The sequence below is a fragment of the Nicotiana sylvestris genome, chromosome 5 (genome assembly GCF_000393655.2).
Source record: "Nicotiana sylvestris chromosome 5, ASM39365v2, whole genome shotgun sequence".
Classification (NCBI taxonomy): domain Eukaryota; kingdom Viridiplantae; phylum Streptophyta; class Magnoliopsida; order Solanales; family Solanaceae; genus Nicotiana; species Nicotiana sylvestris.
In genome coordinates this window covers 159,549,830-159,621,209 of record NC_091061.1, presented here as the reverse complement: position 1 = coordinate 159,621,209, position 71,380 = coordinate 159,549,830, and the positions used below count along the sequence as shown (strand labels likewise).

Sequence of the window (71,380 nt, the reverse complement as noted above, 5' to 3'; positions counted from 1 at the left end):
GTTCTTTAACCAGTGATAGCAGTTTTTTTTATCAGGTTACCAATTAATGTTACTATAGAGATTTACTTGCAGTTACCTTATAAGTGACTTGATTGTACCGTCGCTGCATAAAACTTAACTCATATCTAACTATGGTGATCTGACAAGTTTGAGTTGCTTTGCAGGTATACTGTTTATTGTACTCTAGATAGAGTTGATTCAATGAGTTTGTCACCAGCATTAGTGAGTTTTGATTATATCTCTTATATAGTAGCTAGTTTATCGTGGATATTATGATGTTCTGGAGTGATTGCTTGAGTGGCTCAATCTCAGTTCTAAATAAGTATGTCAATCCATTTTTGTGCAAATTTTCCCATTTGAATAAGGTTTTTGTGCATTTTTCTCACTCATGTAATTTCACTAATTCTATTTTTGAACTTGACTTCTTGGTTTTCTGGTTATTTTTTTTTTGAGAAGGTAACAAGTTTTATAAATTAAGTAGAAAAACCTTTAGCATAAAGATTATGCTAAAGGTTAAAGATAGTTACAAGACCCCCGAAAAAGAGCAAAACGCAAACCTAGACTTGTGGTAGTTACAAAGACCCAATAATATCCACTATAGACTCTACATCCTCTACCAAAGCTTCTTTAACACCAAAAGTGAAACAAAAATATACAATTTGTCTTGATCTTCTGTTCAGTGTTAGCTCTATCTTCAAAGCACCTTGAATTTCTCTCCAACCAAATTGACCACAATACATGCTGGGATCAACCTCCACCAATGCTTCAGCCTCAGTAGAATACCTGGGTCATTCCAGCAAGCTAACATTTCTGCAGTTGTCCTAGGTATTGCCCGTTTCACACCTTTCATACTCATGAAAAGATACCACAGCCTACTAGTTACTTTGCAATGTGAAAAGAGGCGACTGTTTGTTTCAATCTCTTTTCCACACAAGAAACATTTGGAACACATAAGCATTCCTCTCCTCATTAAACAGTCATGAGTTAGAACAACCTCTTTGACGACAAGCCAACAAAAGCAAGCCATTTTAAAAGGGATTTTCACCTTCCAGATGTGCTTCTAGTGACATGTCCCATTGTTCATGTGACCAGAGCTATTCAAGATTCCATATGCGTTCATGTGACCAGAGCTATTCAAGATTCCATATGCTGACTTTACAGTATATTCTGTTATTATAGACTGTTATTGAAATAGCTTCCCAAGGAGCTAATGAATTTAGGTATTTTAGTACTTTACTTTATTGCATGCTGTTGAGGCTTTTAAGTAATAAATCAAATAAAACATTTCGAAATCTTCTCTGCATCTGATAAATCAAATTTTGAGTTTTGAGATACTTGTGAAAATGAATGGTCAATGCATTTCTAGAATGACGCTGCTTATTCAGAGGAAAAGGGAAAGTTGCATTGTTAGATGGTAGTTGTTTGACATTTCTAGCATTTGATAAAATGCACTGCCATTCGAAGTTGGAACTTGGCAGCTGAAGATAAGAAACAGCAATTTAACAGGGAAAGGTGGGTGGAAAAAAATTAAATGGCAACTTAAATATTATTATAGCTGATGGAGGATAGAAGAAGTGCAGGAACAAAATCAAGTTGTTCTTCTATAAAAGATACAAAAACAAATTAAGCTGACTGTGGCTTTGAGTTTTTTCGTTTGCTCACCAGGCTACCAGCACCATAATTTAGTGGTTTCCTGTAAACTTGCAGCAAATATTGGTGACATCACCATTTGTTGAAAACATAATCATATTACAGTGTGAAATCATTGAAACATCATTTTTCTTATTGGATAAATTCCTATGACAATTTAGCAACAACACTATATGCTATATTGTTTAACTGAATACTCATAATGAGGAATGGAAAAAAATGCAGAGATTGCAGAATCTCCCTTTCTCCAGTCATTAGCATTTTTTTGTACATTTCTGTCATTTTGTCAGATCATGATGGTGATTATATATTTTCCTTTCAGAAAGCCGAGCAGGAGTCTGGTTATGTTCCTTTGCCAATTGTTCATTTAATTCAGGATCCTGAATGCGATGCAACCACTGTGGAAATTAGCTTCGGTGATCGGCTAGGTCTTCTCATTGACACGGTGAATTCTTTGAACACCATTCCCACCCTGTGCAGTGTGCATATGCATGCCAATGTCCACATGCATGTTTCTCTTTTTGCTTCCATATAAATGGAATTTTGTGCAAAAGTTTCTCCATTGAATACAAAATTTTGAAAGAGGGGAGAGATAAAAAAACCACGGAAGCTGGTATTCCTTGTCATACCATTTCCGCTTGGAGATTCATTGCATGTCGGATCCCATATCCAACCTGTTAAAGATGCTCTGAGAGAGGCTCAAAGATATTTAATTTCACATTTTCCGTTCAGATACTTTCCTCCACTGATAAGCACTTGAATGGACCTACGTCTCTATCTTTGTTTAAAAAAAAATATTGTTTAATGTTTCCTCTTTCAAGGGATCTGAGTTTTTAGTCTCTCTCCTTTTGGTTTCCGGTTTGTGTATTTGTTTACTGGCCACATACTGTTGTGATCAGATAAACAAGTTTATTGCGATGGTTGATACTTGCCTTATGCATTTTATACACAGAGGAGAGATTTGGTGGTTCACTATTTATATGATACTTGTCTGCATGCCTTTCCTATTGGTAACCACCCCATTCGTTATTTTCGCGTACAATCTCCTTTTCCAGGGTTTAGTGCTTTTTGTTTTTGCTGTCTTGACTTCTCATCAAGTATACATAGCCAACTAGTTGGTCTTGTATGTCGTGCAGATGAAGGCACTCAAAGACTTGGGCTTGGATGTTGTGAAAGGAATTGTTACCACCGAGGGTTCAGTGAAAAAGACAAAGTTTCTTATTACACGATTGTAAGTGTAGATTAACTATTGTACTTCATTTTAATATGTGCCTTGGCATGCTAATACATGGAATTGGATTTTCTGAATTTTTGTAGTAGTTTATGATTTATATACTTACATTCATATTACTTATAAGAAAAGATAACTGCTAATCATTTTGGCTAGTTCTTCTTTTCTTCACAAGTCCACAATTTTTGAGCATTAATCAGTATGATCTGCACTGAATGTTATGTGACTAAATACATTTTGCATATGATTCCTTTTTATCAGATTTATTGCTAGCCCTGATTCTGATTGAAGCTGAATCTTCTCTATAGTATGTTGAGAAATATATGGGAATTGTTGAAGGTAATGCAAGTCAAATGAACTGAAATAGAGCAAAGGTGTTGGATTATATGTTGCATATTTTCAAGGTCGCATGGTTGAAACCCTAATGGTGATTGATCAGGGGGTAGGTATGCCTGTCTAATGATTCACCAGTAGCACATATGTGTCTTTATGAGATGATATAGAAATGGAGGATGTCCAACAGCATGCTTTGAAGTTTTAGAGAGGATGACTACTTGTTATTTTACTCCTAATGTATTATTCTTCATGTCTATGAGAAATACCTCATGTGTTATTCCATAACTTCCCTAAATCTCTAGTTAATAACATCCCTACAAGCATGTCTTTTGGCATATGCCATTATCTTTTTAGACAAATGCCTTCCGTTTTTGCTCTCCAGGGATACCGGGCGCAAAGTTGAAGATCCTGATTTATTGGAGAGGATTCGTTTGACCATAATCAACAACCTTATCAAGTATCATCCAGTATGTTTCCTGAACTTCCCGTATACAATCTCTAAACACATCTAGAATCTATACACGCCATTCTGATTGATCTATCCTTTGATAGAATAATGGTTCATGTTTTCATATTCCTTAGCTTGCTACTGCAACCCCTTAAAGTAGAATGTTTTATGTTTATCAGGAGTCTAGCGAGCAGCTTGCTATGGGTGAGGCTTTTGGGATAAAAGCACCAGAAAAGAAGGTGAAACATTCAGATAAATTAGCTGCTTCCCTATTTATCCCAGTGCCTCTCGTCAGTACAACAATTATGCCTCAACCCCAACCTAGTTAGGGCCCTATATGAAACCTCACTGTCCATTTCACTCTGTTTGAACCTGTTTGTACATCAACTTGCTTACAAATACTAGGTTGGGAAAAGGCTAGCGTGCTAGCGCGCAACGGCTGATGAAAAGCATTTCAAGTATTTTACAGCTATTGTTTGACATAGATATTTATGTTATTATATATTGTTTGTCAATTAACTGAATTTTCAAGTTTTAGGTGGGAGAGTTACCTCGTTTTTTGTTCCAATTTGCCTATTTTCTTTGTCTAAATCTTATTATTAATATTATATTATTATTATTATTGTTGTTATTATTATTATTATTATTATTATTATTATTATTATTATTGTTTTCTTCTTTGGTGCTGGCCGGAGCCATCTAAATAAACAACTTTTTCACTTTCCATTGCCCCTTCAAATGCATGTTAATTGCTTTTTGGCTCTACGTTTCGGATGAATGAAGGACACTACATCATTCCCATTATCGTCTAGAGTTCATGATAACTGTTGTTTCCATTTTGAAGCCAAATAACTATTTTTGCACTTGAAATGGTTGTGCATATCAATAAGCTTTGGTCTGTTGCCAAATTTCAATGTGTTAATAGAAGTAACTTCTTTATAAGGTTTGTGTTTAAATTGAAGTATACATTGTGAGAAATGGATGAAAAGCAATGGTAATGTGAAAGTTGTGAAAATATTTTTGTGGTGCCTTGGAAACACTTAAGGTTTTTCTTATCCGTCTGTGGGTTTTAGTCCTGGTGCTATTAGCTGACTTCCCATAGAAATCTGGTATGTTTTTATCAAAATGGTAAGAGTCCCGTAGAATGTGGAAAACTCAAGGGGCAACCTGAGCTTGGAGTAAAGCTCCAGTATCATGAGTTGAACTAAAACATTTTTCTTATTGTTCTTTCTTGGGGTGTCCCGCTGTACCAGTAGTTGCCATTTCACTGTGAGTTTTTTTTAATCTGCTTGCATGTTCTTTGACGGAAAGCAATGACTAAATAGTGTACTCGACCCTCCATAGGATTTGCTTTATTGTCCTTGTGATCTCTTTATCATTGTCAATACTTAAATAGCGGGCATATGTTATAACTCCTCTTCCACCGGGGAATGCTTGCTGGTCCATCACCCATGCCTCATATTCACTAGGTGGAAATCAATGACCTTGAACGCTTAAAAAGATTATGATTCAATACCGCTGCACTTTGTTGCCCTTTTTGTCATCTCTACTTGTGAGATAATGGTAAGTGGTAATTTCTCCTCAACCTTTTCAAGTGTGCCTACTAAACTTGTACTTCTGCTTGATGGCAGCCTGATGTTGATATCGCGACTCATATACATATCAAGGATGATGGACCTAAAAGGAGGTAGCATTCTATGGCAACTGTTTCTATATTGTTTATATTTATCACTCCTCAGTTAGTTAAATGTTGATGAGCATCAGTTGAAACTGGTGATGGGACACATACTAACTTGCCATGTTCTTGTGGTTGTTTCAGTATACTGCATGTTGAAACAGCTGATCGATCTGGTTTACTGGTGGAAGTCGTCAAAATAATGGCTGATATTAACATTGATGTTGAATCAGCAGAGATTGATACAGAAGTAAGCTTCTTTCATTCTCCATATGCCTGTAGAAGAGTATCTTACATTCACATATCCAAAAAAGAAGTGTATTATACATTCTTGATTCTTCCATGTTATTTGCCTTCTCTTCAATTTGCCCTCAACTTTCACTTTTGTAAATGTATAGGGTCTAGTTGCGAAGGACAAGTTCTATGTCAGTTACAGAGGGGCAGCATTAACTAGTTCTTTGTCTCAGGTAACTTACTGTATACAGTTTTCAAGTGGTTCGGGCAATCATAGCCGTGTTTCTCGGTTGAGGTATCTTTTCATGGTTAGCAATATTCCGATCTTCGTATAGCATTGTAACTTAAAAGTTAATACTAAATATCATCCATCTCCCTTCATTTTTTCATGTTGCTAACATGTCTTGCTGAATATGTCAAGATAAGTGGTCAATAATGTAAACTATGGGGGACGCTATGGTGAAATGTAGCACTGTAGCTTAAAAAGATGCAATTAGAGTTGGACTAGGATCGCAGTAAGTAAAACCTGGAGATTATACTGAGCAGTAAAAGGCTTTAACCTTTTCATTGGCTGTACTAACAATTTCTCTGAGTCTCTTCCTTATCATAGTGTTGTCCTTTTTTCGCTATCTCAAGTCCAACGTTGAACCTGCAGGTGCTTGTAAACTGCCTGCGGTACTTCCTTAGGAGGCCTGAGACAGATGAAGAAAGTTACTAGCTAGCGAGCATACTCGTATGTACACTATATAATATAATCTTGTCTGCTAGTCAATGCAAGGGCTGGAATCATCTCCATTGTCATGTAAAATTATGTCTGTTTTCTGATTAATTCGTAATATATGTGATCTGTGATTCTCCTCGTGAATAAACGGAATAAACTGACAGGACTCTAGTGTCACATAGAATGCGCACAATTTCTTACAATTGTCCGTCTATTGGATGTAAAAAGCACTATAGCAGAATCAGAAGTTGCTTATTAGTTGGCAATCTCAGAGTGAACAGTGAAAAGCAAAGTGATTTCTTCCCATGAGTTATTTGGTACCTGTCCCGGTGGGAGGAAGCAAGGATCTGAAGCTGGTCGGACACTACTATTATTAAAAATATTCATAAGAACAAGTGAGGGATGGCCCGAGTCCCCAGCGGGACTTTATCTATGTTGTTAGAATGGTGTTTCTCCCTTTACCTTCTTTTTATTGCTGTGTGAGGATGAAGGCTCGAGTGTCTTAAATAACAAATTAGAAAGAGCAATTTGATCAGTTTCAGTAAGGGTTCAGGCCTACGATTATAAGCCCCTTTCGCCAGTTAAAATGACTGGCGCGCGCGGTTGTTATCAATACTGGAGTACTTGTTTCTAAGCCGCTCAGTATATCTAGATTAGATCGAAACTTTGTCGTGACGTCTAGTCTTGCTAGCCTTGTGCACGAGCGGTAGGGGTGTTCAAGCCGAACCGGAAAACTGCACCAAATCGAAAAATCAAACCAAATCGATTTAAAAACCCGACTAGGTTTGGTTTGACTTGGTTTGGTATTGAGTAAAAAAATCCGAACCAAACCGACATATAAATATATAAATTTTATTTATATTTTTAAGACTTTATAATGATTTTTCGTTAGAAAATGTAGAAATATTTGGGATCCTCTCATGTATTAACCTTAGAAAGCGTAAATTAACGAAAAATTATTGTTAGACGACTAAGAAAATAACTACCATGTGTTACTAAAAAAAATTTCCCATTAGAATATTTTAATAGATCATATGTTTGTCAATTTTTTCCATATTTACTAAACATATATTCACTTATCAAAGCTTTATCTATAGTTTTAATAAAGTAAGATTGAAATAATATTCATATAACAAAAAAACCCGACAAAATCGAACCAATCCAAACCGATATAATTGGTTTGGTTTGGTTTTGATAAAAACCAAATCAATCCGGTCCATGTACACCCCTAACGAGCGGTTGTGTCATTAAGGGTCTGTTTTTGGCAGCAATTCTAGGTGGACCTTTGGTTAATTAATTTGGATTGGTTGTATAAATAATACTAATTGATTTTACCCGTTGCGTACAGTTTAGGAAATGCTAAAACTTACCCGCAAATAAATGTGACATATATCTTGCACGTATATACCTTTTAACACTTAACTATGGTTAAGTGATATGTATTTTTACTTTGATTTGTTGAGACAGATTTTGTTTCCTATTTAATCAGTTGTAGCCGTAGGGATTGCAATGCAGAAATCGTAATGTGCTAATTTCATTTAGTCCGATATTTGGTTTGTGGTGTTAATAATTAGTATATATTGGTGTTCACTGTTATGAATTACATTGTTTAAAATTAACTCCATGCTTAATTATCTATCATTTCTAATTTTAAAGATGGTGTATGATATAATTTAAATGAGAAAAAATTTATATTCTCAAAAAGACAAATTTATGAACATTATTATTTTTTTAATTCTCCTTGATAAAGAACAATATTAAGAAAGCTCTTAATATGAAAGGGCGTGTTTTGGAATATGAATAAGTAAACATCCGCATAATAGAATGTTTATTTTGAACACTTCCGCATAAATTTAAAATCCAAATTGCAAATATTAATAGAATTTAAAGAGATAACGAGACGATTAACTCGATAAATAATAGCACAAATGGACGTTTTTTCATTTGCTAGTTTGTATGCGTGTATGGTTATTTAACACCAAATTCGATGTAAATGGTACAAGAACTAATGCGCAACAATCGCATGCATCATTAATATTGAGATAAAAAGAATAACTAGCAAGCCAATTATATTAATAGAGAATTAAACACCAAAACTACTTTCACTAGTATGGGTGATCAATCAATCCCTTAGAGATCCAAAGGAACTAACTTGACCAAAATAAAAAATTAAAAAAGAAATGCTAGATTTATCAATAAGCGGATTAGGAAAGAGAGAATACAGAAGCAGCTGCAAAAATGATATATTGACTCGTGTCAGTATTCTCATTAAAGGACACATCCCACAACCAGGGGCGGAGCTAGAACTTCGGATGCGGGTTCCATCGAACTTAGTAGCTTTGGTCCAAACTTATATTTGCCTTTAAAAATGGGATTTTTACATTCCTATGTCATATAGTAAACTATATTACTCTCCATGCTTAACTTTTAATATAATTACCTTTTATATACCTAATTACCATTTATGTACATTTTAGAGGTTTTAATGTTATTAATTAGTCTCCTAATTTAACTCTACCGTATATTCCCACTCCCCCAAGTTTCTCTCTCCAAATCTCACCCCAAATATGTACAAATTATTAATTTGGAATCCAATAACTTACAAGGAATAGAATCCCCAACCCATTAGCTTCAAATCTTGGCTCCACCTCTGTGGCCACGACTGAAAAGGTACAAAAGTCGTGCTACTTGAAGTTCAGCTTGTAAAAGCATGTGCCTTTCAACATGGATCGAGTCCTAGCTCTTGTCTATTATGATTCATGTCTCTGATAAGATGTCAAGCACCTCCTTTGTACAATAATCAAACAGAAAAAAGCATTTAATTCGAATCTTGCACAATGAATTTAGCAATTCTCTGCCATACAATCAAACTCTAGTCCAAAATCACCAGAAAACCCAAGTCCCACTTGTCATGGCGGAATTTTAAGTAGGAATCCTAAAGATAAATTGTTTCTAAATAAGAAAAAATGACATTCTTTTTAGGACTGACTAAAAGGGAAATAGTGCCACATAAATTGGGATGGATGGAGTATTTATTGAAATATTTTATGGGCCTTTTTCATATATATATATTTATGTTTAGTGACTAAGCCGAAGCTCCATCTGCCATTTTAACCACCCAATGTATCGATCAATGGCTATCTTTCAGCTCTTTTTAATCCTTCATCACAGCACAATTTTGCGATAATTATGGTGATACTCTACCTGCTTCATTGGAGTGCAAAAGGTCTTCTACCTTCCGCAAAATGAAGCTTCCATTTGGAAGATTTATCCCCATGTTGTATTCCTCATCATTAAATTGTGTCCGCTTCAACGTTCCCCTGTAACTGGTAGTGGCAAACATTGGGTGACCCCTAGCAATCGATGCCTGCAACATTACAGAAAACTCATACTTAATGCAAAAAGCAGACTGCCACGCTGAGTCGCTGATCATCAAATTGAATTTTTTTTGTTACTACTGTCCATGCAACTAAGGGAGATTGTGTTTTGTGACCGAATGTTGCCGGCATCAGAACTCTGTATGAACTCTTAAAAGTTGCATTGCAGTTTAAAAAATAATAGAATCTAAATCATTAAAGAGAATTCACAACTTAAACAGCTAAATTCCTAGTTTTTGAAAGAGGGGCTGTTGATTATGTGAATGCTTCTATTTAATCTAGCATCAGAAATCCAGAACTTGTACTTGTATGTTTCTTTTTTACTATCGCATTATTGAGCAATCAAAAGGGAAAACAAGAGAGGAATTAGCGCTATTGAAGAACTAACCATGTGGCCTTTCCCCAATTCAAGAAGCCAAAATCTCCAATCTTTCAGTTCTTTACCATCAACTTTGACAACTATGTTTGCCCAGTTTTTGTGAAGAAATTCGACAGTGTCCAATTTGTAACCCACGCCGACACCAATGGCTTTGACAAATGCTTCCTTCACACTCCAATATCTGCATAAGTTGTCAGATTTGCCAGTATAATTTTTTCCACCATTTAGCATGAATTTTATTTCTCGGGGTGACAAAACCTGTCATTCATTGTCACAAAAAAAGAAGAAAAAAAGAAGATGTCTCCCAGTATCTTATTTTCTACTCCCTCTACATCAAATTCATACTCTGCTAGTTTGTTAAGTTGGTCAAGAAGTATGAATCGTTTTCTGACAAGTGATACGATATATTACTCTTTGATTCATGTCGATGCTGGAAGTGTAAAAGTGGGACCCATCAAGAAACTGGAAAATGTGATTATGCCCATTTCAAGAAAGTAGACATTAATTTGGCAAGGCCAAAAGCAGAAACTATAACATTCAATTTGAAACTACTCCGCCGAAACTATGAGGCAGCAACTATACTTCAAATAGCACAAATTGTGACACTATCACAGTAAACGAAAGGTTGTTGGTGAAGGAAATTGTTGCTAGTAGCAAGGCCAAATCTCAGTATGACACCTGCTTTTCCCATAAAACATAAACATAAAATAAGCGGCGGAGGAGTTGGTCACAGCAGAGATATTATTGCATTATGCCACCCATTGTAAAATGGTAGAAACCAACTTGGCACATTCTCATAAGGAAAATGATTGTTGAGCAGTTTGAATGCCATGTACATATGGTCGTTCCCAGCAGTACAAAGGTTGATATTCTTCCCTAGAGGAGGTACTTTAGGTATGGAGGTTCATTTAACCTGATCATTAGCCATCTGAGCTCAATTTGATCCGAGGGAACTTTTCCCAACCAAAGAGACTAAGTTCTTTATGTACCTTGTCAATAATGTTTTAACCGAAAATATCTATATTCTGTAACTTTTTTGGAAAATTAATGTCCCGCGCCGTCAACTAAGGCTTATCCAAAATGAGACACTAAACTGTAATGAGTAATGGAAGAGAAAACAGGTGCATAGGTTCCTACATACTTCTTTTGCTTGGGAATTACCTTCGACAGTTTACCGGACTAAACTCACTGCGATCTCTGACTCGAACATGGAAGAAAGAAAGCTTTGAAATGCACATAATTGTAGGAGTTTGAGGTTAAGCAAGAATAAAATTTCACTAGTGTAGTGGCATTTGCATTTGCATTAAGTAAGGCCTATAAATAGATAGGTACCTATAAAACTCACTTAAAATCTGGTGAGAAGAGCCGGCATTGGTTATATTGAGCCATTCCAGTCTCGAGAAGTATGATGAGAAGCTCTCAATGAAATCTTCAACTGATTCCTTCTCAGGAATGGTTTTAGCAACAACATCCAATCCCACAAGGCATATTGGTTCAGAAGCAATAGCCACAAAATCACCATGATGTGATGCGTTGAAGTTGAAATTTGGCAACTCCAAGTTCGGTTTGTCACATTCCTAGAAGTAGAAAAGGTTAACAATATTGAAAATGGGAAGATAGTGATTGCAAGCAACATCATAGCTGGTAGCTTGAAGAATATCCTCGAATTCTTGTGGCATATGAAGTTAAACAATCAATGTTAATCTGGCCTAAAAAATGTAATTTCAAACATAAACAAGGACAAACCTTTTCAGCTGAATCAGAATTGACATGAGGACAACATATTGGATAACAAGTAAGAAAAAATCTTATTTTGAATCTTTATCGATGATGTAAACATAAAAAACATGAGAAAGCATCAGTAACTGGGAGAGTTTTCCAACTACTAGCTATGTAAATGCTGGTAAACCATATATGCCACAATCGAATCCCAATTGTCTCATCTTCGTGGATTTTACAAAGTCCGCTTTAAATAAGTTGATTTTATTTGGATATGGAGAAGGACAACTGCATCGACTTAGAATATGAGGAGGAAAAGATCTACAAGAACAAACCAATATATAATAAATTCTTTTCGACCAAAATACATCACTCAAATAATTTCTCACTGATAAATAAGTGCTGTTCAAATGGAGAGAAGGACGAGACTTGGCTAAGAGGCACAACTTTCTTCATGGCTGTTGAAGCGGGGCCAAAAGAAGACAAGAAACGAATCAAAGGAAATGACAGAAAGTATGTCTTTGACACTGGCGAGAAACTAATTTATCAATTAAGCACGTCAGGAGATTTCGTTTTCACTCCCTACAAGAGTAAGAAACAAATTTTCTATTGGTTTTTCCCCCCTTGTACATACTACAGCACTTCCTTAGTGTTGCTATTTTAATACAATTACCTTTTCTCGAAAAAGGAGATTTCATATTTACTACCCAGAAAAGGTCTAACATCAAGTTCTTCATGTCATATTCCAAGCATTTGTCTTGTGCAAGCTGTCTAGTGGATAGCAAATCTATATAACGTGTTTTTCAGTATAAGACCACTGAAAATAATTCCTATCTTTATAGTGAAATTCCAGCCAAGAATAATGAGTTATTTTTCCACCTCTTTCAGTCTTCGAATCTTCTGGAGCACTTGGAAGAATGCGAGAACCCAACTAGTTAATGATAAAGCACACACTCGTAAAATACCTAAATAAGCAACCATCAAAAACATAATTTCAACAACAAATAAGACCAAAAGCAAGTGAACTTTCAGCATTGTACGTGATCACATTCTATATATACCAGGTATGGTTTTCCCTCAGCAGTACGCCTGATGACAATTTCATTGTATGGGATTCCCAAGACTTGATGTACCAGTGCATACTGCAACAATCTGCTCACAAGCGCCCGTTTTCGGTCTTCCATTTTAAAAAACCTAATCAGTGAATGACACATCCACTCAATTTTTTACAAAGGCAATTTTGATAACCAAATTCCTTGACAAGCTTTTCAGACACCATATAGAATTAAGCAATTATACCAAAGTGCAAATTCAAATTTTTGCTATGGTAGACACTTTATAGCAATAAAAAATCAACGAGTTACAGAATAAACTTCCAGATGAAAACTTTACTTGCAATACAAAGTGCAGATTCACAACATAGAATTAAGACAAGTATAATAAAGTAAGAATTTGCGCTTTTGCAGATCGTTTAATGCAACCAAGAACAAAAAGATACAGAATAAACTTAAAGATGAAAACTTTACTTGGCATACATCAATTTAGCACTTCAAATAAATTATAAACTCCACGAACACCTTAACTAATCAAGAACCAAATTAGCAAACAATAAATTTTAAGCATTCAATAAAAATCCATGGACACTGCATCAAAATCAAGAAATAAGTACAAAATAAACTTAAAGATGATAGCTTTACATGATGTACATATATTTTTTAGCATTTAATATATGAAATCGAGAATCAAACAGGAGTGTGGAATAAACTTAACGATGAAAACCTTACATAGTACATACATAAAGTTTAAACATTTCCCATATAAAAAGTAGAGCACAGAGGAGGAAATTGAAAGAAACCTGGTAATAGAGGGATGTTCATGCTGGGGAAGAAAAGACATAGCAAAAGAGAAGTGATGGGGAGAAGGGTTCCATTCAGAAATGTCAACTGCCCATCTCTGCACTCCCTTCTCCAATTCCATTTCTCAACTTTCAGAGATAAAAACTGTTGACTTTCAAGTCTTAGAAACTGGGGAATTAGGATTGTAACTTGTTTCTGCTCTTCTAAAAATTGTTGCCGGCCAGTTTCAGTTCTCTTGTTTTGGGTTCATTGTCAGAAACCAATCCATACTTAACATGTGCTTTTACCTATTAGTTCGGTAGCCTAAAAAGCATATAAATTATATATATATATATATTTAGTTATTATTTTAAGAGCGGCTATACGATATCATTTTCCCAATTTGTATAATTAGATTTTGTTTATAGGCCATCATTATATAGATAAGTTTCTAATATATTACTCTCTCCGGTCAATAATAAGTGACCAATTTCTTTTGACACGCCCATTAAGAAAATACCAAATTCTATGCAAAAATTATCTAGTATGACTAAACTACCATTAATTAAATATTTAATGTGAAGAGTAAGAAAACTTTTTAGGGATATGTACATAATAGTAATTTTGTAAAAACAAATTGAATTCTTTCTTGATGTCACAACCCAATTTCATTATAGGTCGTGATGACGCCTAACACCATTGTCAGGCAAGCCAACGCGGAAATATTAATAAGTTCTCATTTTACTTTACCAAAACAAGTGTAGCAATTTCTTAATTTGAAGTTAAAACAAGTGATAATTAGTAACGTACCAAAAATAATTATACAATTCCCAAAAGAATAGTCTGCTAATGTGTGTGACAAGACATGGTGTCACAAATATATGGACATCTAGTAGAATATACAGAAGAGTAAATCTATCTTACTGTCTGAAATAGAGATGACAACCAAAAATAAAGAGATACTCTATCAAGTTGCTGAACGACATAGGAAAGGAGCAGCTCACCGTGGAAGTCTCGGACTATGATCAGGAACGAGCACCAGACTGATAGCCAGATGTACCTGCCTCAGATCCTGTATAATTAAGTACAGAAGTATAGTATGAGTACATAAACAATATGTACCCAGTAAGTATCCCGTCTAATCTCGAAGAAGTAGAGACGAGAGATCGACTTGATACTTACTAGGGTCAAATAATATAATAATTTTTTATGCTAAGCATGGATTTCACAGATAATATCAGTTTATAGCAAGAGGTGATAAGTCATACCTAGATAGTATCACAGTTAGCCTTTACGTTTCAGATCATTTAACAAAGTAAGTCATGAATAAGATTTCACATAAATATCATGCGCACGTTATGCCGAGGTCGTATGGCCCGGTCCAACAAAAAGAAACTATGCACTGCCCTAGGGTCGAATGGCGCAAACCATAGATGCATCTATTTCTACCGAGGCAATCGGCCCGATCCACAAATATCAATTATCATCAAGAAGGTGCATAAAGGCACATTTGTATTCAAATAATTCATACAAGTGTTCAAACAAGTGCATACGTTCACATAGGTTCGTTTCCAAGTCTCTAGTATATCTTAAGTGATCTCATTAGCATGTAAAGATATAAACATTTACAAATTTGGCATGATACAGGTCCTAAACTACCCGGACAATTAACATAGTAGTAGCTACGTACGGACTCTCGTCACCTAGTGTGTACGTAGCCCCTGCATTTAGTGACAATTTATTCAATTATTATACCTATGGGGACAATTCTTTCTTACAAGGTTAGAAAGGAGACTTACCTCGCTCCGAAGCGTACTTCCAATACCAAGAAAGTGCTTAAACCCTCAATTTGGAGCCGAACGATCCAAAACTAATTAAACGAGGTAGGAACTAGTCAATACAAGCTCACAAGTTCGCATTCTAACTATTAAAGAAATTTTCCAACCCTAAATACAAGTTTCCTAAAATCCAACCCCTGGCCCACGCGCCCGGATTCCAAAATTTTTTGAAGAAAGTTGTTCTTTATAACCTAAGGATCAATAATATATGATTTCTACTTCATTTCATAAAGAATTTTGTGGTTAAATCTAACTTTTATCAAAACCCTATGTTTTTCTCTAACCCCATGATTTTTCCTTAATCTTTGTGTGTTAATCTATCCAAGACTCAAGTATTAAACTAGAATTAAGTGGGATGAACTTACCTCAAGATGCTAGGTGGAATATTTCTCTTTGGAAGCTCCCAAATCGCCCAAACAATGGTGGGAATGTGTCAAAAATGACACATTCCCGTATTAAATGAAGGCACTACCTTCAGCGATTTTCGCACATGCGGTTAGGGGACCGCATCTGCGGTCTCGCTTCTGCGAGAGGGGGTCCGCATCTGCGGAATTAGGCCAGGGGGCTGGGACCGCTTCTGTGGCATTGGAGCTGCTTCTACGGAGAAGGAGCCACATCTGCGGTTCCTGGGCTCCTTCCCTTGGCCGCTTCTGCGATGTGTCGACCGCATCTGCGACTGACCAACTGCAGGTGCGGTTATGACAGATAGCTGGAGTTTCACCTCCTTGTCATTTTTTTCCAACTTCACTCGAGCCTCGTCCGATTGACGCTCGGGGCCACAGGGCCCCGTCCGAACATACCGACAAGTTTGAAATAATAAAACGGACTCGCTCGAACCCTCAGAATGTTCGAAACAATGCTAAATCTAAGAATCACCCCCTAAAGCCAATTGAATCAAACTTATGCACTTCAAGTTCTTAAATTCACTTCTAACGCGTCGAAACATACTTATGCTACTCGGATTGACACCAAATTTTGCAGGTAAATCTTAAATGTTATATTGGACCTGTACCGGGCTCCGAAACCAACATGCGGGCTCAATACCAACATGGTCAAACATTATTCAATTTCATTGAATCCTTAGAATTTTAGTTTAACAATTTCTAACGAAAATTCATTACTCGGACTAGGGACCTCGAAATTAGATTCCGGGCATACGCCTAAATCCCATATTTTCCTACGGACCCTCCGGGACCGTCAAAACACAAGTCCGAGTCTGTATACTCGAAATGTTGACCAAAGTCAAACTTAGCCTTTTAAGAATATCTTAGGGAATCAAGTGTGCCTATTTCAACCCAAACTCTTCCAAATCCCGAACCAACCATCCCCATAGGTCGTAAATTAGTTAAAGCAAACGCCAAAAGTCTTATTTAGGGGAACGGGGTCTTAAAAAGCAAAACGACTAGTCAGGTCGTTACATTCTCCACCTATTAAACAAACGTTAGTCCTCGAATGGACATAGAAAAGTACCTGAGCTAGGAAAAAGATGGGGGTATCTGCTCCGCATGTCCTCCTCGGATTCCCAGGTCGCCTCCTTAATTGGTTGGCCCCCTCCACTGGACCTTTACTGCGGAAATCCTCTTGGAGCTCAACTGGCGATCTTGCCTATCAATAATGACAATTGGCTCCTCCTCATAACCCAGACTCTCATCCAGCTGAATAGTACTAAAGTCTAACACATGGGACAAGTCGGCTTGATACTTCCGCAACATCGATACTTGGAAAACTGGATGAACTCCCGATAAGCTGGGGGTAAAGCCAACTCGTAAGCAACCTCCCCAATTCACCTTAACACCTCAAATGGGCCAATAAACCTTGGGCTCAGCTTGCTCTTCTTCTCGAATCTCATAACACCCTTTACTGGGGAGACTTTCAAGAAGACCTTCTCGCCAACCATGAATGATACATCACGCGCTTTCTGATCAGCATAACTCTTGTGTCTGGACTGAGCTATGCGAAGCCTCTCCTAAATCAACTTTACCTTTTCCAAAGCATCTTGCACCTAGTCTATACCATACAACTTAGCCTCACCAGGTTCAAACTACCCGATAGGAGAATGACATCGCTGACCATATAAAACCTCAAATGGAGCCATCTCTATGCTGGACCGATAGCTGTTGTTGTAAGCAAACTCTGCCAAGGGCAAGAAATGATCCCACTGTCCTCCAAAATCAATCACACATGCTCTGAGCATGTCCTCCAAAATCTAAACTGTCCGCTCTGACTGCCCGTCGGTCTAAGGTTGGAATGTTGTGCTAAGCTCCACACGGGTCCCCAACTCACTCTGAACGGCTCTTCAAAATTGGGAAGTGAACTGAGGGCCTCTATCTGATATAATGGAAACAGGCACATCGTGCAACCGAACTATCTCCCGAATGTAAATCTGAGCCAATCTCTCTGAAGTGTAAGTAGTCACAACCGGAATAAAGTGTGCCGACTTGGTCAACCCATCAACAATGACCCACACTACATCAAACTTCCGCAAGGTCCGGGGCAACCCAACTACGAAGTCCATAGTAATGCGCTCCCACTTCCACTCAGGTAAAGACATCTGCTGAAGTAGTCCACCTGGCCTTTGGTGTTCATACTTAACCTGCTGGCAATTGAAGCACCTAGCCACATACTCTACTATGTCTTTCTTCATCCTCCGCCACCAATAATGTTGCCTCAAGTCATGTTACATCTTCGTAGCACTCGGATGAATGGATTATCGCGAACTGTGTGCCTCCTCTAGAATCCTCTCCCCCAGACCATCAACATTAGGAACACATAGGCGACCCTGGAGTCACAGGACACCATCCTCGCCCATAGAAACCTCCTTGGCACTACCCTGTTGCACTATCTATCTGAGAACCGCCAAGTGTGGATCATCGAATTGTCGGGCCTTGATCTGACCCAATAATAAAGACTGAGCAACAACACACGCAAGGACTCGGCTGGGCTCTGAAATATCTAACCTCATAAGTCTGTTAGCCAAGGACTGAATGTCCAAGGCTAGTGGCCTCTCCTCTGCTGAAATGAATGCCAAGATACCCATACTCTCTACTTTCCTGCTTAAGGCATCCGCGACCACATTTGCCTTGCCCGGATGATAAAGAATGGTGATGTCATAATCCTTCAGTAACTCAAGCTATCTACGCTGCCTCAAATTGAGATCCATCTACTTGAACAAATGCTGTAAGCTGTGATGATCAATGTAAACCTCACATGACACCTCATACAGATAATGACTCCATATCTTAAGAGCATGAACAATCGCCGCCAACTCTAGATCATGCAAAAGATAATTCTTCTCATGAATCTTCTGCTGGCGTGAAGCATATGCAATAACTCGCCCCTCCTACATCAATACACAACCCAAGCCAACGCGTGAGGCATCACAATATACCGTATATATCCCTGAACCGGAATGCATCACAAGAACTGGTGTTGTAGTCAAAACTGTCTTGAGCTTCTGAAAGTTCGCCTCACAATCATCGGACCAACGGAAAGGAGCACCCTTCTAGTTTAATCTAGTCAGAGGTGATGCAATAGATGAAAAAGCACGAATCGTCTGTAATAACCTGCTAACCCCAGGAAACTCCTGATCTCGGTCACTGAAGTAGGACGTGGCCAACTCTGAACTGCCTCAATCTTCTTAGGATCCACCTTAATACCCTCTCCTAACACAATATAACCCAAGAATGTCACCGACTCTAGCCAAAACTCACACTTGGAGAACTTAGCATACAATTTCTACTCCTGCAAGGTCTGAAGCACTACTCTCAAATGCTGCTCGTGCCCCTAGGCTACGTGAGTATATCAAGATGTCGTCAATGAAGACAATGACAAGGAATCAATATAAGGTCTGAACACCATATTCATCAGGTCCATAAATGCTGTTGGGGCATTAGTCAAGCCAAAGGACATCACCATAAACTCATAATGACCATATCTAGTACGAAAAGCAGTCTTCGGAACATCTGAGTCCCGAATCCTCAACTGATGATACCTTATCTCAAGTCGATCTTAGAGAACACCCTAACACCCTAGCACCCTGCAACTGGTCGAACAAGTCATCTATGTGCAGCAATGGGTACTTGTTCTTGATGGTAACCTTGTTCAACTGGCGGTAATCAATGCACAGCCGCATGGTCACATCCTTCTTCTTTACAAACAACACTGGTGCACCCCAAGGTGACACGCTTGGTCTAACAAACCCCTTTGATAACAACTCCTCAAGCTGCTCTTTCAACTCTTTGAGAGCCATACGGTATGACGGAATAGATATAGGTTGGGTACCTAGAGCCAAATCAATACAGAAATCAATATCGCGATCCGACGGCATGTCAGGAAGATCAGAAGGAAACACATCGGTGAACTCCCGAACTACTGGAACTGACTCAATCGTCGGAGACTCGGCGGTGGTGTCCCGAACATAGGCCAGATAAGCCAAATACCCCTTCTCGACCATATGCCGAGCCTTCAAGAAAGAGATAACCCGACTAGATATATCAACTATAGAACCCTTCCACTCCAACCCTGACAACCCTGGCATTCCTAATGTAATAGTCTTGGCATGGCAATCAAGGACGGCGTGGTATGGGGATAACCAATCCATGCCTAGGATGACCTCAAAGTCGATCATATCAAGTAACAGGAGATCTGCTCTAGTCTCGAAATCACAGAATGTGACCATACAGGACCGGTAGATCCAATCCACAGCCACAAAATCACCTACAGGAGTAGACACATGAATATGAGTGCCTAAAGGCTCAGAAGGAATAACCAGGAAACGAGCAAACAGAGATGATACATATGAATCGGTAGACCCTGGATCAATTAATACCGAAACATCTCTACCGCAGACGGAAATAATACTTGTGATAACGGCATCTGAGGCCAATGCATCTGGCGTAGCTGGAAGGGCATAGAATCTGGATGGAGCGTCGGCTGGCTGGCCTCTACCCGACTGAGTAGTAGCTGGCTGACCTCTCCCTGTCTGGCCTCCACCTCTAGGACGACCTCTACTAGTCTCCCCCCACCTCTAGACTGTTGGGCAACCGGTGCTGAAATCATAGGCTGTTGACCCTGCTGTGCTGCCTTGCCCCGAAGCCTGGGGCAATATCTCCTCATATGACCAAGGTCTCCGCACTAAAAACAACCCCGCGCGGCAACCTGCTGCCCTAATGGCTGACCTTGATGGCATGTAGACCCATTGCAAGAAGCCTGGATAGCCGGTGGACGGTATGAACTCTTCGGCATAGCACTGAAATAGGAACCTGAAGAACCCTAGGGACCTGAATACCCATTGGAGGAACCCTGAATAGCTAGCGGGCGATAAAAACTCTCTAGCATGGCGCTGAAATAGGGGCACGCTGGAGCACCCCAAGTAGGTGTGGTGCTTAATATGGGGGTCTGCTGGGCTGACTCCTCCCAAACTAACCTTTACCCCTAATCGGGGCACCTTTGAAATCTCCAGAGAAACTAGCCCTCTTATCCTACTGCATCTGCTCCCTACCCCTCAGACGGTAGCCCTCAATCCTCCGAGCAATCTCTACTAATAGCTGATAAGAAGTCCCCATCTGCACCTCTCAGGCCATGTTGGCCCTAATGCCAGAATGCAGCCCTGCAACAAACCTCTGCACCCTCTCTGTGTCAGTAGAAAGTATCATCAATGCATGGCGGGATAACTCAGAAAACCTCGCCTCGTAGTCGGTCACGGACATCTGACCCTGCTCAAGCTGCTCAAACTGATACCACAGCTCTTCTCTCTCAGAGGGTGGAATATACCTGTCCAAGAATAAATGTGTGAACTGGCCCCAAGTGATGGGAGGAGAGCCTACTGGCCTGCCAAGAACATAGGACTTCCACCATCTACGGGCCTTGCCCTCTAGCTGAAAAGTAGTAAAGTCAACCCTATGCGACTCCAATATCCTCATGTTGTGCAGTTTGTCCCTATACCTATCAATGAAATCTTGGGCATCCTCATGACGCTCACCCCCGAAGACAAGAGGGTGAAGTCTAGTCCATCTATCCAACAACTTCTGCGGATCACCATCCGCAGTTGGTCTGGGCTCAAACACCACTGCAACAACTAGCTAAGCCTCATCCGTGAATAGTGCACCCAGAGTTTGATACACTGTAGCTGCATAACTTAGAGCCTGAGCAGTAGGGGTCTGTGCTCCCCCTCCTACCTGTGATGTAGCTGGATCCGATGGAAATAAACCAGCCTGAGTCATGGTGTCCATGAAATGCAGTATACGGCCCATGACCTCCTGGAAACCCGATGCTGTCATAAAGTCCGCCAGGGTAGGCTCAGCTGCGGGCACCTCGCCCTGCTCCTCAATGATAAGATCTCCCGCAGGATCCGTCGGTGGTACTACTGGAACAGCTCTAGGACGTCTTCGTCCCCTACCTCGGGCCGGTGCCCTCCCTCGGCCTTTACCTCAGCCTCTAGTAATAGGGGGAGCAGCCCCTCCTGGGTCTGAAACATATGACGTGCGTGTCCTCACCATCTGTGAGAGAATAGAAGAGTGAATTTAGTATACCAACCACTGCACGATAGGAAATTAATAAAGAATAGTTTCCTAACACCCTATAGCCTCTCGAAGATAAGTACAGACGTCTCTGTATCGATCCGCAAGACTCTATTAGGTTTGCCCGTGACTTGTGAGACCTACGTGAACCTAGTGCTCTGATACCATATTGTCACGACCCAATTTCATTATAGGTCGTGATGGCGCCCAACACCATTGTCAGGCAAGCCAACGCTGAAATATTAATAAGTTCTCATTTTACTTTACCAAAACAAGTGTAGCAATTTCTTAATTTGAAGTTAAAACAAGTGATAATTAGTAACGTACCAAAAATAATTTTACAATTCCCAAAAGAATAGCCTACTAATATGTGTGCCAAGATCTGGTGTCACAAGTATATGGGCATCTAGTAGAATATACAAAAGAGTAAATCTATCCTACTGTCTGAAATAGAGTAGACAACCAAAAGTAAAGAGAGACTCCATCAAGCTGCTGAACGGCATAGGAAGGGAGCAACTCACCGTGGAAGTTTCGGACTATGATCAGGAACGCGCACCAGACTGATAGCCATATGTACCTGCCTCAGATCATGTACAATTAAGTATAGAAGCGTAGTATGTGTACATAAACAATATGTACCCTGTAAGTATCCCGTCTAATCTCGAAGAAGTAGAGATGAGAAGTTGACTTGATACTTACTAGGGTCAAATAATATAATAAAGTTTTATGCTAAGCATGAATGTTACAGATAATATCAGTTTATAGCAAGAAGTGATAAGTCATCCCTAGATAGTATCGCAGTTAGCCATTTTGATTTCAGAGCATTTAACAAAGTAAGTCATGAATAAGATTTCACATAAATATCATACGCACGTTATGCCGAGGTCGTACGGCCCGGTCCAACAAAAAAGAAACTGTGCACTGCCAGAGGGTCGAATGACGCAAACCATAGATGCATATATTTCTACGGAGGCGATCGCCCTGATCCATAAATATCAATTATCATCAAGACGGTGCATAAAGGCGCATTTGTATTCAAATAATTCATACAAGTGTTCAAACAAGTGCATACGTTCACATATGTCCGTTTCCAAGTCTCTAGCATATCTTAAGTGATCTCATTAGCATGGAAGGATATAAACATTTACAAATTTGGCATGATACGGGTCCTAAACTACCCGTAGAATTAACATAGTAGTAGCTACGTACGGACTCTCATCACCTAGTGCGTACGTAGCCCCCGCATTTAGTGGCAATTTATTCAATTATTACACCTATGGGGATAATTCTCTCTTACAAGGTTAGAAAGGAGACTTACCTCACTCCGAAGCGTACTTCCAATACCAAGAACGTGCTTAAACCCTCAATTGGAGCCGAACGATCCAAAACTAATTAAACGAGGTAGGAACTAGTCAATACAAGCTCACAAGTTCGCATTATAAATATTAAAGAAATTTTCCAACCCTAAACACAAGTTTCCTAAAATCCGACAACGGGCCCACGCGCCCGAATTCCGATTTTTTTTAAGAAAGTTATTCTTTATAACCTAAGGATCAATAATATATGATTTCTACTTCATTTCATAACAAATTTCGTGGTTAAATCTAACTTTTATCAAAACTCTAGGTTTTGCTCTAACCCCATAATTTTTTCTTAATCTTTGTGTGTTAATCTACCCAAGACTCAAGTATTAAATTAGAAATATGTGGGATGAACCTACCTCAAGATGCTAGGTAGAATATCTCTCTTTGGAAGCTCCCAAATCGCCCAAACAATGGTGGAAATGTGTAAAAAATGACACATTTCCGTATTAAATGAAGGCACCGCCTTCAGCGATTTCTGCACCTGCGGTTAGGGGACCGCATATGCGGTCTCACTTCTACGAGAGGGGGTCCGCATCTGCAGAATTGGGTCAGGGGGCTGGGACTGCTTCTGCAGCATTGGAGCCGCTTCTGCGGAGAAGGAGCCGCATCTGCGGTTCCTGGGCTCCTTCCCTTGGCCGCTTCTGCGATGTGTCGACCGCATCTGCGGTCTCGCACCTGCAACTGACCAACTGCATGTGCGGTTATTACTGATAGCTGGAGCTTCAGTTCCTTGCCATTTTTTCCCAACTTCACTCGAGCCTCGTCCGATTGACGCTTGGGGCCCCCAGGCCCCACCGAACATACCGACAAGTTTGAAATCATAAAACGGACTCGCTCGAACCCTCGGAATGCCCGAAACAACACTAACTCTAAGAATCATCCCCTAAAACCAATTGAATCAAACTTATGGACTTCAAGTTCTTAAATTCACTTCTAACGCGCCCAAACATACTTATGCTACTCGAATTGACACCAAATTTTGCGGGCAAGTCTTAAACGTTATATTGGACCTGTACCGGGCTCCGAAACTAATATACAAGCCTGATACCAACATGATCAAGCATTATTCAATTTCATTAAATTCTTATAATTTCAGTTTAACAATTTCTAACGAAAATTCATTACTCGGGTTAGGGAACTCGGAATTCGATTCCGGGCATACATCAAGGTCCCATATTTTCCTACGGGCCCTCCGGGACCGTCAAAACACAAGTCCGAGTCCATTTACTCGAAATGTTAACCAAAGTCAAACTTAGTCTTTTAATAAAATCTTAGGGAATTAATTGTGCCTATTTCAACCCAAACTCTTCCAAATCCCGAACCAACCATCCCCGCGGATCGTAAATTAGTTAAAGCAAGGGCAGGAAATCTTATTTAGGGGAACGGGGTCCTAAAAATCAAAACGACCAATCGGGTCGTTACACTTGACTATATAAATGGACACTTATTTTGGACTAAAATAAAAAAAGTAAATTGGTCACTTATGGTGGACCGGAGGGAGTATAGCTAGATAAAAATCCCTATAGATTTTGTGGAGTATCATTAATGGTGTAAATATTTGGGAATCTTACGGAAATGTACCAAATAAATCCTAACTTATCAACCTTCAGCCATGAATCATAGACTTACCAAAACTAGTCAAACACATATAAAAATAAAAAATTCAAATAAATAAATATTCTTTCTATCCAAGAATCACGTGCAAAGATCTCCTTCCATAGTTTTAAACGTGAACAACAACATTAGATGCAAGACGGAAAGAAAATTTCATGGATGAGCTAGAAAACAAGGTGATAAAATACAAACAGAAATATTTGTACAAGATTCCAAATATTTAAGCAAAAAGGGACTTTTTTCAATGGGTATTGTTGAAATTCATTGAAAACAGATAGGCGAGTTAATATACAACATTTGAGGAATATTGGAGGTGATTTGGACTGATTTGGCATCAAAATTCGTAGTTAAAATCTAGTTCAAAAAATTCTTCTACGACACATGTATCACGCATGTATCTCACACATAGGTATACATGTGATACATATTTGATACAAATATGATATATATATGATACACAGATGATCGATAACATCTTTTTTCATGTACATCTTCTACTTCTAATTTTCAATTCAAACCAGTTCAAAACTCTACCAAGTTATCCCAAAACTGAAATTTAAATTTCTTAAGATATATCTACTCCAACAACACCCACTCAAAAGAAAGTAAAAATTTGATTTTTCTTGCTACAAATAGCTAATTGGGTAATATTAACAATAAATAGAATTGACTAATTTTCATACTAACTTAGTTATGGGCTGACATAACTGGTAATTTCCCTAAATATTTCTCTCTATCATCCAAAATTGCTCAATTTTACTTTGAGTTAAAGTTTTGGTTCATTCATATTTCTGCTGTTAACAAATTCTATGGTATTTTCCTTTACAAATAGTAGAATCCACAATATCCAAATTATTCGAGAAAAAATGTCTAAATTTGCTCTTAAACTTTTAATTATAATTTAAAATTACTCTCAGATGTCAGCTCAACGACAAGACTTATTAGACCAAAGTCTAATGGAAGGCAAAGTTGCCCCATTTCAGATAGTAAGGGGAAAATTTGATCCTTTTCTAGAATATATATTCCTTTCATCATTTGATGTCACATTAAGTATGGAGTTTAAAATAATAGTTTGAAATGTGTATATTGAGGTAGTGGTGGAACAAGATACTAAAATAATAACTAAATATAATTGTAAAAGAATAACACATAACTGAACTTTAATTAGTTATTGAACTTTACGAACTAGTAAAAGTTGTATAAAACAGTATTATCAACAAATGGTGTCAAATATTTTGGCAATATTATTTATTTATTTATTTATTTTGGGGAATTTCTTAAGAACGGGATCATATCTTTCAATGAATTATCACTGAATTCCAAAATGGAATAATATATCCTTTTCGAGAATATGTTTTCGGATCTTAGATAAATTTGGATTTCTAAAAAGGAATTGTAATAATCTGAATCTTTATTATTACGTTGTGGGGCGAGTTCTGAAAAAAATAATATATATATATAAAAGATCACATTCGTTTTTGAATATTTTGAACTTTATACTACATTCTAAGATCGTCTCTGGCGATGGTGCGGGAAATAAGAAAAGAAATTCTGAAAGCAAAACTTTCTTGATTGGAATGTGTAAGGGTCAATTTCACATAACCTACAACTAATTGATTGCCTCTGGTTGGACAGGCTTAGACACAAGAATTAGGTGGCCAAAATGGATGAGCAAAAGCAAGAACAAAACAAAATAAATAGAAATGTATATTTTTAACCACTTCTAAAATTAATGGCCGATAAAATGCATATTTTTTTTATATGTATGTGGCATTATATGCATATAATAGACTTTTTGGCTAGCAAATACAATTAATTTCGATCGAGCGACTATTTTTGTATTTTTGCCCAACAATTAAAGGCCACGAGAATGTAGAAGTACTAGCTAGTTAGCTAACAATTTGTCGTGACTTTTTATATAGTTGAACAAACCTGCATTTTTCCCATCACGGCAAAATGACATCTTAGTTTGGATCCATCTATGATTAGCTACGAAAGGTACAACCAATAACTACCAACAAAATCCTTCGATCTTTTCTCTGATATAAAATATTTTCTTTAACAGAAACTCTTGTTGTTTCTTTTGTCTTTTATGCTCAATTATGAATCTTCACACACTATAAATACCCATTGTGTAGCAATAGTGTGCCTTCACCCCCAGTGCTCCAATTGCGCCTTTTGTATTAAGTGCATCTGTATTGTGAATTCATTACAACTTTGTGGAGAACATAATGAAGTACGTGAAGCTTTACAAGTTCAATGGAAGCGAAGAAGACGAGTCGCCGTCAAGTGTTTTTACCATAAGAAGCAGTATTGACAAGAATGACTTGGCAGATGATACGCAGAAGGTGAAAAGTTTCAGAGCAGCCATGCAAAAGGTGATTTTAAAATTTGAGTCGAAGAAATCTCAAGGCGAAAAACCACGTTGAATCATGTGATCATTTCATCTAAAAATTTATGCTGTTATTTGCTTTATACCTATAAATCCACCCTACGATTTGGTATAAGTATGTTCTTCATTTATATTCGCCTCATGCTTTACCCTTGTTCAATTATGCATATCTTGCTGCACACAGGAATACACATTATGGTATTTAGTTTCTAATGCAAATACCAAAATTTATAGTCTAAGCAGTGAGAGTCCAACCAACCAAATTTATACTCAAATAATAACTAATGAAAAAAGGAAATTTGATTATTTAGAACGGCTACTGCAGTAAGTAATACATGCATCAACTCATATTATTGGTGTGAAGAAACAGAGTTACAATATGTACACAAGAAAAGAAGATTAAAAAAGGTCGAGGAAAAATTAACAAAAGCCTTTGTTTCTGACCATTAACGTACTCATTGATTTGACACTCCAGATTATATACTTACACTTCTAAGTGTATATATAACGTACATCATACTGACTAAAACAAGCTATCAGTTTGATTTGCCACGCAACTTAGCAGCTTCTGAGCTAGTTGTTGTCATGAAAGATTCTCCACAACCGCATTGTCCAGTTGCGTTTGGATTGATAAATATAAACTCAGATCTGCTTATAATAACAATAATGTGAGATTATAGGATTTAATGATGTTTATGAGACACATATAAGGATTAACCAGGTTTGTGAACAACAATACTGGAATGTAAATGGGTGCTGCAACTTAGTGCCACTAGAATTTAAGCAGTTAAGTACAGTGGATCGGTTTCCAGAGGCGGATCCAGGATTTGATGATTACGGGTGCCATTATTTTTTTACAAACCTACCACTAGCGAAGGAGATTGAATTAGGGTGTACATTCTGCCGGTTCAACCCATTCTGAATTACTTCGGTTCTGTTTGATCCGATCCATTATGAAATATTTCAATCAGTTTACTAGATTTTTAGTGCATAAATAAATATGTGATCACCAAAACAACTGCCCAATTCGATCTAATTCTCTAAATACAAATTCTATTTAGTATGATTAAAAACATAAATAAAATTTAAGTTAGCAAATACAGATCTAGAAAAATATAACATTAGATGATTAAAAAATAATTAAAATCACATTCAAATAAAATATGAAGATCTAGAATGAGAAAAAGGAAATAATTATATAATTCTACATAAATAATAATAATAATAATAATGAGGTTGTACAAAGAGAGTGGAAATACAAAAATGAAGAAAATAGAAGGAATTAAAAAGAGGAGCAACTACAAAAATGAAGAAAATAGAAGAAATTAAAAAAGAGGAGCAACTACAAAAATGAAGGAAATAGAAAAAATTAAAAAAGAGGAGCAACTACGACCACAGGGGAAATAAGCACTAGCTTGGAACCAGGTGAGATTCGAACCTGGGTTTTGCATGTGAAAATTTGGCAACTCAACCATGGCACCCACATTCATTTTGTTACCTTTGGGTGCCACTCAGATCCTATATCATATTTTCCGGTAAAATACCAGTACATATATAGAATTTTACCCGAGTGTCCAGGTGCCGTACCACCCCAAAGTCTCTACGTAAATCCGCCCCTGTCGGTTTCACAAGGACACAGATACTATGAATCGAGCAAGAGCTAAATGGATTTTTGATGCTCATCCCGAGTTTGTTTTTGGGATTTTGCTTTAGAATAGAAATAGGATCTTGGCCGCAGCCTTAGATGACAAGTTACGTAGGGATATAATTGAACGAAAACCTGCAAAAGACGGAATGCTCTCCACGTAAAAGTCATGAAATTCATTCCTAATCCACCTCAAAAACCACCTTCATCATTAGCCAAAATGCCATCTTTTACAAACTAGAAACTGAATCATATGACCAAGATATGAACTGACCATCACAACAGGACAACAGCCAACCGAAGATTAACCATTTTTCAAAGTCGACCTTCAGATTAGCCAGTTCATCACAGTCAGAACTCAGAACAATATTAGAAGGTTGTTATATGTTCAATTTTCCTAATTAAAATATAAAGTTCATATTCCTAAAGTTCTAAATTGCGTGGAAAAGAAGCAACCGGATTGAGGGTGGTTGATCTGCCATGGCAATAAGAGAGAAAGCATATGTTGTTAGGCTAGGGGTTTCAAGATGGGATAGTTACAAGGAGGCCAAAATGTGTCCATCCACTAGGCAAACCATCACCAAAGCTAAGTTGCTCCGACATGGCAGTTTAGGTGCCGCACCTGTGTTGCCACGACACTAGTATGAGTGTGGGTATGTGATCCGTAACAGATTCGGTCAAATAATTTTGAGTATTTTGACTACAACAGGAGGAAAAATTTGAAACGAGATACAATTTGATTCCCGAAATCAGAACCAAAACTAAGGTAAACTTGAAGAAAATAGCATACCTTACTTAAGAAATCAATTATTTACTTATCTACAACTTGAAAAAAAAAAAATCCACACTTTACAAACTATACGTAAGTATTCCACAAAATTTCTCATAATTTAGAGATAATTTTTATATTTTTATTTTTTTGAATTATTTTTAGCCGGATCCCCACACCCGTATCCGTACTAGGATCCGTATCCCCAAATCTTAGAATTTACATCTCGAAGGATCTGACCTCTAGATCCGCACCCGTGTCCGAGCAACCTAGCACCAAAGTTTATTTGAGGGAAACAAGAGCATTACTTTACCAGGGAAAAAAGGGAAAGAAATGAGTCAGTGTGCAGTCTCAATCAATTTTTTTACTGAAAAGTTAGAGCATGAAGTCTTAATCATTTGAAGCATATTTTCTTATCTTCCTCCATGGGAATCACTGATATTAAGATAGATAGGAGAATGTAAAGATTATATCCGTATTAAGAGAATGAGGCTTCAAATGGCAAAGAAAAGATTGAACAAAAGCTAGAAACCACAAACGAAAGAGATCAAATCACGTAATTGCTATTTCATTACACCTTCTTATTCCTTGAAGCAAAGTCCCTAAAAGGACATGATAGGTTAGTTTAAAGAATTCAACAAGACTAGTTGCAAAAGTCATAGGGATTAAAAAAACTACTATTATATTTAAGTCAACTTCAATAAATAAAGCATCGGAAAGCTTCTGAAGAAAAACTAAAGGAGGGTTGTCTGTGCAGGGGAAAAGAAAAAAGGCAGCAGTTGACTTCAGCCTTTTAAACATCACAGTTATGTCACAACTGTACTGGAAAACTAACAAAATTAACTTGCTTTATCTTAGCTCATATAGATACTTAATGTCGTGATGTGAGACGGTACAAGAAAAAGTGGAAAATTAAACTTGATTTAATCTTAGCTTATTGTCTTATAGTGATACTTAATGTTGTGACTTGACAGCTCAAAGAATAATTAAGCTTAAAAGATCGATCATAAGAAAAAGGTTATGATTGCAATTTGCAACAGTAGTAGCCATGAATAGAAGACATAATATGGCAATACTAGTAGGATATAAAATGGAAATACCATCTCATACCTGAGCTTATCATCAACAAAATCCATCTCTGTACCTAGGACGTGCATAAGAGCCTTTGGATCAATCAGTATCTTCACGCCCTTGTCCTCAACCAACTCATCAAATTTTCCTTTATCATCTGTACAATTCAAGGTCAGTTTAGAAATCAATACAAACATGAGAGAAGAAATTTCATAGATGGGTTTTTTTTCTTTAACACATTTCACAGATGGTGCATCAATTATTAATCTTTATAATAGGCAAGATCTAAAGGAAATTAATTACAATTGGTCAAAAATGGCAGAATAATCTGTAGGGACATGCTTGCACAAATCGCTAGAACTAGCTCTACGCAAATGTTGCTAGTATGATATTGAAACTTCAAGCACAAAATAAATGAAGACTACTGTTGTGAAGTGTGAACTCAGTAAACTTTCTCTGTGCCTGCTCGCACAAATTTGACGAGTGATATATTCTACTGATTTAACTCAGTGCGACAAAATTCAAACTTTGAAACAGCCTCTCTGCCTTTAAAGGATAGGGGTAAGGCTGCGTACACACTACCCTCCCCAGACCCCATATGGGATTCAGCAGGGTTTGTTGTTGTTGTGACAAACTTCAAACTATCAGTACACCAATTATAATGCAGCTCAAATAATGACGGAAAGCGATGCAAGACGTTTCTTATTCAGCAGATTCAGATAATTAACAGTTAGCACAGTGGAAAAGAACGCCTCCGAGAATGGCAAAAGAGTTTGAAATATTGTATTCATTTTCCAAAACCTTTTTTTTGGGGGGATCAAAATTCATTTTCCAAAACCAAAATCATCAGTTCAAAAATGTTAGGCAAGTTTGGGGCAGAAGTCTTAGATTATACAAATGAGCAGCAGTGAGGAAAATTGGTTACAGTAAGCAATTTTTTCCAATATAAGTAACAGTATAAAAACATTTCTTATATTTAAACTGATCATGGGTCATTATAATTAAATTATTTTTAAGCTGGATGCAATATATAATCTATTTATCTATTGCAAATATCCTCCATTTATCCGGGTTTCAGATAAATTATACACTTCAAAACTCAAACAGGAAGAAAAAAAATGACATTAGCTTAAAAAGAAGATCGTAAACCATTTTGATAGAGGGGGAAAACCTGCATAATTGAGGGTATAAGATAAGCCGTTACAGCCGCGAGATTTGACGCCAAGCTTGAGGAAAGAACGCTGACGCTGCTCTAACAGCTGCCGTATTCTCGACGCCGCAGCTTCCGTTAAGATTAGCACTTGCTTTCTCATTTTGAAATTGCTCAGCTCCACCGGCTTACAGTATCATCATCATCAGAAGAAGAAAAGGCGGCCTTCATTTGCAACTTGACCCGACTGGGAGTCCATGGGTTGTTATGAAATGGATCGCTGGGCCTTGATAAGCCTTTTGGGCTTGGTTGAATTGGGTTTAAACGTAAAAATAATATGGGTTAGCCAGTTTTCAGATTAGTAGTTTAAGGGAAATTTTACCTTCCTATACGCTATTTGAAACTTTATTGCCCCCCTTACTCAAGTTTTAATTTAATTACATACGCATATAAAATTTACCAATTATATACACTTTAGAAATTAAATGAGTATTCTTTTATATTAGGAGTTGAATAAGGAATTAATTATTTCCCATCCTAATTCTCTCTCCCTCCTCCTCTCTCTCTCTACATCTCTCTATGTCTCTCAATCCCTCATTCTAGTAATGTAGATCAAAGGGAAAAGAGCATCAATTCCACACTTATTGAAATTCCAGTAATATAGAGCTGAAAGTGTTGCACAATTAGTGTTTAAATTTTAATAATGTTGCACAATTGGTGTTCAAATTGAAATTGTCAATCAATAAATATTGAAGATGTTTGACTCTCCACCATTGACAACCATTAAAAAGCTTTGAAGCTTTGAATTCGAATTTAAATTTTCAAAAATCATTATTTGTTTGGACTGTGTGTTGTTGTAAACAATTGAGAATATTGTTTGGAGTTTATATCTCAATTTTGAGGGTGTTTGGTGAAGATTAGACTTGATTTTGGCTGAATTTCAGATTGAAACTCGAAGTCGAAGAAGAAGACATGATATACAATTTACTTACGAAATTGTTATAAAGTGGTAGTATAATTGTATGTAAATTATATTCTGTTGTAGTTATATATTTTTTTTATTTGAATGTTGTATGAAAGTTGAACAATAGTTGTATAATATGTGAATCATTGTATAAAATTTGTATTTAAGTTATCAATACAATCATTTTACATAAAGTTATTGATATGTATCAAAATTGTATTAAGAGAGTAAGTTTTGATTGAAATTTTAGAGAGGAAGAAGCACACACCACAGACAAAATATATACAAATTAGATACAAAATATATACAAATCAGATACAAAATGTCTACAAAGACATATTGTATAAAATTTGTATAATAATTGTATTTAAGTTGTATGATATTGTAGTTGTATATAACTAGGTAGAAATAATATATGAAAATTATAGATAAGTTGTATAATATATAATTAGTTGTATGAAATTATTTTTATTATGTATAAATCAGATACAAATATACAAAAAATATATTGTATAAAAATATCAAATATTGAAGGCGGAAAATTCTACTACTACTTTTATTTTTTAATTTTAAAACAAAGGAAGATAAAAGAAAAGAAATGATCAAACAAATAGGGGGCTACAGATCCAACATATCTCTTATTATTGATTTTGTTCAGTTATTCTCCCAGCAAAACTAACCAGTATGGCCCCTAGTTCCACTTCAATGGATGTCTGGGGTCAGTGATTATGCGTGACAAAGGGGAAATGAGAAATCTCACTTTCTTAAAAAAACATCTTCACATCAAAATATTAAAAGAAAAATATAGAAGAATGGGGAATTAACCGATAGGAAAAGCAATTTTTTTTACTCTCTTTTCAGAATATAATTTAATATTACTAGTACTTTAAAATAGATTAAAATTTTGGTGTCGAGATTTTAAAAATTCTCTGATAATAGGTTAGATTCATGTAATTTGGCGACTGTTTATGTCCCAGCTTGACTATGTTTCACTGTTCTAGGTTAGTTAAATGACGATAAATTGGCTCTAATTATGAATTTCATGTTTTGCAGGAGCGAGTTGCGCTTATGAGGACTTAGGATGGTGTTTGGAGCCAAATTGAAGCAAGGGAAACCCCTTGGAGCTGAGTACATGTGAAAGAAGAGAGAAAAGATGAGCTAAAATGATGATCAGCTTAGCACGGCCATTAGCGCGCCCACTAGCTCGACCGCGCTAGCCCAGGAACTCGAGGCAAAATACTATGCCATATGTGCGGTCATTAGCGCGCCCACTAATGCGACCGCGCTAGTCTAGTTCGGAACATATAATTCAGGGGTAAACTTGAAAGTTCGGGGGTAATTCCACTTAACCTATAAGAGGTCCAGCTCGCCCAAAGGGACAGAATCAAGGTTTTTACAGCTTAGTTGAAGGCAAGGAGAGGCAAGAGGCAAGGAGGATAATTCAACATCGAGTTCTTCCTTTCTTCCTTTTGTATTTTACCATTATGATGAATTTTGCTGTTGTTAGTATGAATACGATTATGAGTAGCTAAATATTTAGTCTAGGGTTTTGATGGAACCTATTGAAGGATGAACTTCGTGTTATGTTAATATAGTTTGCCCGGTTTAATCTCTATTTGTTCAACTATGTTCTTGTTGTAGTTAATTGATAGGATCCTCAATTAGTTGTGCCTATTTAGTATGTATTACTCGGGAGAGAGTGCATATTTAGGTAATTGTTGAACAACATCACTCCCAAAGTATATGAGAGATCAATAACTGAGGGTTTAAAGGCAGGATTAGGGATAACGAAACCTTGGGTGCGATCTAAAGTGAGCTGTAGTAAAAGTCAGCTAGTGTAACTCGGGAGAGTGCGTCTAGTAAATTGTCGTAATTACTCGGGAGAGATTTACGGTAGTAAGAGTGCTCATGATCGATAGAGACGATTAAGCAATTCTATGTGAAACATAACAGGAAGGGATTCCATCAATAGGAGAAATCATAACCTTAGATCTTTCTCTTATTTGCATACAACCAAGTCATAGTTAGATTTTAATTTACTTGCTTTCATTCAGTTATAGTTAGTAAAAACATCTCCAATTATTATTCAAAATATCTGGAAAGTTGATTACGAAGAATTCAGTGAGTCTGACAAGAGTAATTGGTAGGTTAATTCCCTGTGGGATTCGACTCTGGGCTAAATACTCAGATTATATTTGTAACGACCGCTTATCCTTTTTAGGACTAGAGTTGGACGTGATCAAATTTTCGCGCCGTTGTTGGGTGATTAACGGTGTTAAATTACAGTTGAAAAAAATACAAAAATTCTTAGTGTAATCAATTTTCTTTATTTCCAATATATACATTGAAAGTTTAACGTTTGTTGACTTGGTTGTACAGGTGCATGCCTAGGAACTCATCGAGAACTGGTGAAGTATTTGAATCATTATCAGATCCCGAGAAAGTTTTCAAGGCCTTGAATCGGGCCAACCGGAAAAACAAACAACAACAATCAACTGAACAACTCGAACCAGACATGGGGGATAATGTGTTAGATCCAGCTGTGCCATTGGCGCCAATGGCACCTCTTGTGCCAGAGGCTGCTCTATATGACTGGGCACAACCTACAATAGAGAATTTGGCCACATTGATATTAGTCCCACAGATACAGGCCGAATTTTTTCAAATTATGAACAACATGCTGCACTTGTTGCAAAACAAGGGACTATTTTCGAGGTCATACATTGAAGATCCTCAACAACACTTGAAGAATTTCTTGTCAATCTGCAAAGCTCAAAGGCAGCCCAACATAACTCAGAAAGCAATAAAGTTGTTGTTGTTTCCATTCTCAGTGACAGGAGCTGCCCAGACTTGGCTAAACTCGCTCCCCATTAATTCCATCACGACTTGGGAGGAATTATTCAAGCAATTTGTGAATAAGTTTCATCCACCCAACAAGACTGCTCATCAAATTGATGAAATTTTGAGCTTCAAACATAAATCAATGGATACACTGCAAGAAACATGGGAACGATTCAAAGGGATGTTGGTTATATGTCCGCACCACGGTATTCCAGATCAAATGTTAGGGCAACGGTTTTACATGGGTTTGATAGATAGCATGAAGGCTAATATTGATGCTTTAGCTGGTGGAGCATTCTTGAGCAAAACATGGAGAGAAACCAGAGTCTGCTTGACAAGATAATACAGAATTTAGGGTGGACACCCAGGAATGCACCTATCACTCCAGTAGTTCACTTAGTGCCCTTAGATCCATCCAACACTCTTGTTGAAAATATGGCCATATTAATGACATAGATGAGTATACTTACCAAAAAGGTGGAAGAGTTAGGGCAGAAGCAGCAGGTACACATTGTGGATACTACCAATAGGAGCTTATGCCCATCTTGCATTAGTCAGCGAATTGGTAATCAATGGAATGCAGAAAGTGATTATCATCACTACCTTGAGGACATGAATTATGTGTCTAATTATGGAGGCCAGAGATAAGGTGGTCAGAATAGGGGCCAACAAAATCAACCATACAGGCCAGTCCAGCAACAGCTCAACAATAGAAATATGGGAGGTATGCGACCTCATAATAATATGGCACCTTACCAAAGGCCACATGGATATAACAATCAAAATCAACATCAGAGTTATCATCCTCCTCAACAGCAGCATGGTGGAAGATAGGAAGATGGGTTTGCTAGACTCGAGGCAATGATGCAGCAGGTTATTGGGTCAAATGCAAAAATGAGTGAAAGGGTAGATGCACATGAGTCACCTATAAAGAATATTGAAGTGCAGATGGGCCGGATTTCGATGTCTTTAAATAATCGTCCTCATGGGACATTACCTGCAGATACTCAGATAAATCCAAAAGATCAAGGCCTGAAGTAGCTGATGGCAGTGAGTCAATGGCAGAGTCTTAGACTTGGAGCAAGAAAGGGCTCGAGAAAGCAGACAGGCTGAGACACTTGTACTAGTGCCTATTGAGCTAGATGATTCAACGAAACTGACAGAGGTGACAGTATAGTCTGCCTAGGAAGAACCTAACACACAGATTGAGGCTGAGAAAGAAGCTGAGACAGCCCAGGAACTGATAGTTGAGGTGTCATCTGACAAAGAGAATACCCAAACCATTGGGAAGAAGAGACCTCCAGCACCATTCCCACAGAGGCTGGCCAAATACCAGAAAGAGGAACAATACAAGAAATTCTTGGAGATGCTGAAACAAATCCAGGTAAATATTCCATTAATTGATGCTTTGAAGGAGATGTCTGGTTATGCAAAAATGATGAAGGACTTGATGTCCCGAAAATTCGATTTCCAAGACTTAGCCACAATGACCCTAACTCAGACCTGCAGTGCTGTGGTGACTAGACCAGTTGCTGAAAAGTTGTCTGACCGAGGGAGTTTCACAATTCCCTGCACCATTGGTAACTTTGCTTTTGCCAAGACACTTTCTGATTTGGGGGCTAGCATAAATCTTATGCCCCTGGCGATCTATAAGAGGTTGGGGATTGGAAGAGTTAGACCCACTTCTATGTTATTGCAGCTGGCTGATAGAACCGTGAAAAGACCCTCTGATATCTTGGATGATGTGTTGATTCAGGTAGGAAAATTTGTGTTCCCTGCAGATTTTGTGATTCTAGATTGCAAGGTGGATGAAGAAATTCCCATAATTTTAGGAAGACTGTTCTTGGCCACAGAGAGAGCTCTCATTGATTGTGAAACTGGGGAGCTCAAGATGAGGTTGAACGATGAGGAGATAACATTCAATGTGCAAAAATCTATGAGGCGACCAAGTGAATTCGCCAATTGTTCTCTTATTGATGCCGTGGATGTAATTGTAGAAACAGATGATGAGATGTTGACTATTGAGGACCCTCTTGCTGCATGTCTGGTAAATTTAAATGAGGTGAATGGGGAAGAATTGGTAGAATGGGTGTTGGCTTTAGAGGGCGGAGGGTTTTGGGATAGAACACTTGAATTCGAGCCTCTGCACTTAGAAAACAAAGAAACTTTTCCAGCCAAGCCATCCATAGAAGAACCACCAAAGCTGGAGCTGAAGCCACTGCTCGCTCATCTCATGTATGAGTTCCTAGGACGTAACTCCACATTACCTGTTATTATCTCATCTAGTTTGTTAGATGTGCAGGCACAACAACTTTTGCAGGTACTCAAAGAGTGCAAGACTGCCATCGGGTAGACCATGGCAGACATTAAGGGGATCAACTCGGCATATTGTATGCACAAAATTCTGCTGGAAGAGGGCACAAACCTTCCAGGGATCTCCAAAGAAGGCTGAACCCCAACATGAAGAAAGTGGTGAAGAAAGAGGTGATTAAGTGGTTGGATGCGGGAATCATTTTCCCCATCTCTGACAGCAACTAGGTTAGCCCGATGCAATGTGTTCCTAAGAAGGGTGGTATGGCGGTGGTCAAAAATGATAACAATGAGCTGATCTTGACAAGAACCGTCACAGGCTGGAGAATTTGTATGGATTACAGGAAATTAAATCTGGCCACCCAAAAAGACCACTTCCCACTTCCCTTCATTGATCAAATGCTTGACAGATTGGCAGGGAGGTCCCACTTCTGTTTTTTGGATTTATACTCAGGGTACAATCAAATCTCCATTGCACCAGAGGACAGAGAGAAGACCTCCTTCACATGCCCATATGGCATTTATGCTTTTCGGAGGATGCCCTTTGGCCTATGCAATGCACCCGCCACATTCCAAAGGTGCATGATGGCCATATTCACTGACATGGTCGAAGACATAATGGAGGTGTTCAGGGATGATTTCTCGGTGGTGGGAAACTCATCCGACGAGTGCCTTATAAATCTGACCCAAGTGTTGAAACGATGTATTGAGACTAACCTGGTACTTAATTGGGAGAAGTGCCATTTTATGGTACAAAAGGGCAAAGTCTTGGGACACCGGGTATCAAGTAAGGGAATCAAGGTGGATCATGCTAAAGCTGATGTGATAGCAAAGCTGCCACCCCCACTACGGTCAATGCAATCAGGAGCATCCTCAAGCATGCCGAATTCTACCGGAGATTCATAAAAGACTTCTCAAAAATTGCCAACCCCCTCTGTAAGTTGTTAGAAAAAGATCACCCTTTCTTATTTTCTGATGATTGCAGGGTAGCATTCGAGGAGTTGAAAAAGAGGCTAGTCACATCACCCATCATTGTTTCCCCCAACTGGAAGCAACCATTTGAACTCATGTGTGACGCTAGTGACTATGAAGTGGGGGCAGTGCTGGTACAGCGGAAAGACAAGCTAATGCACCCACTTTACTATGCTAGTAGAACATTAAGTGGAGCCCAACTGAACTACACTGTGACTGAAAAGGAGATGTTGGCTGTGGTGTTTGCATTCGACAAGTTCAGATCATACCTGATTGGATCTAAGGTAATTGTATATACTGATCATGCAGCTCTCAGGTACTTGATTGAGAAGAAGGAGTCCAAATCGCACCTGATTTGTTGGGTACTGTTACTGCAAGAGTTCAACCTTGAGATTCGTGACCGTAAGAGCACAGAAAACCAAGTCGCTGATCATCTATCACAACTTGAAGGAGCTGAAAACTCAGTTGAGGTTGAGGATATTCTGGAAACCTTTCTAGACGATCAGCTACTCGCTACAAGCCTTGAGGAAGTGCCACGGTATGCAGACTTTGCAAATCACCTGGCAAGCGGTATAGTTCCCTATGACCTTTCCTCTGTGTAAAAAAAAGTTTTATCGTGACTGCCGCATGTATTATTGGGATGAACCTTATCTGTTTTGAATATGTGTTGACAATATGATCGGGAGGTGTGTCCCTGAGATATAACAATCTTCTGTTTTGTAGGCATGCCACACATCGGCGTATGGTGGGCATTTTGGAGGAGTCAGGACGGCTGCGAAAGTGCTAGAAGCAGTGTTCTACTGGCCAATAGTGTTTAAGGATGCACATCAATGGGTGAAGGACTGTAATGAATGTCAGTGAATCGGGAACATTTTCCGTCGCCATGAGATGCCCATGAACCCAATTCAAGAGGTTGAAGTGTTCGATGTCTGGGGGATAGATTTCATGGGCCCCTTTGTCAGCTCCTTTGGCAATAAGTACATACTTGTTGCTGTAGATTATGTGTCCATATGGGTGGAAGCTACAACACTTCCCACAAATGATGCAAGAGTGGTGGTGGGGTTTTTTAAGAAGAATATATTCACCCGTTTTGGGACCCCCGAGAGCTATTATCAGTAACGGAGGCACTCACTACTGCAATCGAGCCTTCGAGAAATTGTTAGCAAAGTACGATGTATGCCACAAGGTGGCAACCCGTATCATCCTCATACCAGTGGACATGTCAAAGTATCTAATAGAGAGATAAAGAGTGTACTGACCAAGACTGTGAATGCCACAAGAACAGATTGGGCGAAAAAGCTAGATGATGCACTTTGGGCCTACAGAACTACGTTCAAAACACCAATTGGTATGTCACCATAAAAGTTGGTGTTCAGGAAGGCCGGTCACTTGCCAGTGGAACTAGAACATAGAGCTTGGTGGGCAATGAAATAGTTGAATCTTGACATTGAGGCTGCGGGAACAACTAGAGTCACAGAATTGCATAAGCTCGACGAGTTCCGATATCTTGCTTTTGAGAGCACAAGGTTGTACAAAAAAAGAATGAAGAGCTTGCACGACAAGAACATTGTTGAGCGAAATTTCAATCCCGGAGACATGGTATTGCTTTATAACTCAAGATTAAGGCTATTTCCGGGAAAACTCAAGTTACGATGGTCTGGACCATTTCGAGTGGTCGAAGTATTCCCCTCAGGCGCCGTAGAGATTTCCTTAGAGAAAGACTCTCATACATTTAGAGTCAATGGGCAGAGATTGAAACTATATGTGGGCATGAATGAACCAAAGGAAGTATCAGAGATCCATCTGACTGAACCTCAGAGATCGAGCGAGCCTTAAATACGCTTATCTGCGTCGTGCCACGACGTTAAATCAGGCGCTGCATGAGAGGCAACCTATTTATTTGGTGTAACTGTCGTGCCACGACATTAGCTAAGTCGCTGGTTGGGAGGCAACCTAATGATAGTTAGTAGTCATTAATTTTGAATTTGAGAAGTACTAACCAATGCAGGTGAGCTTGGGCAGGTGATAAGTCCATCGGACATGAAAAAAACAGGTGAAAAAAATGGAAAAATTTCGTGCCCAGGAGCGCGCCTGCACTAACCACCATGCTACAGGCTGCGCATATGGGCAAACATTCTGCCTCAGCTTCTCCATCACTAGCGCGACCGCACTATGACTGCACTACTGCCCGCGCTAGAAGCGCGACCACGCTAGTGGCCGTGCATATGGCCAAGTACACTGTTTTGACTAGCGCGGCCGCGCTAGTTTCGCCTGTTAGCTTAACACTTTGTTTTATTTTTTTAATTATTTTTTTATTTTGTATAATTGTTAAATGTTATTTCCCTCCTATTCTAATTACTTCCCCCTTCTTCACTCCCAAAAATCCCCAACGCTCAACTCCCCCAACCCTAACCCCCTTCTTCTACAAATTCCATCTTCTCCAAATTCCCAACCCAAATTCCCCAAGGTTTAAGCCACGCTCTCCCCTACTATTCTTCATTTCTCCCCACATTCTCTCACTATAGGTATGGGTTCTTTTTGCCATTTTTTTTAATAGATTTTTGTTTTTTTAAATTATGTAGCAGTTTTTTTTGTTCTTTTCTTAGTAGACATGTGTAGCGTTTGTGTAGTGATTGTGGTGGTAACGTTGGTGGAGTTGTATCTTCACTTAGTGGTTGAATTTGGGGAAATTGTGGTGGTATTGAGGTGCAACATGTTTGAATTGGGGTGTGAGTATATAATGCCCACAAGATGTTTGTTTAAATGCCACAGTGAGTGTTAATGAGTAATTGTGACCAATTGTGCACATGAAGTCTGAGTAACTGCATTGAGTCACAATTTTTTTTGGTTGTGCTAATGTTATTCCTTTTCCAGGTACTATGGCTCAATCTAGGAAACACCGCACCATAGGTGCCTCTTCCAACAGTCAAGCTGGATCGTCCAAGGCGCGCAGGTCAGCTCCTGCTCGTCCCTTTGATAGTAGCAGGTTCGTCTTTGCCATGGCTCAGGACTGCTTTGCGGATAGGCCCCTAAGAAACCGATACCAAAAAGGGGCATAGATATAGGGTCGGTCTAGCTGGGCTGCCCTAACTTGTATAATGAGCTGGTAAGACGGGGGCTACAAATCTTCATTGATGAGCCGAACGAGGGGAATGTGATGGTTATCCCTGAGTTCTAAGCTAATGTAAAAGAACATGTGAATGGCGTAGTAACTATGCGCAGAAAGGCGGTGGATGCCTCTGTTGAGGCTATACGGAGGATATACTAGCTGCCTCCTCCTGTAGATCCATATGAAGACTATTATGAAGGGTATGGCAGATCACACACGCAGTGGGAGATGTTCTTTGAAACAATCTGTGTACTCGGAAAGGAAATTGTCTGGATGAAGTATGGTCAGAAGTTTCACTCCGCGGCGCTAACCTTTGAAGGGAAGTGTTGGTTGTATGTTATCAACAACCGCCTGATCCCGTCTTCCAACACTACAGAGGTGAATGGTCCTCGAGCGGTTCTTATTTGGTGCTTTATAAATGGTCACAACTTTGACGTGGCCAAGGTGATTCATGAGGAGACATGTAATTTTTGACTCTCCCCAAGATTTTACACATTTTAGCGTAAATAGTTAGTTTAGGTTTAGTATTGCTCTCTTTACTTTATTTTATCACAAAAATAAAAATTACAAAAATATTTTTCTCTTATTTAGCTAATTAACATTTTTATCTAGTTACTTTTAATTTCTCTACCTTACATAAAATAAAAAAATACAAAAAAATAGTTTCAGGAATATTATCTTAAGTTTACAATGATTTTTCCATATTTTATCTTTTAGTATGATATTTTTAAAGAAAATACCAAAATAGGTTTGTTTTAACGGATAGTTTTATTTTAATAATTATTTTACTTAAGTAGGATTAATTAATAAATGGTGTAGTATTTTTTGTCTTGTTTTAAAAGAAAGAGTATGAAATTTGGGCTAATTTTGTTTGGTCTTAATTGAAAAGGCCCAATTTCGGATAGCCCAAAACATTGAGCCCATACCCACTCCCCATTTGACCTAACCTAATTCCTACCCCTATAAAACAATGCCTAAATTCCTAAATAGAGGGGAGACCTAGACTAAAAAAGATCAGCCGCATGCCCCATAGAAAGGAGCTCACTCCTCATCGTCTCTTTCCTCTGCAACTCAACAGAAGAGGACTAGAATTTGCCTTCTTTTTGGTTCATCATTTCCGTCGTCACTTTTGAGGCAAAGCACGATTTTTTTGGAACTATTGTTTTCACCATATCTCTCCACAGATCTCCTAAAGCTTCAATTTCTATAATTCCAATCATACGTCGAAAATACGTTGACGGTGGTTGCTTTCTTCCTCAACCAAAAAATGCGAAACTCAGCCAGAAACCACCATCAATACCCAGCTAAAATCCACCATCAACCCAACTCTAAAAGCTACTCTAAAAAACACAACTGCCCTTACCATTAAAACACGCCAATTGCAGTCGAGTGAGATTTTAAATTTGGGGATTCGAAGTTCGCCTTGCCAACGAGCCTCGAATTTCCGAAGAGTCGATAGAGTTTGCCGAAGCTTCCATGGTCTGTCGAGTGCTAAATTCCATTCTTGTTTAATTAAGGTCCATTTCTTTTTAACTTCTAAATTCGGATCTTCATTTTGGAGTTCATCTTGTATTGGTTCGTGTGAAGCTTGAATAAAGCGAGGCCTTATTAATATGGTTTTGAATATCTGATTTGCTCTTTGGTTTTGATAGCTTTATATTCTAATTTTGAATACTCTGCTTATTTGCTTTGGGGAATAGTTAAAACGTCTATGACTTGGATTCTTTTTTGTTTGTTAGTTTATTTGTAAACAAACAAAATTATATTATAGAAAAGAAAATGGTAGTAGTAAACAATTTCTAGAAAAAACCAAACTCGTGAATAAGCCATCAACCATGTCACTCTCATCATTATAAATACAAGGTCATACTTTTACAACTTGCCAAGAAGAGAGGAAACTTAGATGTTGGTTTCCAAAGTGTGATTTTTTGTATGAAGTTAATACAAAATAATTTCTAGTAAATTAAATAAAGTTTGTTGTCTCATGAGACGTGTGCTGTTGGGATTTCAAGTAATATTAAAATTAGGTGTTGGACTGAATTTTGCAAGAAATTAGATCAATTGTGTTGAATCCAAACAGGGCCCAAATGTCAATAAGGCTATAAACTAGCCTATCTTTCCATAATTAATTTACCTCATTTCTTCCACAATGACTTCCATACTCTTATGATCTCTCAATAATCTCAAATTAGTTTTAGGGAAATAATTCAAATGCGCTAGTTACTTTAAGCACGATCAATAATAAATCATCGTGACTATGGGTACGGTTCCCGTGGCATGGCCACGATACATAATTCCCAATTCGGGTGTGCATTTCATGTACCCGATCATGATAATTTCTAATATTAATAATAAAATAAATATGTCGCGAATCGAGGGTGCATTTCATGTAGCGTGGTTTGTGGTGTGTTCCAAAACGGCAAGTGCACGATAATCGTAACTTGTTCAAGAAATAATTCCATAAATTCTAAAAAGCGGTTAAAATAATTAAAAGCGATTATAGAGTTAAAAATGCACAATAGGTTTAAACATGTAATTAATCATATAATTAGGCCAATTATTAATAATTGAGCGAGCTTGCTAAAACAACGGAACCCAGGAATGCCTAACACCTTCTCCCGGGTTAAAAGAATTCCTTACCCGAATTTCTGTCACTTTAATTGAAAAAACTCCCTTATATCCCCTCTCAGGTGGTAAAAAAGAGGTGTGACAGCTCTGGCGACTCTGATGGGGAAAAGAACCCAGAACTTCTGGTTCAAGGTTCAGAATTCGAGCTTAGAATAACTGTTATAGTTGGCTTTTATTTATTATCTGATTTTTATATGTTTGAGCCTAATGTGCTAATTGCCGTTTTTTACCGCTTTGATATTGTTTGGACTGTATATAAATTGTTACGAAACCCTCTTCTCTCTGAGTCTTCTAAATCATCTGGGAAGTGCGCACTTCGTGTGACTTCTTTTCTGTTAGAGTCATATCCCAATTTTAAAACGAGGTTCGTACAAGTTGCAAAGCCGGTGAAACTTTTGTATTCCCGGTACGCTGCCCCCTCGGCTCGAGCTGTCTGCTCGGGTAAGCCAGGTCTAGAACAATACACCCAGGTTTTAAACCTAGAATAACATAGCCTCATTCCGGATCCCTAGTAGTAACGTTTTGTTTGCATCACGTGCATTTGACTTTGGGGACTCAACACAGGGATTGGGTCTGTCTAGGACAGGTGTACCTAAATTAAAAGACCATCATGATGCATCTTACGTGCTACTTGTGTATCTGTCTATTTCAGCTTGCATGTTGACTGACTTCTAGAATAGGGAAAGAAAAAAGAGAAAATCAAAAAAAAAAAAAAAAAAATAGGTATTTGAATTATCCTAAAACTCTGCGGAAATTTTGAAAAAAAAAAGGAAAAGTCATTTCAAAATAAGTCATATTTTCCTGTTCCGTCAAAACTGGCCGAACTATGCGGGTCTGATTCTCACCGGATGTGAGATACGTAGGCAACCCTCATCGGTTCCGGCCCACAATTTTCAAAAAATCCAAAAACATATTTTCATGTGCTTCCTCCTTTAGAAAAGTCTTCCTTTGAGACCACAATTTTAAAAATTCAAAAATATTTTCTTTTTCTTCTAAAAATCCCAAAAATATTTTTATTATTATTCAGAAGTTTTTCTTTTGAAAATATTCAAAATTCAAAAATATTTTTTTATTTTAGAACTTTCTTGCATAAATTCAAAATAAAAATCCAAAAATCAAAAATATTTCTTTTCTTCTTTAGAAGTTTTTCTTTCGAAATTAAAAAAAATCGAAATCGAAAAAAAAATTCTTCCTTCTTTATAAGTCTTTCTTTCGGAAATTAAAAAAAAATTCAATTCAAAATCCAAAAAAAAAAGATTTAGTTTATTTCCTTTATTCCTAATCTTCCTGAACTACACAAGATCTGATTCATGTTCCCACATGACACGTAGGCAACCCACATTAGGTTCGATCAACCACTGAAAAAATGAAAAATAAAAAAAATGAAGAAAAAAAATGATGATAATAATAAGGACCGACTGAGTCCATTCTAACGTGTCTTTCGTTTTGAATTGTGAAGAAAGTTTGAGGTGGTCAGTTTGTGGTAAGCGGCCAACATAAGATCAAAGGAAAAATGATAACTGACATCGAAGCTGTTACAAGTGCTCAAGAGACTCAGGGTCAGAGGGTTCAACAAGAGTTTACTTTGGTTGAGGAAAATAGGGTACTAAAGCAGCAAATGACCAAAATGTATCAAGCATGGGCCAATGGCCAAGGACAGCCTTGTCATGAGTCACAATTTGCAACCCAGCAAGAGCAGTACCACTCATACTTGTTTGATCTTCCTGCAAACATTGAGAAGCCTGCCCGAAAGATGGCACAGGAAGAAATGACCCAAAGAGTGAAAAGCTTAGAACAACGGTTGAAAAACATGCAAGGGTTGGTAGGCCAGAAGAGTATTGCATTCAAGGATCTATGTATGTTCCCCGATGTCCATTTGCTGCCTGGTTTCAAGACTCCCAAATTTGAAAAGTATGATGGACACGGAGACCCCATAGCCCACCTGAAAAGGTATTGCAATCAACTAAGAGGTGCGAGAAGAAATGAAGAATTGCTGATAGCTTATTTTGGGGAAAGCCTTACGGGAGTAGCATCCAAATGGTTTTTGGATCAAGACACATCTCGCTGGTACGTCTGGGATGACATGGCACAGACCTTTGTCAAATAGTTCCAATACAACATAGACATCGCCCTAGACCGCAATTCCCTTTCAAACATGAAGAAGAAACCAACTGAAAGTTTCAGGGAATATGCTATTAAATGGAGAGAGCAATCAGCTAGAGTTAAGCCACCCATGGATGACCACAAGCTAATAACTATCTTTCTTCAAGCTCAAGAGCCAGATTATTTTCAAAACATGATGTCTGCAGTGGGTAAATCCTTCTCGGAAACAATCAAAATGGGAGAAATGGTAGAGAATGGCCTTAAGACAAGCAGAATTATAAGTCAAGCAGCTCTCAAAGCTGCAACTCAGGCTGTCCAAATTGAATTTGGTGACACGAATGAGATGGATGAAGAAATCATGATGACATCAAGGTCGGGAAGAGGTCCTAGGAGAACGTCTCGAAGGTATGACCAGCCTCGTCTATTTTCCGATGATGCTCCTGAGCACTACTATCCACCTCAGAACTCACAATACTCTGTTGCTCCGCCTCAGTATGTTGTACAGGCATCAAGACACCTTAAAAGGCGAGCACGAGCACCGCAAAATCTCCACTAGCCTTCACAAAATTTTCAAGTGCCCTATAACCGACATCCAAGCCAGGGGTAAAAGGGGGAACAAAGGTTGAAAGATAATTTTACACCAATAGGAGAGTCCTATGCAAGCTTGTTTGATAAATTAAAGCATTATGACATGATTGCACCTATTCCTCCAAATTATGTGGACCCACATGCAAGAAGCTTTGACCCATCTAAAAGGTGTGAATACCATTTCAATGCCCAGGGGCACAATGTTGAAAGCTGTCGGGATTTGAAAAGGGAAATAGAAAGGATGATCCAAGAAAAACTGATTTTGGTCCAAGATAGTGACGCCCAGAATATCACGCAAAATCCTTTACCTGCACATGATGATGCACACTTTGTGGGGATGATGCGTGGTGACATGGAGTATGAAGATCCTCTCGGGAGCTTGCCGACTGAAATTGGAGAAGGCCATGGTGATTTTGATGAGCAAATTTGTGGCTAAATGTAAAGCTTAACAATTGAAAAGTCATTCTCTCCTTACTAGGAAGGAATCTTGGTAGCTTGTTTTTTCTATTATCTGGGTTATTTCAGGGTTGTGATCCAGACTTTATTTGTTTTATTGAGTCAAACCCTTCTATCCCTCCATTCTATTTGTGTGAGTCTTATCTGTTTGTTCTGTTGCTATTTTCATTATTCGAGTTATTTTAGGGTTGTAACTCAAATTTTAGATTGTTTATCTTGTTGTCAAACCCTTTCATCCTTTACTCAATAAAATACAGTTTGTCTTTTTGTGTTACTCTGTTCTTAGTTCTTTTCTTGCTAGTTCTAATGACATGACATGCATGCGAAAATTTTGGCTAAATCTTAGGAACTGATTTAATCTGAAATTGGATAACTGAAAAAAAAATACTTTTGAGGATGAATAAAGAGTTGAAATACTTTGTAATTAAGGTCGAGTAAAATTCACCTTCAAATCATTGTGAAGATCAGGCTTGAGGATATTTAATCAATTGAAGTTTGGTCGAAAGTTTGACAGTAATGGATGGAAGTGTCTTTCTCGACCACGAAACACCAAGAAGACATGCATGTTCATCAATGATGTGATCGCGACGGGATACTATAATTGGCGTTCTCGAGGTTGGGAGGCCCTTTTTCTGCTACCTAAACACTTTACACCTTTGATACCTTTTTTGAGCTTGTGTTATTTTCTTTGACCACTCTCTTTTGGAATCAAGTTTAGAGTCAAAAGTCAAAAAAAAAAATGAAAAGAAAAGTCCATGTCCCAAGTTTGTAAACTCTCAGAAAGTTCAAGTGAAAAAAGGAAGAAGAAGAATAAAAGAATAGTCAAAGGTCCATGCCCCTAAAAAATAAAAGCCGGGGCAATTTGTTTTGAAAAAAAAAAGAGAAAAAAAGAAAGGAAAAAACAGAGGAACATAAAGAAAAATTATAGTTAGGTCAGATGTTTGAACTACGTTCGACCTGATTCCTTAAAAAAAAGATACGTAGGCAGTCTCACGGTTCGGTCCAACCAAATAAGAATTCAAAGAAAAAGAAAAAAAAATCAAAAAATAATATCCCCAATAGCTGAAACTGGGGCAAAGATTTTATTTCATTTTTAAAAATAGTCGATTCCAAAAGTTGTAGGTATACAACCCTGTCATCTTTAATCTATTTTGAGCCTCATGCAGGCCTTTCTTCCTACCCATATCCAAAAGCCTTCCAAATAAATACCTCATGATCAACCTTCAAGAATGCCAAGAGATGCATGCAATGAGCAACGGTTGTCACGCGACATAGAACACTATCAAGTTGCTCACACAAGAAAATAAAGAAAAAGAAAAATAAAAGAAATGAGAGAGTCTTACTAGTGAAAACCCTCACGGGCACAGTAAGGCGACGGTAAGTAGAGATGAATAAATGAGAGAGGCTTGTTGGTAAAAATTCCTCGGGGCACCACTAGTCGAAAGTGAGTCATGAAGCCGATGTAAGGGATCAGCACGAACAAGCCTACTTCAAAGGTCATAAGAATGGTAAAAAGGAAGATTGGATTAGTTTGATAGATCAGACCGTTGAGTCCAAAATGCATGTCATGATCATTAAGGCTAGTTATTAAAAAAAACTCTGCCTTCTGTCCTTCCGACAGGGGGCATTTCTTGCTAATATTCGTTTCTTTGCATCATTGTGTCTTTCACTCTGACTCAGTCCTTGTCAAAACAAGTAAGAAAAAATTTCAAAATCTGCTACCAGCTTTTCAGTTGCACAAAATAAATTTGGCCAGCACACTCACTTGTTATAGTAAACATGCCTTGATGATTCATGCAAAAGCTCCCCCCCAAGACTCTTGTCATCCTACTTGGAGCAAGCATAGATAACTTGTGATTCTCTCTGATAGACAAATTGCTCAAAAAGCAGGAAGTCATTCAAGATATCAGAAAAGGTCACCTAAGCAAAGATCTCCAATTGGGAGAAGGCTGCTCGAGCTGCAAATACAAATGGTAATGGGTGTGAAACAATCAGAGTTGGTGCAGAACAAAAGTCTTTTGAGACCGACTCAAGATGATCGAGCAAAAGCCAAGCTGCTCAAGACTCAAGGACACAAACCGACCACCATTTTCAAAAATGACAACTTTTTCTTTGTATGAAACAGGAACAAAGCAGTGCAAGGAAAGTGATTCAAAAAAAAAAAAAAGAGAAGAAAAAGAAAAGAAGAGAAGAGCCGACAAAGGGAAGTTTCTCAAATTTTTGCCTTTATTTGTCTTGCTATTGCGCAGCCATTAATCTTCACATTTTTTTCCTCCTACGATAAAAAGTCCTAGTTTGATGGATTTTTTCCCCAATAAAAATCTTAGTCTGATGAATCTTTCTCCTAAGATACCAAAAAAAAAAGACCTAGTGTGATGAACTTTCTCCTAGGATCAAAATTTTAGTCTGATGAATCTTTCTCCTAAGATAGAAAACCTAGTCTGATGAATTTTCTCCTAGGATAAAAATCCTAGTCTGATGAATCTTTCCCCTAAGATAACCAAAAAAAGGGAACCTAGTCTGATGAATTTTCTCCTAAGATAGAAATCTTAGTCTGACGTATCTTTCTCCTAAGATACCAAAAAAAGACCTAGTTTGATGAACTTTCTCCTAGGATCAAAATCTTAGTATGATGAATCTTTCTCCTAAGATAAAAAACCTAGTCTGATGAATTTTTCTCCTGAGATAAAAATCTTAGTCTGATGAATCTTTCTCCTAAGATAACCAAAAAAGGGAACCTAGACTGACGAATCTTCTCCTAGGATCGCAATCTTAGTCTGATGAATTTTTCTCCTAAGATAGAAGACCTAGTCTGATGAACTTTCTCCTAGGATAGAAATCTTAGTCTGATGAATCTTTCTCCTAAGATACCAAAAAAGAAGTAGAAAAAAGACCTAGTCTGATGAACTTTCTCCTAGGATCAAAATCTTAGTCTGATGAATCTTTCTCCTAAGATAGAAAACCTAGTCCGATGAATTTTCTCCTAGGATAATAATTTTAAAAAAAAGGGAAGTCTGAATTTGAAAAAAAGAGGGGTAAATTTTTAGTTTCTTAAGATATCAATGTTTAGTTTTCTTGAAATCAGGGGCCCCGCCTGTAGAATAGGGTCAGTCTTTACTTTAGTCAAGCTTAGTTTATAGTTTTCCGCAAGTTCAATTACGTTTAGGAGACGCACATCCTAGTTGAGTCATTAATTTTACTCTCATCATTGCATCCTTCACCAGCAGCGTATGTGATTTATAGTTCTGCTAACAACTCACAAATCTTCCTAGTGCAAACTGGGGCAGAAAAGTTTCTTTTGTTGTCTGTTTAGCTGTAGTATTAGGCGCCCACCTGGAGAACAAGGAAAGACAATTCAAATTTCAAGGAAAAGCAGTTTCGAAGGAGGACAGTTCAAGTTCAGCAATCAGGCGCCCACCTGGAGAACAAGGGAAAACGGTTCAAGTTTCGAAGGAAGACAGGTCAAGTTCAGCAATCAGGCGCCCACCTGGAGAACAAAGAAAGACAGTTCAAGTTTCAAGGAAAAGCAGTTTCGAAGGAAGACAGTTCAAGTTTCAAGGGAAAATAGTTCGAGTTTCAAGGGGAAGCAGTTCAAGTTTCAAAGTAAGTCAGTTCAAGTTTTAGCAATCAGGCGCCCACCTAGAGAACAAGGGGAGTCATTTCAGAAGTCAAGTCAAGTTAGAAGTAGCGGAAGCTCGCCTCAAAAAATACGAGTCGACAGTCCGAGATAACAAAAAAAAAGTCTCAATCAAGAATAAAAGAAAAAACAGAGAGTGAATCCTAAGTGCAGAAGCGGAGAAAAGATGTGGACTGCTTAAGACATAATTGAAGTCACAAGCTCTGCATGTCCCGTCTTGATTTGAAAAGCTGAATAAGATTGAACCAACACCTGTAGCTAACAAGCATCAAGATTCAGAACAGAGTCCGCATGAAGAACCAGCCAAGACTCAAGATCAAGCATCAGAAGACTCATAGATAGGAATCTTGTAACTTGTAGCTGATAGGTTTAGTTAGTCTTTTTTTTTAATTTTGATTTTGATGTAATAACGGGACTACGGACCGAAACCTCGGGCGGAACCTCACTCGACTCTCTCATCGTCGTCACACACTCCATCACCTCATTCACTCTGAACTACACGTGGCATGATTCCTTTATAGCCAAGGATATGTAGGCAGCTCAGATACCAGAGCTTGGTCACATTCTCCTTTCTCTTAGCATTTGGTCTCTATAAATAAGGGTCGGGTCAAAAAACCTATCTCGTCGTTCTTTGTTTGAAAATTCTTCGCGTTTTCAGTCAAAGAGGGGCAACTGTAAACATGTAATTTTTGACCCTCCCCAAGATTTTACACATTTTAGCGTAAATATTTAGTTTAGGTTTAGTATTACTCTCTTTACTTTATTTTATCACAAAAATAAAAATTACAAAAATATTTTTCTCTTATTTAGCTAATTAACATTTTTATCTAGTTACTTTTAATTTGTCTACCTTACATAAAATACAAAAATACAAACAAATAGTTTCAGGAATATTATCTTAAGTTTACAATGATTTTTCCATTTTGTTATCTTTTAGTATGATATTTTAAAAAAATACCAAAAATAGGTTTATTTTAACGGATAGTTTTATTTTAATAATTATTTTACTTAAGTAGGATTAATTAATAAATGGTGTAGTATTTTTGGTCTTGTTTTAGAAGAAATAGTATGAAATTTGAGGCTAATTTTGTTTGGTCTTAATTGAAAAGGCTCAATTTCGGATAGCCCAAAACATTAAGCCCATACTCATTCCCCATTTGACCTAACCTAATTCCTACCCCTGTAAAACAATGCCTAGATTCCTAAATAGAGGGGAGACCTAGACTAAAAATGATCAGCCGCATGCCCCATAGAAAGGAGCTCACTCCTCATCGTCTTTTTCCTCTGCAACTCAACAGAAGAGGACCAGAATTTGCCTTCTATTTGGTTCATCACTTCCGTCATCTCTTTTGAGGCAAAGCACGCTCTTTTTGGAACTATTGTTTTCATCATATCTCTCTATAGATCTCCTAAAGCTTCAATTTCTGTAATTCTAATCATACGTCGAAAATACGTTAGTGGTGGTTGCTTTCTTCCTCAACCAAAAAATGCGAAACTCAGCCTGAAACCACCATCAACACCCAGCTAAAATCCACCATCAACCCAACTCTAAAAGCTACTCTAAAAAACACAACTGCCCTTACCATTAAAACACGCCAATTTCAGTCGAGTGAGATTTTAAATTTGGGGATTCGAAGTTCGCCTTGCCAACGAGCCTCGAATTTCCGAAGAGTCGATAGAGTTTGCCGAAGCTTCCATGGTCTGTCGAGTGCTAAATTCCATTCCTGTTTAATTAAGGTCCGTTTCTTTTTAACTTCTAAATTCGGATCTTCATTTTGGAGTTCATCTTGTATTGGTTCGTGTGAAGCTTGAATAAAGCGAGGCCTTATTAATATGGTTTTGAATATCTGATTTGCTCTTTGGTTTTGATAGCTTTACATTCTAATTTTGAATACTCTGCTTATTTGCTTTGGGGAATAGTTAAAACGTCTATGACTTGGGTTCTTTTTTGTTTATTAGTTGATTTGTAAACAAACAAAATTATATTATAGAAAAGGAAATGGTAGTAGTAAACAATTTCTGAAAAAAACCAAAATCGTGAACAAGCCATCAACCACGTCACTCTTATCATTATAAATACAAGGTCATACTTTTACAACTTACCAAGAAGAGAGGAAACTTAAGTGTTGGTTTCCAAAGTGTGATTTTTTGTATGAAGTTAATACAAAATAATTTCTAGTAAATGAAATAAAGTTTGTTGTCTCATTAGACGTGTGCTATTGGGATTTCAGGTAATATTAAAATTGGGTGTTGGACTGAAATTTTCAAGAAATTAGATCAATTGTATTGAATTCAAACAGGGCCCAAATGTCAATAAGGCTATAAACTAGCCTATTTTTCCATAATTAATTTACCTCATTTCCTTCACTATGACTTCCATGCTTTTATGACCTCTCAATAATCTCAAATTAGTTTTTGGGAAATAATTCAAATACGCTAGTTGCTTTAAGCACGATCAATAATAAATCATCGTGACTATGGGTACGGTTTCCGTGGCATGGTCACGATACATAATCCCCAATTCAGGTGTGCATTTCATGTGACCCGATCATGACAACTTTGAATTTTAATAATAAAATAAGCATGTCGCAAATCGCGGGTGCATTTCATGTAGCATGGTTTGCGGTGTGTTCCAAAACGTCAAGTGCACGACAATCGTAACTTGTTCAAGAAATAATTCCATAAATCCTAAAAAGCGGTTAAAATAATTAAAAGTGATTATAGAGTTAAAAATGCACAATAGGTTTAAATATGTAATTAATCAGATAATTAGGCCAATTATTAATAATTGAGTGACCATGCTAAAACCTCAAAACTCGGGAATGCCTAACACCTTCTCCCGAATTAACAGAATTCCTTACACGGATTTCTGTGTTCGCGGACTGTAAAATAGAGTCAACTTTCTCAATTCAGGATTTTAAATCGGTGACTTGGGACACCACAAATTATCCCAAGTGGCGACTCTGAATCTTAAATAAATAATCCTATTTCGAATAATATCACTTTAATTGGAAAAACTCCCTTATATCCCTCTCGGGTGGTAAAAAGGAGGCGTGACAAAGGTCACTACTTGGAAGGAGCCGGTGGCAGCGGGTGGTAATGATAGTGGTGAATCTGATGACTCTAAGGAAGAGGAGGCTGAGCAGGAGGATATGAAGGTCGTGCCACAGGCCCATGAGCAAATTGCAAAAACTGCCACACCATCTGGGGCTACAGCACCATCTGGGGCTGCTCGGGTTATCCGGTTCACAGCTTTGGAGCAGGAGGTAGCCGGAATGCGTACCTTGGTCGCTGACTTAGGTACACGTGTTGACGCGGTGGCTGCCCAGCAGGTGAAATCAGAGAAGAAAATATTGGGTTGGTTGAGAGCTCTGGGTCGTGCTTGCAATTTAAACCCAGACATGGTCTTCGATCAAGAGTGATCATTCAGGGAAGTTCATTTACCTCAGTGTTCTTTATTTTGTATGCCATGAGGACATGTCTTCCTTTTAAGTGTGGGGTGGGGGTTACATCAATGTATGTGTGTATATGTAACAACTTGACTGTTTAATGTTTTCTTTGTTTTTGGTGGTTTTGAATAATAGTCAAATTAGGTAAGTTGACTTGTCCCGATGACGGATCTCTTTCGACGGGGTTTTTGAGGGTCTAAGTCATCGTGAAAATCTCTAAAAAAAATAGGAATATGTTGGACTCTTCCTGATGATGGATTTTCTAGACAGTTTTCTTGAGGGAAGTAAGTCTAAAGAAAATACCAAAAAGATTTTTTTAGGTAGTGTAGTAACTCCCCCTTGGTTTTTCTTTGGGTCACGGTTCTTTTCCAAGGGTTTTGCTTGAACCGGGTGTAGTTAGTTTTTATTTATTTTGTTTCTAGTTTTTAGTTAGTATTGATGGGCTATGAGTTGAAATAGAAAGAGAAACCCTTGGCGTTGATACACCTGGACATAGTAGACACTAGAGTGTGACGCTTAGTCTCAGTGGTTGATTCTAGTTAAAGCGCCTTAAATTGTATGTTTGTAACTGACTTGAGTACTCAAACGAGAGTTTCCTGATAAGCCAATCTGGAGTGAGTCATGTGCCATGTGTGTGTGAGTTGTATTATATTCTATGCTCTGCATTTGATGCCTAGAACTTGCCCCGTGTGTTTGCAAAGCGAAATAGTAACTTTATTCAGTCTTAAAAGTGATATAGGCATTTCTTTGTTAAGCCAGATATATAAAATAGACCCACCTAAATACAATACATCGTAGTTAACCCCGTTGAGCCTATAATCCTGTTTCTTTGGCAATCACATTACAAACCTTACCCAATTATTTGAACGGACCATCTGTTTGAACATTTTTACCTCCCATGAGCACTTGAATGGTTATTAAATATGCAAAAGCTAAAGTGTGGGGTGATGGTTTGGTTTTTGAGTGGAACCGATGAAATAGAGAAAAGGTACAGTATTTGAAAAAGTAAAAGAATAGGCACCACTTAAAAAGAAAAAGAAAAAAAAGAAAAAGAAAAAAAAGAAAAAAAAGAGAGAATGATTAAATGTAGTATTTGATAAGTGGTGACTTGATACAATTGCGCCTAATAGAGTGGGATGCTATAAATAGAAGTGTGGTGGAATATGTGGTTTGACATAAGTATGGTTTTGAATGTTAATGTGATTGCATTAAAAGTGCTTAGGGAGGTTAGTCACTATATCCAAATATATCCTACCCGTCCCTTAGCCTACATTACAGCCAAATGAAGACCTACTTGATCTTAGACTAAATGGGTTCGATTAGTAGAGTAGTACACTACGGGCAAGCCTATGGTGCATCTGTGTGGCATGTGTATGTTCTTTTTTAGAGTGAGCGAATTTTGTCTATCTAAGTTACTAATTGTTCTTAATATTATTATTTGTGAAACTACTCTCTTGTGTGATGTGAGGGAATGTGATTCACGAAGGAAGGGTAAGTCTTGACCTCTATATAGAGTAATTTGAGTAAGTATGAATATTGCACGTCACGTGAGAGTCGACTTTTGAGGTAGAGATTATACACCACTAGACGTAACTTTGGTGATTTGTTCTTGGTGTGATACGTTAGGGGAAAAGCTTAGTAAAGGAACCTTTATAGAGTGTGGTGGATTGCTCGAGGACTAGCAATGATTTACGTGTGGGGTGTTGATAATAGGCTAGATTCATGTAATTTGGCGACTGTTTATGCCCCAACTTGACTATGTTTCATTGTTCTAGGATAGTTAAATGACGATAAATTGGCTCTAATTGTGAATTTCATGTTTTGCAGGAGCGAGTTGCACTTATGAGGACTTAGGATGGTGTTTGGAGCCAAATTGAAGCAAGGGAAACCCCTTGGAGCTGAGTGTGTGTGAAAGAAGAGAGAAAAGATGAGCTAAAATGATGACCAGCTTAGCACGACCTTTAGAGCGCCCACTAGCGCGACTGCGCTAGTCCAGTTCAGAACATATAATTTAGGGGTAAACTTAGAAGTACGGGGGTAATTCCACTTAACCTATAAAAGGTCCAGCTCGCCCAAAGGGACAGAATCAAGGTTTTTACAGCTTAGTTGAAGGCAAGGAGAGGCAAGAGGCAAGGAGGATAATTCAACATCGAGTTCTTCCTTTCTTCCTTTTGTATTTTACCATTTATGATGGATTTTGCTGTTGTTAGTATGAATACGATTATGAGTAGCTAAATATTTAGTCTAGGGTTTTGATGGAACCTATTGAAGGACGAACTTCATGTTATGTTAATATAGTTTACCCGGTTTAATCTCTATTTGGTCAACTACGTTCTTGTTGTAGTTAACTGATAGGATCCTCAATTAGTTGTGCCTATTTAGTATGTATTACTCGGGAGAGAGTGCATATTTAGGTAATTGTTGAACACCACCACTCCCAAAGTATATGAGGGATCAATAACTAAGGGTTTAAAGGCGAGATTAGGGATAACGAAGCCTTGGGTGCGATCTAAAGTGAGCTGTAATAAAAACCAGCTAGCGTAACTCGGGAGAGTGCGTCTAGTAAATTGTCGTAATTACTCGGGAGAGATTTACGGTAGTAAGAGTGCTCATGATCGATAGAGATGATTAGGCAATTCTATGCAAAACATAACAGGAAGAGATTCCATCAATAGGGGAAATCATAACCTTAGATCCTTCTCTTATTTGCATACAACCCAGTCATAGTTAGATTTTAGTTTAATTGCTTTCATTCAGTTATAGTTAGTAAAAACATCTCCAATTATTATTCAAAATATCCAGAAAGTTGATTACGAAGAATTCAGTGAGTCTGACAAGAGTAATTGGTAGGTTAATTCCCTGTGGGATTCGACTCTGGGCTAAATACTCGAATTATATTTGTAACGACCGCTTATCCTTTTTAGGACTAGTTGGGCATAATTATTCTCAATCTCCTAGAGTAATATCTTGAAAAGGGTGGAAGATATGAAGAGAAGAGGGGAGAAAGGAGAGAAAAAAAGGAAAATAGTATAACTAAATTCCTCGTTTGACGGCACTAATAATGGATTGGGAGTCTTTTAAGGTGGAATGTATATATTTTATAGCTAAAATGTGTTTAGATCGGGTAAATACAAAAATTTGGATATTTTTCGTAATAAGGTTTCAAATAGTGTACAGGAACGAAAAAGTCCCTTAAAAGATAGCCACTATTTTATGAAGAGATAAAATCTGGACAAAACCAGCACATTATTAAATTCCAGCACATTATACTGAAATCTCATATGTAAAAAATTTGCACTCTAGCATATTATGCTGGAATTTTCTGTATTTAAAGGATATTTTTGTTCAAATTTTAATTTTACTTGAAAAAATGGCTAAATTTCGATTACTTTTGAAACCCTGGCCAATTTTCAATTATCAATTGTAAATCAGGCTATTTTTTATTTTTCCCGACTTAAAAAAAGCAGGCCCTTATCAAATAACATGTTAATTTCGTGGATAGTCATTTATATTACAGTTATTATAATACTACTATTTTGTATAACTAAAAACTTCACTCAACGTTTTCTAAATAGTAAGAAATTCAGTAAACTTGTTATGAATAGAATTTTATTTATGGTGAATGTATATATTTAGAGAGATTCTAGGGATTATTACTTGGTGGCTAAGTCACTCTTTTCCTATAAATAAAGGGTTTTATTCCATTGCAAATGATCCCAAATCAATAAGAATTATCTCTCTCTACTTTTCTCGGCAATGCTTTTCTGCTTCTTTTATTGTTTTATAACACGTTATTAGCACGAGACTCTAACAAATTGAGTAGAAGTTTTTGGGATTGAGCATAATGATTGTAAATTGTTCCATGAACTTCCTTCATGATTAAATTCTGGATTTAAGGTATGTATTTTACTGTATTTTTCTCTTTTTCTATATTTGATTTTAAATACAAGCAAAGAAAATAAATTTTGATTATAACTTTAATAGAGTTAGTAAGAAATTATAACCATCCGAAATGGTAAAATTTTTATGTCTTGCCATGATCAAAGTCGTGTATGATCGTGAGCACAAGAAGTGGAAAGTCGTCCCATTAAATTTGCTCCATTCTTATTCCCTTAAGAGAATGTAATAGCAGTATGTAATAAGTCTGAAAGAAGACAAAATTATTATTATGAAGATATCAATAGATGTGGACGTGGAAATAGATGAAATTATAATCGTCATCATTGTGATAATGAGAATAATAAGGATTCTCAAAATAATCCTTCACTCTGTGAAAGTAATATTTGTCATCGATTTGACATGAGATTTTATAAAGCACATATATATGATTATGGTCCATTCATGATGTGAATGTGACAACATCTGATTTATGAATACATATTCATTCTTGGAAGAATATGAACGTACTAGTGGTAGTGAATATACCACACTCACTTCTAGAAGGAGGTTTGAGATGATATAAGAAAACAATATCAATATTATAGCATGAATGGTCATTGGTCATGTACCTATTGCATGCCAAAATATTTTGGTAATGTGATTATTAAAGAATAACATTAATGCAAGAAACATATCTTGCATATAATTTTGACCATAACCATAATGGTATAACTTTCTCTTTAAAAGAGATATTCACCATACAGATATTGATGAATATGTGGTAGTACCAAATTAATTGAGAGCTCTGGAAGAGCCAATTATACTATTTTGGAGAAACACAATTGATTACCAATAAGATATTGTGTTGTAGTAAGTCTCAAAGAAACTTATTCAGTTTCCAAAGTGTGACGACCCGGACAGTCGTCTCATGAGTTACTACTCCATTTTCCCTATTTCTGCTTTGTTCTGCTTTGTTTATCCATGTTATGTGGTATCGGGTTGATCGGATCAAGTTCGGAAAGGATTTGGTTGGATTTTTGATCGAAAGCGTAATTTGGAAGATTTTAGAAAGTTTGGCTTGAATCCGATGTGTTTTGGGTGATTTGATGTTGTTTGAAGTGTTTTGATGATTGGAACAAGTTTGAATAAGGTATTAGGATATGTTAGTACTTTTGGTTGAGGTCCCGGGGGCCTCGAGTTGATTTCGGATGGGTGACGGGAAGGTTTGCGACTTGTGAAATTTCAGACATCTTGCTGCTTTTGGTGTTTTCGCACCTGCGGTTTGGGGACCGTAGGTGCAGCGCCGCAAATGCGAGAGGGAAGCCGCAGAAGCAGTTTTGGAGGGGAGACTCAGGAATCCGCAAATGCGGTTATGGGGCTGCATCTGCGGCACCGCAAATGCGGATGTGGCTGATTTTAGTGATTTCTGTAGAAGCAGAGTAGTAACCACAAATGCGGTACCGCAGAAGCGGTGGGATGGTCGCAGATGCGAAAATCCCTGGACAGAAGGTATATATTACTTTCTTTGCAAATCTTTGCAAAGAACTCCATTTTTGACGACGGGAAAGAGGCTAAGGCATAGGATCTCGAGAGAAATCACAGGATATCGTTGGGTAAGTTCCTTAAGCTTAATTACTTGGGTTAAAATCATTTTTCCACTGTTTAATCATGGTTTTAGTGGAGATTAAGGGCTAAAAATGGAGAATTAGGCTTGAGTTTAAGAGGCCTTAAATTGAGGATCTGAGGGGTCATTTGGACTCCAATTTTTGTGTTCTTGATATGCATAGACTCGTGGGGAGACGAGAAATCTATTGATGTAAAATTTTCTGAATTTCGAGACATGGGCCCGGGGGTCAAGTTTTGGTAATTTCGGGATTTGTGCCATTTATTGATTGTTTTCGCTTGGGCTTCGTTCCCTTGGCATATTTTGACGTCCTCGTTCTGATTTTGGATAGATTCGACGCGCGTGGAGGACGATTCGAAGGGCAAAGGTGTCACAGAGTAGTATTTTCACCGGTTTGAGGTAAGTAACTGTTGTAAATCTGGAACTGAGGGTATAAAACCCCGGTATTTGACTTGTTTTGATAAATACAGTGACACACATGCTAGGTGACGAGCGTGTGGGCATGCACCGGTAGGGATTGTGACTTGGTCCATCACATAGCGACTATTAAGCTGTGTATTTGATTTGGAAATATTATGTTATTCCGTATTTTGGAAACTTATGCTGTATTATGGGCTATACGCCATGTTTATGGCCTTGTGCCGACCTGTACAAACCCTTAGAGGCATTTTGACTGTTTTTCCTCACTTTACTTGCTAGAAATGTATCCTCGGTCTTGTTTTACCCGTTTAAATGATCAATACTGGTTTTATTACTCTACTCCTAATTGTGAGGACTATTTGGGCTGAGTTCCCTAATTTCTATTGTGGTGCCCGAAAGGCTGTGAGGTTAAAGAGTGAGAGAGGTTGAGAACCTAACTGTGAGGATATTTATATATATATGTTGGATCGGGATGCACGCCGCAACAATACTTATATGGATCGGGCTGCACGCCGCAACGATATATATATTGGATCGGGCTGCACGCCGCAGCGATATATATATTGGAACGGGCTGCACGACACAACGATATGACGTTTGGGCTGTAGGAGCCCCTCCGAAGTCTGTACACCTCCAGTGAGCATAGTCAACTATAAATTACGAATCGGGCTGCACGCTGCAGCGGTTACTATGATTTCTATTATTATGAGATACTAAAGAGCCGAGTGCTGAGAGTGAGTACTGTATGATGAGAGTCGAGTCACGAGTGATTGAGAGGCTGCCCGAGGGGCCATATTCTAAGTGATTTCTTGCCCGAGAGGCCTTGTTATGATGTTTTCACTGATGTCATTCTTCTTTTAAATAAGCCCCTGTTTGATATACCGTTAAGTATTGATTCCAAATGTTTAAACTGGAAATGTGATTTTATAACGAAAACTGATTTTTAAACTGTAAAGATGACTTGATATTATGTTGATTATCTAGTTATGTATTTTTGAACTGCTCGTCAATGCTTTTAGTCCTTATTTACCCTAGTTACTTACTGAGTTGGCATACTCACGTTACTCCCTGCACCTTGTGTGCAGATCCAGGTGCCCGAGCGGCCGAGTGAGGGCTTTCAGCTGTTTTTAGTATTTGACGGAAACTTCGAGGTAGCTGCATGGCGTCCGCAGCCCTGTTCTCTCCCTCTTATCTTATTATCCTTCCGCATTTCCTAGACTTTTGATGTATTAGGTATTCAGACTTGTATTAGAGGCTCTAGACTCGTGACACCAAATTTGTTGGGGCTGTGTAGTTTATTGTTATTTTGACTTTCCGCATATCTTTTGTTGTCTTAACGCTTATAATGAATTCGGTATCTAAAACTTATGTTGGAAAATGGTTCATTACTAACGGAAAAAATGGGTCGTGGTTAGTTGATTGGTTGGCTTGCCTAGTATTGTGATAGGCACCATTACTACCGGTATTTGGGGTCGTGACAAGTTGGTATCAGAGCCTAGGTTACATAGGTCTCGCGAGTCATTAGCCGGTTTAGGTGAGCCTCGCGGATCGGTACGGAGATGTCTGTATTTATTATCGAGAGGCTGCAGAACCTTTAGGAAAATTCTTCATATTCTTGAAATTCTTGTCGTGCGAACTTGTTGATCCGAAAACTAAACTTCTGTAATTCCATTATCTCACAGATGGTGAGGACACGTGCTATCGGGTGGGGTGGACGACCACCAATTCCACCAGCTAGGGCCACGAGAGGCCGATGTCGCGGTCGAGGCCATGGTAGGGGTAGAGCAGCTAGGGCAGCACCTGCAGATCCATTTGTTGCCCTAGTTCAGGATCAGGTCCCAGTTGTGGACGCTAAAACAGCACAAGCTGAGGCACCAGTTGTGGCCATTGTGATTCCAGGCCTTCAGGAGGCTTTGGCTCAGATCTTATCAGTGTGTACTAGTTTGGCTCTGGCGGACTCAGTTACTACGGCCGCAGCTACTTCTCAGGCAAGGAGAGGCACCCAGACTCCCATTGCCCACACACCTGAGCAGGTTGTATAGGGACTCCAGACATCGGGGGTACCTCCAGCCCAGCCGATTGCGCCAGCTCAGGAGTTTGTGGTACCAGTTATGCCGGATGATGAGTAGCGTCGACTTGAGAGGTTTGGTAGACTCCAGCCTCCGATGTTCGCAGAGGGCGAGGATGCCCAGGGTTTCTTGGATAAGTGCCAGCGGATGCTTTGTACAACAGGGATTCTTGAGACTAGTGGTGTGGCAATTACTGCCTTTCAATTTTTTGGAGCTGTCTTCACTTGGTAGGAGGCGTATGAGAGGCGTAGGCTTGTTGGTGCAGTGGCCCTTACTTAGCAGCAGTTCTCTGTTCTCTTCCTAGAGACTTACCACAGTCGCGCCAAGAGGAACTGCACATGCAGTTTGAGCAGCTGCGTCAGGGGGAGATGACGATGATGCAGTATGAGATGTGGTTCTCTGAGTTAGCCCATCATACGATTTGGATGGTTCCCACAGACCGAGAGAGGATCAGGAGGTTTGTTGATGTCCTCAGGTACCAGTTTTGGATTCCCATGACTAGGGAGAGGGTGATAGGTGCTACCTTTGAGGAGGTTGTTGATATCGCCCATGAGATTGAGACGGTTCGCTGGCAGGAGCGAGAGGAGAGGGAGGCCAAGAGTCCTCGGGGATCTGATAGCTTTAGTAGTGCTCCTTCGAGGGGCCAATTCCAGCAGGGTAGAGGCTGTTCATTCAGACATGCACATTCAGCTCACTCAGGTTATCGTGGAGCATCATCAGGTCATGGCTTTCATAGTTCTCATCAGGGCCACTCATCACTTAGTGCCCTTCTAGCTCAGATCTCGTCTCGTGCTCCAATAGTCCAGGGTTCTTCCATGCCAGGTCCTTCTATTGGTCATTCCGGTGCCAAGGCCCTTCAGTCCCCATCTCCCGCACCGGGGAGTTATTATGAGTGTGGAGAGTTTGGACATATGAGGAGGCAGTGTCCTCGTCTTCATGATGGCCAGTCTCAGCAGAGGAGTCGTCCCTCGACTTCTGCTTTAGTTACTTCATCACCTGCCCAGCCAGCTAAGGGTGGAGGTTAGGCAGCTAGGGGCTGCCCTAGAGTGGGAGGTCAATCAGGTGGTGGACAGGCTCGTTTCTATGCCCTCCCAGGCAGACCAGATACTGCTGCTTCAGATGCCGTGATTTCAAGTATTGTTTCAGTCTGCCACAGAGATGCCTCTGTATTATTTGATCCCGGTTCCACCTTTTCTTATGTGTCATCGTACTTTGCCAGTTATTTGGATATGCCTCGTGAGTCTCTTGTTTTACCTGTTCATATATCTACCCCGGTGGGCAATACTTTTGTGGTAGACCGTGTGTACCAGTCGTGTGTGGTGACTATTGGGGGTCTGGAGACCCAAGTAGATTTATTATTATTGAGCATGATGGACTTTGATGTCATTTTGGGCATGGATTGGTTATCTCCATGTCGTGCTATTCTGGACTGTCATGCTAAGACATTCACATTGGCTATGCCGGGTGTGCCACGGATCGAGTGGCGAGGTGTGACTGATTATGTTCCTAGTAGAGTGATCTCATTCTTGAAAGCCTAGTGTATGGTTGGGAAGGGTTGTCTTTCATATCTGGCATTTGTGAGGGATGTTGGAGCTGAGGCTCCCAGTATTAATTCTGTCCCAGTTGTGAGGGATTTTCCAGATGTGTTTCTTACAGACCTGCCGGGCATGCCACCAGACAGGGATATTGATTTCGGTATTGATATGGTGCCGGTCACTCAGCCTATTTCTATTCCGACATATCGTATGGCACCAGCGGAGTTGAAGGAGTTGAATGAGCAGCTTCAGGAACTCCTTGATAAGGGGTTCATTCGGCCTAGTGTGTCACCTTGGGGTGCGCCGGTTCTATTTGTGAAAAAGAAGGATGGCACTATGAGAATGCGCATTGATTATAGGCAATTGAACAAAGTAACAATTAAGAACAAGTATCCTTTGCCTCGCATTGATGATTTATTTGACTAGCTTCAGGGAGCGAGAGTGTTCTCCAAAATTGATCTCCGTTCAGGCTATCACCAGTTGAAGATCAGGGAATCGGATATTCTTAAGACGGCTTTCAGGACCCGATATGGTCATTATGAGTTCTTAGTAATGTCTTTCGGGCGGACCAATGCCCCAACAACGTTCATGCATTTGATGAACAGTGTGTTTCGGCCTTATCTTGATTCATTTGTCATAGTCTTCATTGATGATATTCTGGTGTATTCACATAGTCAGGAGGAGTACGCGGAGCATTTGAGAGTTGTATTGCAAAGATTGAGAGAGGAGAAGCTTTATGCAAAATTATCCAAGTGTGAGGTTTGGCTCGGTTCAGTGGCTTTCTTGGGGCACGTAGTGTCCAGCGAGGGTATTCAGGTTGATCCGAAGAAGATAGAGGCAGTTCAAAGTTAGCCCAGACCGTCCCCAACCACAGAGATTCGCAGCTTTCTTGGCTTGGTAGGCTATTATCGCCGGTTTGTTCAGGGATTCTCATCCATCGCATCGCCCTTGACCAAGTTGACTTAGAAGGGTGTTTCATTTGTATGGTCGAACAGTGTGAGGAGAGTTTTCAGAAGCTCAAGACAGCTTTGACCACAGCTCCAGTATTGGTTTTGCCATCAACTTCAGGTTCATATACCGTGTATTGTGATGCTTCAAGAGTTGGGATTGGTTGTGTGTTGATGCTGGAGGGTAGAGTTATTGCTTATGCTTCTTGTCAGTTGAAGCCCCATGAGAAGAACTACCCCGTTCATGATTTGGAGTTGGCTGCCATAGTTCACATATTGAAAATTTGGAGGCATTATGTGTATGGCGAATCTTGTGAGGTGCTCACTGATCATCGCAGTATTCAACATTGTAAGCACGTGATTTTTGCCCTATGAGAGAATTACTCCCAAAAAATTCAAAATAAAACGATTTTTCCTTGGTGTGCAATTTTTGAATTTTCGTGGTATTTTGTATAATTATTTGTATTTTTGTCTGTGCATGTTTATTTGTTTAAATTAATAAAAATATAAAATATGTTGCATTTTCATTTAGTATTTATTTAAGTTTGTTTTACAAAAATGAGAAAATCATAAAAAAAATAATGTACGTTGCATTTTAGCATTTAACGTCTAAATTGTGCGATTTTATCGTTAATTGCTATTTAAATATGCGATAATATTTATTTGGAATTAATTAGTATTTTTGATAAGTTAATTTAGTTTATAACTTAATTTAGAATTTTAGTTTTATTAATTAGAAAGCAGAAGAAAATAGAGCAAAAAATATAAAGAAAATCGGAATTGGGCCTCTTCTCCAAATTTCAAAACACAGGCCCAAAAAATACCCAACCTTCCCCATGACCCGGTCTATTTCAACCCGGGTCGACCCGGTCTGCCCCATGGCCCAACGACCTCACTCCTATCTTCCCATTTCTTTTCATTTTCCACTCCAAAAACCCTAACACCTAAAGGTACCCGCCCCCCCTCTCTCTTCCTCTCCATTTTTCTCCAAAGCTCATCCATGGTTGCCCCTCAAGCGTCCATGGCTGCTTCCTCACAGCTGCTTCATCTTCTTCATCGTCCTCACGACCTCCTGCTCCAACGAACACCCCCATCTCGAGCTCCCATGGCAGCCTCCATCTTCATCAATACACTCACACACGCACAGCTGCTTCATCTTCTTTCCTCAATAAAAACGCAGCCAACCCTCCGTCGAACCCCACGTCGCCATAACCAACCAAACGACCACTCAGTTCACGTCCAATTGAACCCCATGGCTACTGTTTTTGCTGCTTCTTCTGCGTCCGTGTTGCCGCTGCCTGCTTCATCTTCTTCATCGAGCTTGAGCTCGACATCCATGGTGCTGCTGCCAGTAGTCCAGCTCCGCCGCCATTGCTGCCCGACGCAGCTGCTCCTTCCAGCTCCACCACCACTGTTGCTGCGTCTTCTTCTCCTCCGTTGCTGCTGTTGTCCGCCACTTCCTTCTTCAAGTTCTTCGTTTGTCCGTTCGTGGTCGTCTTCGGCATCAAAGGGTTTTGGTGCGATATTTGTTTCCGGGCAGATTTATTTTCGTTCGAGTTCATCATCGTTCCGATCCGGTTAATTGGTTTAAGTTTCGTTCCCGTCCATAATTGGTTTGATATTTTTCGGATTTGAAATCAAATATGTTTGATATTAATTTCATGTTCATTGTTTTTTTTATCTTTTAGTTTGTTTCATTCATTTTTCTTGTTTATTTTTAGGAAGAAATTGTTAGTTTAATTATAATATTGTTAGATTTAAATTGAAGTCCAATTAATTATTTCTTCAGTTTGTTTTATTAATAAAAGGATTTAGTTTTAATATAGAAAAGTGTTAGTTTAAATCATTTGAATCCGTCATGTTTGTTGTTTAATATAGATTTAATTCGTGTTCATTTTGTTTGAAGTTCGTTTTTAATTCAGTGATTTAATGTGAGCTTATGTTTTGGTTTTTAATTTTTTGATTTAGTTTGAATCATGTATCTTTGTTGGTTTTAATTTGAAGATCAATTGATTATTTGAGTTTAGTGATTTGAATCTGTTTATTTATTTTTGTTTAAGCTTGATTTGAATTTGAGCTCATGCTTTGAATATATTTGTTTGTTATTATTGGTGAATCTGAAAGTAGATTTGTTGTTTAAAGATTGTTCAATCAAAATAATTCCAATTGTTTCTTTATTGTTCATCATATAGCTTGAGTTTGTTCATAAAATCTGATTAGGAATTGGTTATAGTTGCTATATTTTGGTTAGAATTGATTAGTTGAACTTGTTATAGCTGACGGGGTAGATTGGTAAATTACAATGTTTTCAGGGTCAAAATGGTAATTTCAGTAAAGTCAGTGGGGTATTTTTGGAATTAAAATTCTGAACAATTATTTATTTTGAGTGCTCTGTCAATTAGGATTAAAATAATATTAAAATAATCAATAATTGGGGGACAAAATATAATGGTGGGGAATAATGCAATTGTTTAATATAAGCATGAGGGACAAGATATAATGGGGTATTTGTTTAATGTAGTGGGGGACAAATCATTAGGTAATGGGATTAAAAGGGGGATGAGTGGGAAGATAATGAGTTTTATGTTTAAAAATGCTGAAAGATGGTAAAAACGGCAAAAGAAAAATGAAAAAAAAGAAGAAAAGAAAAATGATAAAAAAAAAACAAAAGAAAGTCAGAAGAAAACAGAGGAATTGGGAACTACGTTCGACCTGATTCCTCAAAGAGGATACATAGGCGCCTCACGGCTCGGTCATGGTGTTAAAAAATTAAAAAAACAAAAATAAATAATCCCCAAGCAAGAAACTAGGGCAAGGGTTGCGCTTGTTGTAAACATATATGGTTCCGAAGGTTGTAATTTTGAACCTCAAATTGATTTGTTTTTGAGCCTTTAATACCCTTTCTTTCTAGCCTATCCAAAAACCCACATTACGGTCCAAAGAAAGACCTTCTGATCAGTCTGCAAAAGACGCCAAGTCAGACAAATGAGAGTCTTACCGGTGAACATAACACTCTGTTCCACAGCAGAAGGGACTCTAATCCCCAACAGAGAGAATCATACCGGCAACACTCCAAATCCCCAGCTGGAAAGTGATACAAATGAGAGAGTCTTATCGGTGAAAATCTTCACGGACACCATAAGGCGATGAAAACTGGAAAAAAAAAAAACAAAATGAGAGAGGCTTGATAGTGAAAACCCTTCGGGCACTACAAGTCGAATAAGATTGAGAATCAGATGGGGAATCGCCAAATGAAGATCTTGAAAGACGATTGACGGTAGAGGATAGGCCACATGCGCATGTCATGACCATTAGAGTCGGTATCTGCGTTTGATAGTTTTTTATTTATAGTTTCTCTTGTTAAAGAGTCATCTTTTTCCTTTGTCTTTTATTCGGTTCCCTTTTTGTTTATCTTTCTCCTTTCATAGAAAATTCCCCAGTAGAGTCTGTTTGGTCAGAACAAGTGAGAAATGACTTCAAAATTTGCCATCAGCTTTCCAATTAGGCAAGACCAGATCTAATTAGAAGATCCAAATGGTCTAAGTCAGGAAGGAACAAGCGCAAGACCAGTGTTAAGAAAGATATCCCCAGCAAAAGGAGATTGACAAAAGGATTGACGAGTGTCAAGAGGGATATCCTTGCCGAAATCAAAGGTTATTAAACCTCAAGGCCAAGGCCCGTGGACAAATCAAGGAGAGCAATGAACATGATTTGGGAAATTCATGCGAGACTAAAAGGTCGGGAAAATGATAGTTTCCGAACTATGCCACAAAAGAAGAGGGATATCCCCAGCAGAAAGGGATCATTCCCAGCAAATAATATCGTCCCCAGCAAGTTTTTGGAACGCAGAGCAGGGAAGGAGAAAGGGAAAAGCCATCCCCAATAGGAGTATCACAACCAACCACCACAGTCAAATCTTAAAAGGAAATGGCATTGATGGCAGAAAGACATGCCACAAGGGAGATTGTCAAACTGGGGTAGAAAATTTTCCTTTTATTTAGAAAATTTTCTGGAAGTTAGATACCCATTCGGGGAAGAATAAAGATAGCACCAGTCTCAAGGGAAGTGGTCTTTGAACCAGTTTTACCCCCAGCATAACAAGTTTTAATAAAGGAAGTTGTTCCCCAGCGGACAGAACAAAAGGATGAAACTTGTGCTCGGAAAAAAGCAAAAGGCCAGTATCATTCCTATCAGCCTTCAGAAAAGTGAAGCACTAGTTTTTGAAGGAATCAAAATCTCCCAGCAGTGTTATCCTCAACAACTTTATCCCCGGCTGATAACATTTTATCCCCAGCAATGTTAAGAGAGAGAAGTTTTGAAGGAAGTAGCTTTGGAGAAAAGGGGAAGAAAGGAGACTCCCCAATAATATCATTCCCCAACATGTAAGTAAATAATTCCCCAGCAGTGTTATCCCCAGCAGTCTCGGGGAAAGACAACGCGAGCTGTTAAAGGAGAAAATCATCCCCAGCAAGGCCACAAATCGGCCACCATTTTTTTTAGAAAAAAAAACTGATAAAATTTTCGTTGCTTGAGAGTTGAAACAGGAACAAAGCAGCGCAAGGGAAAAAGAAAAGAAAAGAAGAAATTACTAAGGTAAGTTTCTCAAACCTTTGATCTTTACATTTTCCTCCTAAGATAAAAGTCCTAGTCCGATGAAATTTTCTCCTGAGATATCAAATCTTAGTCCGATGAATCTTTCTCCAAAGCTCGAAAGGAGCTTGATTTATTTTAAAAGTATTAGAGTTGAAGTCAGGAGCCCGCCTGAAGAGAGCAAAGGCGTTTTATTTTTAAAAGTTGTTGAAATCTCGCCAGCCTAAAGAAAAGAATGACATTTTATTTTCAAAGTTGTTGTTGAAGTCAGGAGCCTGCCTGAAGAGAGGAAAGACGTTTTATTTTTGAAATCTCGCCAGCCTAAAGAAAGGAATGACATTTTATTTTCAAAGTTGTTGTTGAAGTCAGGAGCCCGCCTGAAGAGAGGAAAGACGTTTTGTTTTTTGAAATCTCGCCAGCCTGAAGAAAGGAATGGCATTTTATTTTCAAAGTTGTTGTTGAAGTTAGGAGCCCGCCTGAAGAGAGGAAAAATGTTTTATTTTTGAAATCTCGTCAGCCTAAATAAAGGAATGGCATTTTATTTTCAAAGTTGCTGTTGAAGTCAGGAGCCCGCCTGAAGAGAGGAATGACATTTTATTTTCGAAGTTGTTATTGAGGTCAGGAGCCCGCCTGAAGAAAGGAAAGGCATTTTATTTTTTAAAAGTTGATGACATCTCGCCAGCCTAAAGGAAGGAACGCCATTTTATTGTTGAGGTCAGGAGCCCGCCTGAAGAGAGGAATGACATTTTATTTTCAAAATTGTTGTTGAGGTTAGGAGCCCGCCTGAAGAGAGGAATGACATTTTATTTTCAAAGTTGTTGTTGAAGTCAGGAGCCCGCCTGAAGAGAGGAAAGACGTTTTATTTGTTGAAATCTCTCCAGCCTAAAGAAAGGAATGGCATTTTATTTTCAAAGCTGTTGAAATCTCGCCAGCCTAAAGAAAGGAATGACATTTTATTTTCAAAGTTGTTGAAGTCAGGAGCCCGCCTGAAGAGAGGAATGACATTTTATTTTCAAAGTTGTTGTTGAAGTCAGGTGCCCGCCTGAAGAAAGGAAAGGCGTTTTATTTTTAAAAGTTGTTGAAATCTCGCCAGCCTAAAGAAAGGAATGGCATTTTATTTTCAAAGTTGTTGTTGAAGTCAGGAGCCCGCCTGAAGAGAGGAAAGGCGTTTTATTTTTGGAATCTCGCCAGCCTAAAGAAAGGAATGACATTTTATTTTCAAAGTTGTTGTTGAAGTTAGGAGCCCGCCTGAAGAAAGGAAATGCGCTTTATTTTTCAAAGTCGTTGTTGAGG

The 71,380-nt window shown here is 38.4% G+C and overlaps 5 protein-coding genes across 7 annotated transcripts in view; 2 read left to right on the top strand and 3 right to left on the bottom strand.

The window, feature by feature from the left end:
* Positions 1-6,561, top strand: part of LOC104238157 (ACT domain-containing protein ACR12) — a 7,379-nt gene extending 818 nt beyond the window's left edge. The window contains exons 2-10 of the mRNA XM_009792448.2: positions 165-222; positions 1,973-2,095; positions 2,787-2,881; positions 3,600-3,684; positions 3,845-3,904; positions 5,297-5,352; positions 5,485-5,590; positions 5,739-5,807; positions 6,230-6,561. Of these exons, the coding sequence (XP_009790750.1) occupies positions 165-222; positions 1,973-2,095; positions 2,787-2,881; positions 3,600-3,684; positions 3,845-3,904; positions 5,297-5,352; positions 5,485-5,590; positions 5,739-5,807; positions 6,230-6,292 (715 nt within the window). The 3' untranslated portion in view covers positions 6,293-6,561. The remainder of the gene's footprint in view (positions 1-164; positions 223-1,972; positions 2,096-2,786; positions 2,882-3,599; positions 3,685-3,844; positions 3,905-5,296; positions 5,353-5,484; positions 5,591-5,738; positions 5,808-6,229) is intronic.
* Positions 6,562-9,137: 2,576 nt separating this feature from the next.
* Positions 9,138-13,926, bottom strand: LOC104238158 (uncharacterized). Of its 2 annotated transcripts, none has more exons than XM_009792449.2 (5): positions 13,626-13,926; positions 12,832-12,964; positions 11,384-11,628; positions 10,061-10,232; positions 9,138-9,662 (listed from the first exon to the last, which is right to left on the bottom strand). In XM_009792449.2, the coding sequence occupies exons 1-5, from the start codon at positions 13,745-13,747 to the stop codon at positions 9,483-9,485; spliced, it is 852 nt and encodes a 283-aa protein (XP_009790751.1). In that variant the 5' UTR covers positions 13,748-13,926; the 3' UTR covers positions 9,138-9,482. The 2 variants fall into 2 exon arrangements, with proteins under 2 accessions (XP_009790751.1, XP_070001698.1); XM_070145597.1 differs by having other exon boundaries at positions 12,832-12,947; positions 13,626-13,904.
* A 7,090-nt stretch (positions 13,927-21,016) lies between these two features.
* LOC138869565 (uncharacterized) lies at positions 21,017-21,664 on the bottom strand. Its single transcript, XM_070147192.1, has 2 exons — positions 21,620-21,664; positions 21,017-21,523 (listed from the first exon to the last, which is right to left on the bottom strand). Exons 1-2 carry the CDS (start codon positions 21,662-21,664, stop codon positions 21,017-21,019), a joined length of 552 nt encoding a protein of 183 aa, XP_070003293.1.
* Positions 21,665-27,656: 5,992 nt separating this feature from the next.
* On the bottom strand, positions 27,657-32,204 carry LOC104238159 (iron-sulfur assembly protein IscA-like 3, mitochondrial). 2 transcript variants are annotated; one of them, XM_009792450.2, is made up of 3 exons: positions 31,988-32,198; positions 30,856-30,973; positions 27,657-27,979 (listed from the first exon to the last, which is right to left on the bottom strand). In XM_009792450.2, exons 1-3 carry the CDS (start codon positions 32,127-32,129, stop codon positions 27,868-27,870), a joined length of 372 nt encoding a protein of 123 aa, XP_009790752.1. In that variant the 5' UTR covers positions 32,130-32,198; the 3' UTR covers positions 27,657-27,867. The 2 variants fall into 2 exon arrangements, with proteins under 2 accessions (XP_009790752.1, XP_009790753.1); XM_009792451.2 differs by lacking the exon at positions 27,657-27,979 and adding an exon at positions 29,749-30,014 and having other exon boundaries at positions 31,988-32,204.
* A 4,984-nt stretch (positions 32,205-37,188) lies between these two features.
* LOC138869564 (uncharacterized) lies at positions 37,189-40,172 on the top strand. Its single transcript, XM_070147191.1, has 6 exons — positions 37,189-38,091; positions 38,204-38,255; positions 38,401-38,503; positions 39,067-39,616; positions 39,777-39,906; positions 40,051-40,172. The coding sequence occupies exons 1-6, from the start codon at positions 37,189-37,191 to the stop codon at positions 40,170-40,172; spliced, it is 1,860 nt and encodes a 619-aa protein (XP_070003292.1).
* The last annotated feature ends 31,208 nt before the right edge of the window (positions 40,173-71,380 follow it).

Bases quoted from the DNA above. Each gene is read 5' to 3' on its own strand.
- LOC104238158 (XM_009792449.2), bottom strand. From the start codon at position 13,747: ATGGAATTGGAGAAGGGAGTGCAGAGATGGGCAGTTGACATTTCTGAA. The intron at 12,965-13,625 runs GTTTCTTTCAAT...TTCACTGATTAG, and splicing joins GAACATCCCTCTATTACCAG to GTTTTTTAAAATGGAAGACC. The intron at 10,233-11,383 runs GTACCTATCTAT...CAACTTATGCAG, and splicing joins ATTTTAAGTGAGTTTTATAG to ATATTGGAGTGTGAAGGAAG.
- LOC138869565 (XM_070147192.1), bottom strand. From the start codon at position 21,664: ATGACTCAGGCTGGTTTATTTCCATCGGATCCAGCTACATCACAG. The intron at 21,524-21,619 runs GTAGGAGGGGGA...GATGAGGCTTAG, and splicing joins CGGATCCAGCTACATCACAG to CTAGTTGTTGCAGTGGTGTT.
- LOC104238159 (XM_009792450.2), bottom strand. From the start codon at position 32,129: ATGAGAAAGCAAGTGCTAATCTTAACGGAAGCTGCGGCGTCGAGAATA. The intron at 30,974-31,987 runs GTTTTCCCCCTC...TGAATTGTACAG, and splicing joins TTATACCCTCAATTATGCAG to ATGATAAAGGAAAATTTGAT. The intron at 27,980-30,855 runs GTATGAGATGGT...TATTATAAGCAG, and splicing joins TTTGTTGATGATAAGCTCAG to ATCTGAGTTTATATTTATCA.
- LOC138869564 (XM_070147191.1), top strand. From the start codon at position 37,189: ATGTCTGGTTATGCAAAAATGATGAAGGACTTGATGTCCCGAAAATTC. The intron at 38,092-38,203 runs GTACTCAAAGAG...CAAACCTTCCAG, and splicing joins AGGCACAACAACTTTTGCAG to GGATCTCCAAAGAAGGCTGA. The intron at 38,256-38,400 runs GTGATTAAGTGG...GAACCGTCACAG, and splicing joins AGAAAGTGGTGAAGAAAGAG to GCTGGAGAATTTGTATGGAT.